Source organism: Nicotiana tomentosiformis, chromosome 1 (genome assembly GCF_000390325.3).
Source record: "Nicotiana tomentosiformis chromosome 1, ASM39032v3, whole genome shotgun sequence".
Lineage (NCBI taxonomy): Eukaryota > Viridiplantae > Streptophyta > Magnoliopsida > Solanales > Solanaceae > Nicotiana > Nicotiana tomentosiformis.
Genome location: NC_090812.1, coordinates 6,675,385 through 6,747,473, shown reverse-complemented (window position 1 = coordinate 6,747,473; position 72,089 = coordinate 6,675,385). Strand labels below are relative to the sequence as shown.

Here is a 72,089-nt window from a genome sequence, read left to right as displayed (position 1 = left end):
AGACTCCGGAGTCCCCTTCTATCTTACTATGTTGTCTTCTTTATATGTTTTAGACTCTAATGTATAGAGACATAGAGAATAAATTCTTAGAAACTTGTGGCTTATTTCTACTGGGTTTTGGGAGTTGAAATTGTTTGAATTGTAGTCTATTTATTTCAGATATTTATTATTATTCTGCATTGATAGGCTTACCTAGTCTTAGAGACTAGGTTCCATCACGACATACTATGGAGGGAATTTGGGGTCGTGACAAGTTGGTATCAGAGCACTAGGTTCATAGGTGTTATGAGTCACAAGCAGGTTTAGTAGAGTCTTGCGGATCAGTACGGAGACGTCTGTACTTATCTTCGAAAGGCTATGGAACTGTTAGGAAATATTCACTTTTTTGATTCCTTATCGTGCGTATTTGTTGACTTCAAAATTTTAAACCATTGTATTTCTATTCTCTCACAGATGGTGAGGACACGCACAACTGGATCTGATGATCAGACACCCGCGCCCCCTGTTGGAGCCGCAAGAGGCCGTTGTCGGGGCAGAGGCCGAGCTAGAGGTCGAGGAAGACCACGTGGTGCACCCAAAGCACCTGCACGAGCTGCTGCACTAGAGCCACCAGTAGCTCCAGTTGGAGAGCAGGCACCTGAGACGTCTGTTACTACTCCTACACTTCAGGAGACTCTTTCCCAGTGTTTGAGCATGTTTGGCACTCTAGCTCAGGTAGGGTTAATTCCACTTGCTCCTGCCACATCTCAGGCCGGGGGAGGAGCACAGACTCCCGCCGCCCGTACTCCAAAGCCATGGGCCTAAGTTGACCATGGCCCAGAGGTTATACCAGTGCAGCCAATTGTCCCAGTTCGACCTGAGATTAGGACAACAGTTTCAGAGGGGGAGCAGCTTAGGCTTGAGAGGTATAAGAAGTACCACCCTCCCACTTTCAGCGGTTTAGCTTCAGAGGATGCTCAGGGTTTTCTAGAGGAATGTCACTGTATCCTTCGTACTATGGGTATTGTGGATTCCAGTAGGGTTTCTTTCATGGAATTCTAGTTTAGAGGAGCAGCCTACCAGTGGTGGCGGGCATATGAGTTGGATAGTCTGGTTGAGGTAGCTTCACTTACTTGGACTCAATTTTCAGATATGTTCTTAAGGTAGTATGTTCCTCAGAGTCTTAGAGATGCATGGCGCGCAGAGTTTGAGCAGTTGTGCCAGGGTTCTATGACCATGTCAAAATATACGGTCTGATTCAGTAATTTGGCTAGGCATGCACCAGCCTTAGTTGCTACTGTTCGAGAGCGAGTTCGCAGATTTATTGAGGGTCTCCACCCTAGTATCTGATACAATATGGACCGAGAGCTATATATGGACATCACATACCAACAGGTGGTGTCAATTGCTAGGAGATTGGAAGGTATGCGGACTCCGGAGATGGAAGAGAGGAAGCTAAGAGACCCGGAGATTCTAGCACATATAATAATTCTCGTGCCCTAGTTGCAGCACGTCATGGTAGAGGTTATGTGAGTCGTCCTATTCATTAAGTACTTCCAGCTTCTAGTGGTATTCCGGCTACTCCCAGACATCAGGTTCCATATTATGCACCGCTAGTGTCTTCTGTACCTCCTCTACGGGATGCTTTCAGCGGGCAGTCTAGTCGGTCAGGCCCGAGCCAGTCCCAGTAGACACGTACTCCAAGGGCTTATTTTGAGTGTGGTGACACTTGTCATATCATGAAGGATTGCCCCAGACTTATGAGGGGTGCACCTCCACGGATTTCTCAGGCCCCACCTATTCCACAGGGTCCTCAAGCTTTTCAGGCCATGATTACTGCACCAGTTGCCACTCCACCTGCACAGCCAGCTAGATGTGGAGGTCGGGTAGGTAGAGGTCGCCCTATAGAGGGAGGTCAGGCCAGATATTATGCCCTTCCTGCTAGGACAGATGCCGTTGCATCTAATTCTGTTATCACATGTATTATTCCGGTCTGTCATAGAGATGCATTAGTCTTATTTGATCCAGGCTCCACTTATTCTTATATGTCATCTTATTTTGCCCCGTATTTGGGCGTATCACGTGATTCCTTGAGTTATTCTGTTTATGTATCTACACTTGTGGGTGAATCTATTATTGTGAACTACGTGTATCGGTCGTGTTTAATCGTTATCAGCGGTTTTGAGACCAGAGCTGATTTATTATTGCTCAGTATGGTGGATTTCGATATTATTTTGGGCATGGACTAGTTGTCGCCCTATCACGCTATTCTTGAGTGTTACGCCAAGACGGTAATGTTGGCTATGCCAGGTCTACCGCGGCTAGTGTGGAGAGGTACCTCGGATCATGTTCCTAGCAGGGTTGTTTCATTTCTTAAAGCTCAACGAATGGTTGAGAAGGGGTGTGATGCGTATCTAGCCTATGTGAGAGATGTTAGTATTGATAATCCTACTATGGAGTCAGTTCTTATAGTAAGGGATTTTCCTGATGTATTTCCAGCAGATCTTCCGGGTATGCCACCCGACCTGGATATTGATTTTGGTATTGATTTATTATCGGGTACTCATCCTATTCCTATTCCACCATATCGTATGGCCCCAGTTGAGTTGAAAGAATTAAAAGAATAGTTACATGAATTGCTTGATAAGGGTTTCATTCTTCCTAGTGTATCGCCTTGGGGTGCTCCTGTCTTATTTGTAAAGAAGAAGGATAGTTCTACGCGGATGTGTATTGATTACCGCCAGCTGAACAAGGTTACATGAGGACTGTACTTCAGATTTTGAGAGAAAGAAAGTTATATGCTAAATTTTCAAAGTGTTAATTCTGGCTTGATTCAGTGGGATTTTTGGGTCATATAGTTTCGTGCAAGGGGATCAAGGTATATCCGAAGAAGATTGAAGCAGTGCAGAGTTCGTCAGACCGTCCTCAGTTACAGAAATCCGGAGTTTCCTTGGTTTGGCTGGGTATTATCGTCGATTTGTAAAGGGTTTCTCTTCTATTGCTGCATCTATGACCAAATTAACCCAGAAGGGTTCTCCGTTCAGGTGGACCGAGGAATGTGAGGAGAGCTTCCAAAAGCTCAAGACAACTTTGACTACAACCCCAGTATTGGTATTACCTACAGGTACAGGGTCTTATACTGTGTATTGTGACGCGTCGCGTATTGGTCTCAGCGCAGTGTTGATGCAAGATGGTAGGGTCATTGCCTATGCATCCAGACAGTTAAAGGTGCATGAGAAGAATTATCATGTACATGACCTGGAGTTAGTAGCTATTGTTCATGCCTTAAAACTTTGGCGGCATTATTTGTACAGTGTCCATTGTAAGGTCTACACTGATCACCGGAGTCTACAGTATCTGTTTAAACAGAAGGATCTTAATTTGTGGCAGCGAAGATGGTTGGAGTTGCTTAAGGATTATGATATCACCATTCTCTATCATCTTGGGAAGGCCAATGTAGTGGCCGATGCCTTGAGTCGTAAGGCAGAGAGTTTGGGCAGCTTAGCGTGTTTATCGGTAGTAGAGAGGCCTTTAGCCTTGGGTGTTCAGGCCTTGGCTAATCAGTTTGCCAGATTGGATATTTTCGAGCCGAGTCGAGTTTTGGCTTGTGTGGTTTCTCAGTCATATCTTTATGATTGTATCAGGGAGCGTCTGTATGATGACCCCCATTTGCTTGTCCTTAAGGATACAGTTCAGCACGGTGATACTAAGGAAGTCACTATTGGAGATGACGGTGTACTACGGATGTAGGGAAGGCTATGTGTACCCAATGTAGATAGCTTGCGTGAGTTGATTCTCCGGGAGGCTCACAGTTCGCGGTACTCCATTCATCCGGGTGCTGCAAAGATGTATCAAGACTTGAGACAACATTATTGGTGGAGGCGGATGAAGAAAGACATAGTGGAGTATGTAGCTCGGTGTCTAAATTGTCAACATGTGAATTATGAGCATCAGCGACCGGGTGGATTACTTCAGAAGTTAGAGATTCCAGAATGGAAATGGGAGAGGATCACTATGGATTTCATTGTTGGGCTTCCACGGACTCAAAGGAAGTTCCATGTAGTTTGGGTGATTGTGGATAGATTGACCAAGTCAGCTTATTTCATTCTTGTGATGACTACCTACTCTTCCGAGCAGTTGGCTCGAATCTATATTCGCGAGATTGTCAGACTTCACGACGTACCGGTATCTATCATCTCTGACCGGGGTACGCAGTTTACATCACGGTTCTGGAGGGCAGTACAGCGTGAGTTGGGTACTCGGGTAGAGTTGAGTACAACATTTCACCCTCAGATGGACAGGCAGTCCGAACGCACTATTCAGTACTGGAGGATATGCTTCGTGCGTGTGTGATAGATTTTGGGGGTGCTTGGGATCAGTTCTTACCACTTGCGGAGTTTACTTACAACAACAATTACCAATCGAGCATTCAGATGGCTCCGTATGAGTCTTTGTATGGTAGGCGGTGCCGATCTCCAGTGGGTTGGTTCGAACCGGGCGAGGCTAGGCTATTGGGTACAAACATGGTTCAGGGTGCCTTGGAAAAGGTTAAATTGATTTAGGATCGACTTCCTACATCCCAATCTAGACAGAAAAGTTATGCGGATCGGAAGGTTCGTGATGTTGCATTCATGGATGGTGAGCGGGTCTTGCTCCGAGTTTCGCCTATGAAGGGTGTGATGAGGTTCGGGAAGAAGAGCAAGTTGAGCCCTAAGTATATTGGGCCTTTTGAGATTCTTGAGAAAGTTGCAGAGGTGGCTTATAAACTTGCACTACCACCTAGTCTCTCTGCAGTTCATCCGGTATTCCATGTTTCTATGCTTCGAAAATATCACGGCGATCCGTCTCATGTGTTAGACTTCAGTTCAGTTCAGTTGGACAAGGATCTGTCTTATGTTGAGGAACCAATGGCTATTTTAGATAGGCAGGTTCGAAAGTTGTGGTCAAAGAACATTGCTTTCGTGAAGGTTCAATGGAGGGGTCATCCGGTCGAGAAGGTGATTTGGGAGACCGAGCATGATATGCGCAGCTATTATCCTCATCTTCTCACCACTCCAGGTATAATTCTAAACCCGTTCGAGGACGAACATTTGTTTAAGAGGTGGAGAATGTAATGACCCAACCAATTATTTTTACTATTATAACCCCGCTCCCCTAAATAAAACTCCCTGTATGTGCTTTTATAAATTTATGACTTGCGGGGATGGTTGGTTCGAGATTTGGAAGTGTTCAGGTTGAAATCGCAACACTTGGTTCCTTAAGTTGGCCTTAAAATGCTAAGTTTAACTTCGGTCAAAATTTTGAGAAAACGACCCCGGAATAGAATTTTGATGATTCCAACAGCTCTGTATGGTGATTTTGGACTTAGGAGCATGTTCGGAATTTTATTTGGAAGTCCGTAGTTAAATTAGGCTTGAAATGGCTAAAATAAAAATTTAAGTTTGGAAGTTTGATCGGGGAGTTGACTTTTTGATATCGGGGTCAAAATCCAGTTCCGAAAGTTTTTATAGCTCTGTTATGTCATTTATGACTTGCATGCAAATTTTTAGGTCAATCAAACTTGATTTGATATGTTTCAGCGTCGTTTGTAGAAATTGAAAGTTTCAAAGTTTATTAGGCTTGAATCTATGTGTGATTCGTGTTTTTAGTGTTGTTGGATGTGATTTGAAGACTCGACTAAGTTCGTATGATATATTAGGACTTTTTGGTATATATGGTTGAGGTGCCGAGAGGATCGGGCGTGTTACGGATGGTTAACGTATCATTTTTGGCCTTGGTGAGATAGCTGATATCTGTTGCTGCAATATTTCTGGTTTCCTCTTTCGCGTTCTCGAGAGGAGCCTCGCGTTCGCGAAGAGTGTTCTGAGCTGGTGAGATTTTTATTCTACACGTTCGCGGAGGAGAGGACGCAAACGCGAAGGGTAGGGCAGTGAGAGCATCGCGAACACGTGAGTGGCATCGCGTTCGCGAAGGAGAGTGAGGCAGCTGGGAACCCCAGTCTTTTCTTTGTACACGTTCGCGAGGTAAGGGACACGTTCGCGAAGGTTTGAGTTTGTAAAGCTTTGCGTTCACGAAGCGTAGTTCGCGTTCGCGAAGAGGAAACTTGGGCAGCACATTTTTGTGCTTCGCGAACGCGAGGCAAGGGTCGCGTTCGCGAAGAAAAAACCACTAGACAGAATGTTTAAGTTAAGAAAATGGGACGTTGTCCCATTTTCCATTTTTTAACGATTTGGAGCTCGGATTGAGGCGATATTTGGGAGAATTTCAGAGAAAACATCGGGCTAAGTGTTCTTAACTCAATCTTGGTTAGATTACCCGAATCCATCACTGTTTTCACATTTAATTGGTGATTTAAGTTGAAAATATTTGAAAACCCTCCTGGATAGATTTGAGGATTTGAGGGTCGAATTGTTATTGGAATTTAGTCATTTTGGTATGGTTAGACTCGTGGTTGAATGGGCATTCATATTTCGTAACTTTCGCCGGATTCCAATACGTGGGCCCCACGGGCCATTTTTGAGTTAATTTCGGATTTTTACTGAAAGATGTAGTATTTTCTTATAGAATTAATTCTATAATTTTTGTTGACTGTATCGAATTAATTATGACTAGATACGAGTCCACCAGAAAATCGAGGAAAAAGCATACTACTTGGTTAAATTTGAGCAAGTCGAGGTAAGTGACTTGTCTAACCTTGTGTGGGGGACATTTCCCCCAGGATTGGTATTGACGTGATTATTGAAATGTATTGAAAGTCGTGTACACGAGGTGACGAGTGTGTACAAGGGCTAAATGTGTAGGATTATGTTTTTAAATTGTGAAGATCATTGTTGCATATTAATTAAATTACTAAATCTTGTTATATTCTCCATCATTGATTTGATTTGTATACTTTAAATTTGCTTGACCTTTTCCTACTAATTGTTTTACCTGTTTAGTTGAAACTTGGTTTCTTTTATTCTGTGCATTATTTGAAATTGATTTTCTTTAAATTAAATATTATTAATATGAAGTATTTGACATTTTTAAATTTGGTATTGAAGCAACGTATTAAATATTTTGAAATATTATTTTGCTAAATTATTTATTCCTGAATATTTTTGTAAGATTTTTTTGTACTCATTGTGATGGAGCCGTGAGCTCTTTATTGTGGAAAACTATTATTGATGATTTATGTTGGCATGAGCCGTGAGCTCTTTTTTTGTGGAAAACATATCGTTGTTGATTTACTTTGGCAAATTAAAATATTTGGGCACTTGAGGTGCAAATTGCGATATATTGTGATATTGATACGCATGCAGTGGTATACGGTCTGGGTATTGAAACGCATGCGGTGAGATAAGGGTGTCTTGATACGCGTGGCTAGTAGGAGGAACTACTAAAAGTCATGCAGTGTGATAAGGTTGCTAAAACGCGGGATGCTATTTCGGGAAAAATATTTTCTTTAAAATAATTGTGAAGGCTCCCGCGGTGAGATAAGAAAATGAGATATTGTGAATTTATTTATGATTTGGTACTACGAGGAGGTACCTCGGTAGTGCCCTTGTTGATATTGATTTATGGCCGTAGTTGCCTTTGATTTTTGTTGTGATTTTTCTTAATGTTGAAACAAAATTCTGTTTTGTTTCCACGAGGTATTTTGTAACGACCCGGCCGGTCGTTTTGAGAATTTAAGTCCCGTCCGGAGGCATAAGGCCCTGAGCAGCTTCATATTATGTGTGTTGACTTGCGTGCAAGGTTGAATTCGATTATCGGATGTTTCAGAGTGATTGGGACACTTAGTCCCTAAAACGGAAGCTTATGTCTTAGGATTTTGATCGTAGTCGGAACTATGTGAAGACGACTCCAGAATGGAGTTCCGTCTGTTCCATTAGCTCCGTTGGGTGATTTTGGACTTAGGAGCATGTCCTGACTATAATCCGAGGTCCGTAGCTGATTTAGGCTTGAAATGGCGAAAGTCGAATTTTTGGAGATTTGGATCGGAAGTGGATTTTTTTATATCGGGGTCGGAATGTAATTCCAAGAGTTAGAACAGCTCCGTTATGTTAATTGGGACTTGCCTGCAAAATTTGACGTCATTCCGGGTTGATTTGATAGGTTTCGGCACGAGTTTTAGAAGTTGAAAGATTTGAAAATTTATAAGTTCGATTCATGGTGTGATTCGTAGTTTCAACGTTAGTTGATGTTATTTGAGAGCTCGACTAAGTTCGTATGGTGTTTTAGGATTAGTTGGTATGTTTGGTTGAAGTCCCGGGGGCCTCACGTGCTTAACAGATTAAACGTTTGATATGTGTTGTTGCTAAGTCTTCAGGCTTTTGGTATTTTCGCACCTGCGGTGAAGAGACCGCAGGTGCGGGAGCGCACGTATGGAGAGGCAAGCGCAGAAGCGGAAAATGGAGGAGTGCCAGGGGTCGCAGGTGCGAGGAAAATTCCGCATCTGCGATGCCCGCAGATGCGAAGATTGAGGCGCAGGTGCGAGAAGAGCTGGACTTGACAGTCTCCGCAGGTGTGGAGAATTTGTGCGCATCAGCGGCTTCGCAAAAGCGGATTTTGGCGCGCATAAGCGGGAGGAAGCGCATGTGCGGTTTGGACGTGCGCAGATGCGGCTAATTACGCCGCAGGTGCGGTCACGCCTGGGCAGAAAAGAGTAATTCGAGGGTTTGATTTCATTCTTCATTTTTGGACTTGAGAGCTCGGAATTTGGCGATTTTTCGAGGGATTTTCAGAGGAAGCTTTGGGGTAATGATTCCTAACTCGTTTTTGGTTGTATTTCATTAATCTATAGTTGTTTTCTCCATTTAGTTTCGGATTTTTGGTGTTGAAATTGGGAAAAATTGAAAGAACTTCTTCAATAAAGATTTTGAGTTTTGAAGAGGGATATGTGGTCGGATTTGTGTACTTCTTATATGGTTGGACTCGTGAGTGAATGGGTGTTCGTATTTTGTAATTATTACCCGATTCCGAGATGTGGGCTCGGGTCGACTTTTTAGGGCGAGTTTCAGAATTTTTGTTAAAATATTGGTTTCATTGATTAGATTAGTCTATCGTTGTTGTATTCATATTATGCAATTGTGTTTGGCTAGATTTGGGCCATTCAGAGCCGGATATTCATGGAAAGGCATTGTGACCGATTTTTTGAGCTTGGTTCGAGGTAAGTATCTTGCCTAACCTTGTGTGGGGGACTTCCCCTTAGGATTTGAGTCTTCTATGTTGATTGTAGTCCGTGTACACGAGGTGACGAGTGCGTGCACGGACTTATTTGTGGAAAGTTGGCCTTTTAGGGTTCTTAGGTCCTTGTATTCATTGAATATGCATTTGTTCTTGTTATGATTATATATCTTAAATACTACATTCACATCTACCTGCTTAATTAGAATAAATTGCTTCATGATCCACTATTATTGTTACTTGATTCATATGTGCCTTAATTGAAATTGTTATCTCTTTTATAGCCATGCTATCTTTTCATAACTGCTTATGTTTATTTGGAATTTATATTATTTCATCCTATAATTGTTCAGTCTTAATTGAGGTTGTGATTATTTTTCCGCTGCTTATCCTTAATTGAATTGTTGAATATCCTTTGTAATTTCCTCAACCTTAAAAGAAGTTTAGATATCCTATATCTTTGTCGACTTGTTTTACTTGGCATTATTTGATTCGTGTTAGCTTCCATGTTGTTGAAGTGTATATTGTGGGATCGTTGCTACACATTAGTTTTCCCTTTGTTGAGCTGTTCTCTTTACGCCTAACATTCTTTACTGTGGTTATTCCTTGTGAATTGGTTCTACCTTTTCTTTATGAATTAAAGTTCTTGAGTTGATTTACTTGTCATACTTTGTATTATTGTCATTGTTGCTGTTGTACTTATTGTGGTAATGCACGGGGTTTTTACCATGCGGTTGTTATTATTGTGATGCTCGAGGTTTCTGCCGTGCGGTAGTTATTATGGGGTTGCATGAGGTTTCTACCGTGCTATTGTTACCATTGATATCTGCACATGCGGCGTGACAAGGCGGGATATGTATATATATATATATATATATATATATATATATATATATATATATATATATATATATATGTGGGTTGCGCATGTGGCGAGACAAGGTGGGAACATTATTATGCACGTGTGGCGAGACAAGGCGGGCATTTATGTTACTATTTCACACGTGGCGAGACAAGGTGGGTTGTGTCGGGGATTGATTTGTAATGCTTTGTGTCCTAGGGGAATTCTTGTTGTTGATATTTGTGAAGTGGTATACATACCCGTGTGAGCTTTATATTATGAAAGCTGTGAGAAAATATTCTACGTGTTGTCCGTTCTTTTTCCTTATGTTTATTTGCTGATATGGACTATGGTAGGACACTTGCACAAGCATATACGTAGTTAAGCACTCTTATCGGATAAGAGGTGTTCTTGATATTGTTGAGCATAGATGCTCACCCTTGTTTACTTGCCTTCTATGTGAGAATGGCTCTATTGGCACATGAGTCGTCAATGCGGTTATGAGATGTTATGAGGGCACAGGATGCCAAGTGTTAGAGTTCAGGCATTAAGACCCGTGAGTTGTAATTTTTCTGAGGTTCGGTACCTCGTGGAGTTGTTGACTAAAACCTGATGTAAACGCGGTTGTAGTTGCTGAGTTATTACTTGTCCTTGCTGTATTTGTGATTTCGGATTTAGGTTGTGTTCCATTCACCTTTCTGTGTCATTTACATGATATTCCGCTGATACTTGTTGTTTCCTTCCTTATTTCCATCATTGTACTGTGAGCCATATTGCATAGTCTTTATGTGACATCATGCTTTTGTTGTCCATGTACTTATATTTGTTCAGTTTATTAGACCAGTAGGTGTCTTGACTGTTCCTCACCACTACTCCACCGAGGTTAGTCTTGATACTTACTGGGCACCGCTGTGGTGTGCTCATGCTACACTTCTGCACATTTGTTTTGTGTAGATCCAGGTACTTGTTCGTTAGCTAGCTGTAAGGACTGTTGCTGTGGAGACTCAAGGTAAACCTGCTGCTGCATTCGCAGGCTTCGGAGTCACCTTCCACTTTTTTTTTGCACTGTTTATTCTTATTTCTGGACAGTTGTATTTATAAGTTTTCTAGCAAATACTCTGTAGAGCTTATGACTTGTACTACCAGTTTTGGGAATTGTAAGAGATTTTGTTTCAAAAATGTCGTTGTTTTAATTATTGTTAGGCTTACCTAGTCCTTAAGACTAGGTGCCATCACGATACCCAAACGGAGGGAAATTTGGGTCGTGACAAGTTGGTATCAGAGCTCTAGGTTCATAGGTGCTACGAGTCATAAGCGAGTTTAGTAGAGTCTTGCGGATCGGTACAGAGACGTCTGTACTTATCTTCGAGAGGCTACAGAACTATTAGGACAATCTCACTTCTTTCATTCCTATCGTGCGAGCGTATAGATCTCGGAGGTTGAACTTTTATCATTCCATTCTCTCACAGATGGTGAGGACACGAGCTACAATTATAGATGACGCTGCTCCCAAAGCAAGTATCGCTAGAGGCAGAGGCCGACTAGGAGTAAGTGTCGCAGCCAGAGCACCTATCAGAGCAGCAGTTGAGGATCTGCCAGTGGTTCCAATTAGGGAGTAGGTACCGGAGGCGCCTGTTATTACCCCTAGAATTCAGGAGACCTTAGCACAGTTCCTGAGCATATTTGGTACATTGGCTCAGGCAGGGTTGATTCCGGTTGCACCAGCTACATCACAGACCGGGGGAGGAACCCAGACTCCCGCCGCCCACATCCCAGAGCAGCGAGTTCATGTTGGTCAGGTTCTAGGTGTCACAACGACACAACCTGTGGTTCCAGTTCAGCTCATGGTCAAGGTAGCAACATCTGAGAAAGAACAGCTTAGACTTGCAAGGTTCAAGAAATATGACCCTCCTACATTCAGTGGTTTGGCTTTAGAGAGTGCACTGGGTTTTCTAGGAGAGTGTCACCACATTCTCCGTACTATGGGAATTGTGGAGACAAGCGGGGTTGCTTTTACTACATTCCAGGTCAGGGGAGCGGCTTACCAGTGGTGGCGGGCATATGAGTTGGGTAGCCCAGCCGAGTTAGCTTCACTTACATGGGTTCAGTTTTCAGAGATATTCCGGAGAGAGTTTGTACCTCAGTCCCTTCGAGATGCATGGCGCGCGGAGTATAAGCAGCTACGCCAGGGCACTATGTCAGTGTCAGAGTATGCCAGGAGATTCAGTGATTTGGCCAGGCATGCGCCTGCTTTGGTCGCCACAGTTAGATAGCGTGTCCACATATTCATTGAGGGACTCAGGCATGATATTTGGTTCAGCATGGATCTGGAGTTAGAGTCAGATGTTTTGTTTCAGCAGGTGGTAGGGATCGCTCGCCGAGTAGAGGGCATGTGGGACCAAAAAAAGAAGACAGACGAGGCCATGAAAGAGAGTACACGCGAGATCGGGAGAGAGAGGACAAGGAGGTGAGGAGGCCTCGTAGACCGGAGATATACTGGTCCTTATTTTGGAGGCAGGGTATGATATGGTAGAGGTTTTGTGGGTCAGCTAGTTCAGTTTGCACTTCAGGCATCGCATAGTGTTTCAGGTGCTCATGGGTCTCAGAGTACCCATACCGCACAGTTCTCCCGGCCACGTCAGCAGAGAGGTTGCTTTGAGTATGGAGATACCAGCCATAGGGTGAGAGATTGTCCTAGACTCCAGACAAGTGTGTCACAACAGAGTATTCAGGTGAGTAGAGGGTGCCCAAAAGGGAAGGCCCGACCCGTTGATGTAATTCATATAGTAGGCTTGAGGACACTGCGCCAGATGATGTCATACATGTCTGCTTTTGATTTGTTACAAAGGGGCACCATTCGTATTTTGATTCAGTTCTGCTTATCGGGGCGGGTTCCCCTATTTGTTGTCCCACCTATGGGTGAGTTCATGACTTAATATTATGTTTAGGTGTTTACCCTGTTGGGAGACTCTATGAGTGGTAGACCGTATCTACCATTTGTTTCTATTCATTTTTGAAAGTTACGAGACTAAAAGTGAATTCATGTTGTCCATTTTGGCAGGTTTGATGTGATTCCTGAGTAAATTGGTTACGATTTGTAAATTGATACTCTACCGGGGTGAGGGTTTAGTAAGTGTTGTGATTTTATTGGCAGAATTGAATTAGTGAAAGATTTCCATTGGTATGATGTGTATTCGACTTGTGATTCAGAGTTGAGGTGAGACCCTCGCGATTCCATGTGATTTGATATGTTTGAGTCGGGCTGCGTGCCGCGGTGGAAGTTATATCAGGATGAGATTCTTGTGATTTGTTCATATACTTTGATTTTTTCTATTTAAATTGATTCATAGTATGGTACTGTTAGAGAGTTGTGCATGTCAGGCTTGTTTGATATTTCTCTTATGTGTTTCTCTTTACGTATTCAGTCATTCTCGTTATGTGCTTCTTGAGTTTTAGCTTGTGGGGTGTGTGCCCGGTGGTATTAGTGGTGACTTGTTGATTCAGGTGTATAGTTAAGAGGCCTTCGTGTTTCTTGCATCGTTGTTAGTGTTGTGGAGGTTTGAATAGGGTTCTAATGGATATGAGGCTAATTGTCGGTGATGGTTTTGATTTCGGGTAGCTATTGTGATCAGAAATGTTATTATGGGCTTAGGTGTGGTGTGTCTTGTTGTGTGGTCGTACCTTGTGGGTATAGGCATGAGTTGTTACAGCTAGTTGAGACTGATACCGATTATGGATTTAGAATCGGGTCTTTTGAAGATAAATGGAGGTGCGAAATTTTGACTCTAAGGCTTATCGGTGTTGGCAGAAAGGATGAATTACAATTGGCATGGTGTCTTCAGGCTTATATGTATTGGGGTGACGTGGAGTCGCCCGCGGATGTATGTTGGATATGTACTTTCAGTGATTCGAAGACTTCGAGGTGATTCTTAGCACGTTCGAGGACGAACGTTTGTTTAAGAGGGGAAGGATGTAATGACCCGGCCGGTCGTTTTGAGAATTTAAGTCCCGTCCGGCGGCATAAGGCCCTGAGCAGCTTCATATTATGTGTGTTGACTTGCGTGCGTGGTTGAATTAGGTTATCGGATATTTCAGAGTGATTGGGACACTTAGTCCCTAAAACGGAAGTTTAAGTCTTAGGATTTTGATCGTAGTCGGAACTATGTGAAGACGACTCCAGAATGGAGTTCCATCTGTTCCATTAGCCCCGTTGGGTGATTTTGGACTTAGGAGCATGTCCGGACTATAAATCCGAAGTTTGTAGCTGATTTAGGCTTGAAATGGCGAAAGTCAAATTTTTGGAGATTTGGACCGGAAGTGGACTTTTTGATATCGGGTTCGGAATGTAATTTTGAGAGTTGGAACAACTCCGTTATGTTAATTGGTACTTTCCTGCAAGATATGACGTCATTCCGGGTTGATTTGATAGGTTTCGGCACGGGTTTTAGAAGTTGAAAGGTTTGAAAATTTATAAGTTCTATTCATGGTGCGATTCGTAGTTTCAACGTTAGTTGATGTGATTTGAGGGCTCGACTAAGTTTGTGTGGTGTTTTAGGATTAGTTGGTATGTTTGGGTGAGGTCCCGGGGGCCTCGGGTGAGTTTCGGGTGCTTAACGGATTAAAAGTTTGATTTGTATTGCTGCTAAGTCTTCAGGCTTCTGGTATTTTCTCACCTGCGGTGAAGAGACCGCAGGTGCGGAAGTGCACGTGCGGAGAGGCAAGCGCAGAAGCGGACAAATGGAGGAGTGCCAGGGGTCGTAGGTGCGAGGAAAATTCCGCATCTGCGATGCCCGCAGATGCGAAGATTGAGGAGTAGGTGCGAGAAGAGCTGGACTTGACAGGTTCCGCAGGTGCGGAAAATTTGTTGGCATCAGTGGCTCCGCAAAAGCGGATTTTGGCGTGCAGAAGCAGGAGGAAGCGCTGGTGCGGTTTGGACGTGCGTACCTGCGGTCGCGCAGATGCGGCTAATTACGTCGCAGGTGCGGTCACGCCTGGGCAGAAAAGAGAAATTCGAGGGTTTGATTTCATTCTTCGTTTTTGGACTTGAGAGCTCGGAATTTGGCGATTTTTCGAGGGATTTTCAGAGGAAGCATTGGGGTAATGATTCCTAACTCGTTTTTGGTTGTATTCCATTAATCTATAATTGTTTTCTTCAATAAACATTTTGAGTTTTGAATGGGGATTTGTGGTCGGATTTGAGTAATTCTTATATGGTTGGACTCGTGAGTGAATATGTGTTCATATTTTGTGATTTTTACCCGATTCCGAGATGTGGATCCGAGTCGACTTTTTAGGACGAATTTTGGAATATTTGTTAAAATATTGGTTTCATTAATTAGATGAGTCTATCGTTGTTGTATTCATATTATTCAATTGTGTTTGGCTAGATTTGGGCCATTCAGAGCAGCATATTCATGGAAAGGCATTGTGACCGATTGTTTAAGCTTGGTTCGAGATAAGCATCTTGCCTAACCTTGTGTGTGTGGGGGGGGGGGGGGACATCCCCTTAGGATTTGAGTCTTCTATGTTGATTGTAGTCCATGTACATGAGGTGACGAGTGCGTGCACAGACTTATTTATGGAAAGTTGGCCTTTTAGGGTTCTTAGGTCCTTGTATTCATTGAATATGCAGTTGTTCTTGTTATGATTATATATCTTAATTACTAGATTCACATCTACCTGCTTAATTAGAATCAATTGCTTCATGATCCTCTACTATTGTTATTTGATTCATATGTGCCTTAATTGAAACTGTTATCTTTTTTATAGCCATGCTATCTTTTCATAACTGCTGATGCGTTCGCAGGCTTCGGAGTTACCTTCCACTTTTTGTTTTGCACTGTTTATTCTTATTTCTGGATAGTTGTATTTAGAAGTTTTCTAGCAAATACTCTGTAGAGCTTATGACTTGTACTACCGGTTTTGGGAATTGTAAGAGATTCTGTTTCACAAAATGTCGTTGTTTTAATTATTGTTAGGCTTACCTAGTCCTTAAGACTAGGTACCATCACGATACCCAAACGGAGGAAAATTTGGGTCGTGACATATTTATTTTCCATTATTTGGTGTAATTAAATGTGACATACTACTTGATTCATTTCCATTGTCATTTTATCTTATTATATTATTTAAACATTTTTCCATGTCATTATTTATTCTCCATTAGGGCCTAACCTGACCTCGTCACTACTCTACCGAGGTTAGGCTTGGCACTTACTGGGTACCGCTGTGGTGTACTCATACTACACTTCTACACATCTTTTTGTGCAGATCCAGGTACATCTTATCAGACCAGGCGTCAGTAAACTAGCTGTACGAGGAGACTTCGAGGTATATCTGCCAGCGTCGGCAGACTCCGGAGTTCCCTTCTATCTTACTATGTTGTCATCCTTATTTGTTTTAGACTCTGATTTATAGAGACATAGAGAATAAATTCTTAGAAACTTGTGACTTATTTCTACCGGGTTTTGGGAGTTCAAATTGTTTGAATTGTAGTTTATTTATTTCAGATATTTATTATTATTCCGCATTGATAGGCTTACCTAGTCTTAGAGACTAGATGTCATCACGACATTCTACAGAGGGAATTTGGGGTCGTGATACAAACCATGCCCGCATAGTTTGCTCGAGCCCTGGCATAGAACATGTACGCATGTATAATGATTTATAAATAGAAGTATTCTTCTTTACCGATATCTCGTACCTTAGAAAAGTTTTTCTACTTTAAAATTTCATATTCTCGATCTATTATGTAAATAGGCTTAAGGGTTGATCATGACTGGAGTTCGGATGATTACCCCTACAATTGGGGACTTTCGTCCAAAAAATAAACAAGATCGAAGTATAAAAACTCTGAGATCATAAGACCTTTTAGGCAACCCTCGATTTTATAGGCCACGACCACCCCACTCGGAGACTGACACTTCGGGTAAGCTCGAAGTAAAATGGGAAAATAAGCCCAAGGGGCGAATTCCGAACTAAAAAGGCTACGACCGAATTAACACGGGTCGGAGACGTCTGAATTCCGTAACAAAACAGGCCTTCGAATCCTCTCATAAAACGGTTAAAAAGGCTACCCCCGGCAAAATCATAAAAGGCTTCGATAATATCAAGCCTCGAAAACTCTAATGAGTACAAAATTGTTCGAACTCTCGAACAATTCCCTATTTTATGCTAAGGCATTACAAGTTTTGCAACTAAAAGCCGCAAAGGGGACAAAGCCATAAGCAATCTTTTTACAAAAGCCTAAGGGCTGTTTTCTGCTTTGAGTTCGAGAGATCATCCTCGCTCAACTAAAAACCTAAGGGTTACCTTACTTCGAGTTCGAGCAAGCACTCACTCGATCGTAAGACCTAAAGGATACACTAGTTCGATTTCAATCAAATTGTCTGAACCTCGGACCTTAGAATACAACTTCATAAATTTATAAGGCAGAAGGAAAATAAAGTTAAGGTTTTCCCGAACCCTCGAACACAATTTTATGCTAAAGCATTTTCGACCTTTGTAAAGTACAGAAAAGAAAAGGAAAAAATTAAAAACCAAAAAGGCAAGAAAAGCCTTATGTTTATATTCAAAGGTTTTTTACAAGAGACCAAATCGGCCCCAGATTAAATACAAAAGAAAAACAAAGAACTTAATGTCTTAAGTGGCTTGGTCTTCATCGGAGGCCGCATCCTCGGGATTTTCCTGTCTTCAGATTCGCTTGAGCTACCGGAGTCTTCCTCAGGGAAGGCCAGCCTTCGAGCCCTGGCTTCCTCCGCCTTGGCATTTTCAATTTCGGCCTCAACATCGAAGCCCTGAGCACTGACCCCCACGAGAGCATCCCTCCGAGCCTATCGTTTAGCATGTTCGACCATGATCTTGGCCTTGGCCTGGTTGACCTCAACATCAATCCTGAACTGGGCCACTTTAGCATCAGCTCTTTTATTAGCCTCGGTCACCACAGATCTAGCTACGGCCACTTCAGATCTAGCTATGGCCACCACGGATCTGGCCACTTCGAGTTCATTAGCCAAGTTTGCTTTATTGGAAGTGGCCAAATCTAACCGATGCTGAAGCTCCTTAATCCGATCGATCAGCACCAAGGCATTTTCTTTTGCAGCCCGAAGCTGGGCCTCAGCCAACTCCAATTGCTCTTGAACGGCCTCCTTTTTCGAGTCCATATTCTTTTTAAATTTTTCCTCCTCGGCCATTAGCTCATCTACCTACAAATTGAGTCGTCCGATCTGTTCAAGCCTCTACCGAACCTGCAGAATCGGATTGCTTGTGGTTATCTCCAATTAATCTTCACTATCGTGAAGAATTCAGAATACCTGCTCAGCCATCTCCTCATGCTCTTCCCGAGCCGCTGCCAAATCTGCTCGAAGTTTCTCACTAAGAAGTTTGTAGGAGTCACTCTTCTCAGTGAGGTTCCGAACCTCAGCCTCATGCTCTTCTCAGATTCGGAGGAAAGCCTTGTGATGCAACACTGAAGCCTATAAACATGGGGAAAAATGTTAGAATTATCTACAACTCTAAGTGTAAAAGAAACAACAGAGATGCCATCGAAGTTACCCGATTCAGAGCATGTTGGGTCTTGTTAAAAAGACAGGCGGGTCCTACCGCATTCATCACGGCTCGATCCTCTTCGGTACCAAGGACCGAAGGTAACTAGCAATCCCCATGGGGAGAGAAAATTCGGGCATCCTCCAGGACGGAGAGTACTATTTTTCGCCTGCGATCGGTATCAACACTCAGGGCAGGGAATCGGTCCACCAATTTCGGGCCCGATGAAGATTCGAAAGCACCCGACCATGATGTTTTCTTCGGTACTGGTAATCCACCGAACCCGGTAATATACTCCGAAGCAGTGGACTCGAGCCCATTCAAAAAGCCATGGATATCGGTCGACTCCTGAATGCCCTCGTAAGATCGACCTTCAAACATGCTGGCCCCGCGGATCATAGCATCTGAAAACTGAGGGGATCCAGTAATATCAACTATCCCGAGCTCGTAACTTGAAATATCTTCTGCTGCCCGAGAAGTCCTAACCTCGGTCTCTCCTTCAACCATCTCAGCTCAAGACGGAATAGTCTCGGCTTTTCCTTGTTCAGGAATTATGGCCAAAGCTCCCTTATCTACCTCCGCCAATTCGGAGGATTGTTGTATCAAAACATTAGCCTGTACATAGGCTAATTCCTCATCTACTTCTTCGGGCTCGTCCCTTAATCGGCGGATCGATTCCAAAGGCATGATACCGGAACCCTCTTTGGGCTTGCGAGTTGTCTTTGCCGGTTTTTGTTTTGAGACCGGGGAACTCGGTGCATGTTTTCTCTTCTTCTCTTTAACCTGCTTCGGGATAGGGACCTCTTCATCACCAGATGGGGGCCTCATGGCAACATCCTTCCCAAGTCCTACAAAGGAAAAAAGGGGGTAAGCAAGTGAAGAAGATCGAACAACAAACAAACTAAGAATGACACTTACCATGACTACGGGCCTCCCATCGACCCTTTGATAGTTCCACCCAAGCGCACTTGGAGTACGGTCTCTGCAGCACCAAACCTTCAACCCATTGTTTAAGATCCAGAATCGGTTCCGGCATCCAAACCACAACTGTAACAAGAAAGAAAAAGTGGATCAAGAAAATGAAAGGCAGACACAAATTAAAATGCTCAAAGGAAAATAAGTACTCACGGTTCATATTCCATTTCTCAGGAAACGACATGTCATCGGCAAGGATCAGGTCCATGGTTTTGACTAGAACAAATCGGCCTATCCAACCTCGATCACGAGTCTCATCTATACTCGAGAACGATGCTTTGGTGGCTCGGCGAGCAAGCATGATTAACCCTCCTCTATAGAGTTGGGGACTATAAAGGATCATAAGGTGATCGAGGGTGAAAAAAACACCCCTCGATTTTGCTTGAGAAGAATCAGAGAAGAATCACTATTCTCCAAAAAGAAGGGTGGATCTGGCCAAGGGTCACGTCATACCTTTTGCAAAAGGTGACAATGACAGGATCTAACGGGCCCAACGTGAAAGGATAAGTGTAAATGCTTAAGAACCCTTCCACGTGAGTAGTAATTGATTCCTCAGGCGATGGGACTACCACGTGCTTGTCGCCCCAGTTGCATTCTTGTTTTACTTTGTCGAGAATTTTCTCGATGATTGAACACAGGTACCTCGAGATCGGCTCACATAGGCCCAGTACCGAAGAAGGTTTTTCAACCTTAAAATCGATGACAATTGAGCACGCTACCAGAAAGAACTCCTCAAGGCGAGGCTCCACCGCATCCTCGCCGCCGGCATGTCGTGATGAAGAAGCGGCCTCTTTTTGCGGCACCGTGATTTTTGGCAATATTCTCCCTCCACTTGCGGCACTAACTGCCTTTTGTATCTTGGCTCGGTCTCGATCTTGGCCGATCTCAATCTTGATCGGTCTCCAGGTCTCGAGCTCGATCTTGGCTGATCTAGATATTGATCGGTCTCTAGGTTTCGAGCTCGATCTTGGTTGATCTCGATATTGATCGGTCTCTAGGGCTCGAGATCGACAACCTAACTTCGCATCATGGCTCGATATTACAATGATGAACCTTGGACCATCATGTTCCAATCTCGATTAGTCATAAGAAGGGCATACTCGTTTTTGACCGTATACAGATAGTCCCATCATTTCTCGGAAAGAAGATGACAAGAAACGATATGAATTTTCGAACTTCGACTTGGTGGATGATGATGTCAGCGACGAGCCCAATTATGACGTATGTTACAAATATCCCGAGTTCGAGACCCAGAGACCGATCAATACCGAGGCCGGCCAACTTCGACTTGGTGCATGATGATGTCAGCGATGAAACCTAGAGACCGATTAATAATGAGACCGGCCAAGATCAAGATCGAGCCAAGAGACCGATCAATATCGAGATCAGCCAAGATCGAGCTCGAGACCCAAAGACCGATCAAAATTGAGATCGGCCAAGATCGAGACCGAGCCAAGAAACAAAAAAGCCTTTATAGCCGCAAGTTGGGGGGAGAATCTCGGCGAAAATCACGGCTTGAATCAAGGAAAAGCTAATTAATTAATCTATTATGGGATTCCTACTATGTATTTTTAATTATATCCAAAATGAGATTCCCCCACTATATTAAGAGTTGCTATCATTTGTAGAGGACAAGAGATTCATTATGAGATATACAGAAAAGAGAGCAAATACTATCCTTTTTTGGCTTTGGATATTTAGTCATATTATATTTTTTCTACCAATTGTTCTTCACTCAATTTGAAGGTGATAAAGCCTGAAGGCTTAGGCTAACTAGTTCATTCGGTTTGCATTCATTTTTTTTATAACTAATTTTGATATTTATTTACATATCTTTCCCAATTTGTATCAATTTATATCACGTATCCTTAGAACTACGTATAAATTCAACTCTATCTATTTTTCGGGTAAACAGACTTCGAAGAAATATTGTGAAAGACTGAATATCCGTGAACGGTCGGATGTTAAAGCGGGAATCTCAGCACGTATCAATAAAGAACCGGCAATCAGTAAATCAAAAGATTTTTTATCTTTTATAGAATTGTACCTAAAGTAGGACTCCTCTACTATATAAAGGGGGTTTGATAATTCATAAAAGATATTGTAACACGCACTTAAAAGCAATACATTATTATTTTCTGTCTTTAAGCTCTTATTCTTCTGTATCTTGATACTGTTCGAGGGTGATTGTTCCTTCAAGGCTAAAATTGTCCAATTCGTATGGTTTGAATTTACTTTGTCATTATTTATTCAATTGCAACTTAATTTATCGCTTTGTGTCAAGTTAATCTGCGTATCCTTAAAACCACTTACAAATTTAATTGCTATCTGATTTTGAGGGTAAACAAAGCACTGATTCCATTTGTCACGAATTTGTTATTAAATGAGAGTTCTCGATTCACAAAGAAAACCTGGAAATCCAATGATGGATGAAGGAAAATATAAAGTTAATGGGAAATAAAAGGAAGATTAACAAAAAGATTGTTAATCAATAGAAGTCACCATTCATGCTCCAAAATTTGTTCATATTACATCTTATATAATGCATACAGAGTTCTGGAAAGATCACCTAATGCAAATGGCTGATATACTTGACCACGGATCCAAGATATGATCATATATATAAAAACAATTTGTATCTCTAGTTCTTGGATTCAGTTGCAGAAGCCATGGTTAATGGGCAAAAACCATGATCAAGACTAGCTTTCCATATTTTGTCAATATCAAACATCATGTTACCACACTCGTGCTCTTTCCAACCTTCCAACGCGTGCAAAATCCCAGCTATTCTCCACGCACTCATCACTCTTCGTGGCAACCAATTCTGGAATTATATTGTGAATTAATTATTATAAGAAGAAGATCAACAAAATTAAAGAGAAATTAAGGATATTAGATAACCGTCTCTAACCTCACAAGAGTCTACATTTTCAAGATATTTTGGAGTAATCATAGCTGGTGTGCTGAAGTAGAAGCAATCCTTGCGAGCTTTCTTTGGTGGGAATTGTGAATAAGGAATGAATATTGTTCCTTTTGGTGCTTTCAATTGTTCATCTTCACTCAATCCATCCCTTACTAGCCATGTCTGCAACATAATCATGAACCTCTTTTGATTGTCATGAATTATCAAGATTCAGGACTGTATACTTTTCCATGTATTTTGGTTTATACGTACCTTTGAAACATTATAAGATTTCGACAGGACCAGTTTAGTTGCAGCCTCGGGGGTTAGCTTTGTTTTAAGTCTCTTGTACTCTTCGTCATCTAACGTGACAACCTATATATAAAAAATTACATTCAAAATGAGAAAAAGGAAAATGAATATTGTGGACGAGATTGATAGTGATCACATATACCTGAATTCCTCCTTGACACAAGGCTAAGGCAATGGAGTAAGCAACTTTGGACAAACGGCCTCGAAGGACAACTTGGGAAGTTCCTTTAGGAATGGAATTTATGACCACAGCAACAGCTAGGCTACTTCCATCTACCACCTTTACTTTCAGCTGAGGATTCCTTCTTATGTAAAGTTCCCCACTATTATTCAGCTGCTCTTCCTAGAAAGTTACATTTATTTAGATGCGTTAACTAGTACAGCTGAGGCTCTCTTTGGTTCAGCCAACAAACAATGGATATAGGGTGAGAGGAGAATTCTTTTCAATTCTTTTTCGCCCTAATATTAGTCAATGTTTGTGATAGCTGACAGACGTTTTGCTAGATGTATGCATGCAAGAAAAGCATACGGTTAAGAAGAATCATGTAATTCTCTCATATATTTTGACTTACTTGATTTAAGAGTCCAAGGCTCAATACTTTTATGCCTTTCTGATCTGCTTCCATGATGGCTTCCTCAATCAACTTGTTAATAGTCTCTCTTTGCCATTTCATAAAGTACTGCAACAACATTTAGAATCAGGCCAAACAATCGCATTAACAACAGATCCAAAGTATGAAACAATCTTGAATACTATTTCATTGCTTACTTGTATGCGATACTTTGGAATAGCCCAAGTTTGCAATTTGAGATTCTTGAACAAATTTCTCTCAACAATAAACGTGTGACCATAAATCCATGTGATCATTATCGACCATAGTGTGACAGGCCACATTAACCAGAAATACCATTTAGAGGACTGAGGCTTCGAGGCCAAGGATGCTAACCCCAGGCGGAGATGGTAAATGGATTCAGGGGTTGTTAGATGTGTAAGGTGCACTACATCAGGCAATTCAGCTTCTCTCTCAAGTGACTTTACGTACAATGTATTTGATGACTTGTCCAGTGTATCATAGATATAGTCATACATTGGCATGAAAAGTGAATAATTTGTCCTAAATTGAGTGTGATGTAGTGAGTGGTACCTGTGCCATCAGCACAAATGATCTTAGCGGCAAAAGAACAAACAAAATCTTCACAAATACAAAACTTCAGTGATCACTAATGTGCCCAATAATCTATAGGAATTTTACATTCAAAAGAAGACTTTCTTTTCCATAAAATTTCGGTAACAATTGCCTTATAAGTGAACTAATTGTGTAAATATTTTGCATTAAATTAAGCTCAATGAAATATAGGGCCAGAAGACTCACGAGGGTGTATACATCAAGTACTTGAGAGGGGAAAATATAGAGAATATCCACTTAGGAATGAGCTCAAAGTTGCAATGCCCCATGTTGTTCATGAAATCAATGTAGGTGATATACGCACCAAATGCAGTTATAGAAGCAGTTCCAGTGAGTGTAGCGGTGAGCAATGGTATGGCAAAGAGCAAGAAATATGATATGTGCTCGGCAAACGGATGAATTACAGCTGCCAAAATACAAAAAAAAAAATCCTTTTATAAGACCTCACAAAATATGATAGTAAAACGGTTTTGAGAGGACGACGTACAAGTGATGGGCTCAGTAACAATGGAGGAATGGTGATGCGAATGATAACGAGAGTAGAGAAAATGGTGGTGCAGAGCTCTGTGAAGCCAATAATAGAGAAACTCGACAGGACCAATATGAAGCAAGGCAATAATAATGATGCCATCAGTTCTCCACAAAGGCAAGTGATGAGCTTGTTCCAGCAACAGGTATCCAATATAGTATATCAGTCCATTAAATATGATCTGATCATCCCTACAAAATCATATATTCAACCTTAAATCAGTCATGCCATGTACAATTAAATTTGCATTTGCTTGCCTTTTGTTGGATCGACCCTTTTAGTAAAGAGTCCAAGAACATAATAAAATGGAGTACAAAGTTTAGGTATGCGCCTACCGAGTCCAAAACTAATTAATTCTGTAAGTAAAGCTTATATTATGAGCGGGGTGGCAAACGGGGGTCGGGTCGGATATGGGCGGGTCAGATTTTAGGTTTCTTACTGTAACTTTACATTATTTTTCAACATATTCTAAAGATGAATAATAATATAAGTGAATCGGTGATTCTTAAAATCTTTGAACACTAATGATTAATATTTCATTTGTTTATCCAAATGTCTGGTGCCCGCTTTGAAGCTCGATTAATCTCGATTTGCGCCATAAAATTCTACTTTGGAGGTAGCACGCTCCCTACCAAAGGCAACACCAATCTCCGGGCTCAACCCAAGACCTTTACTTGAGAATTTAGAAGTACATATCACTCCACATCTTTTAGTGGTATAATAGTATCTTAGTGTTAGTGGAGCAAGTAATGTGAAGTTAAAATTAAAATAATTACAACAAAATTAACACCTGACCTTAAGAAGTGAGAGAAGTCATTTTTTTCCTTTTAGTTTGAAGTCACTTACTACTACTACTACGTATTATGGAGTAGATGAATGAAGGCGTAAGGCTAGGAAGTACATACCAGTTGCTTTCTCTGTCAACTTGATCAAATTCTATGCTTTTATCAACAATTCGATTATTACCCTTGGCAGTCCTGTAACGAGATAGAGATATCCATATCTGGTTGTGAATCACTCTCGACAGTAGAAGTGGGAGTATGATTATGTATACAATGTCCCTCTGGCTTTCATCTTTGCTCATAAAGTATGTGTATATGCTGTGACCCACAAATGGTGCCAAAACCAAGTACTTCATCCCATACAAATCAATATTGTTAAAAAGTTAGCAGAATCCTTACTATAATAAATTAATGATTAAAACAAAAACAAAACAAAAAGGTAATGAGTTGCCAGTACTAATACCAAAACAGACCGTAATTATTTTGTAGAATTAATTTATAAAACATTAGCTACGTACTTATCTTAATAAGAAAATATTACAATGTTTTCCTGGAACTTTGTCACATTTAATAAATCTTTATTAAAGATAAAAAGGCTCAGAATTCTTTTTTTCTCTTTTGGCAAACCGTTCATCTCCCTAGCTAGCTCCCGTACATGAATATTCTTTCAAAGAAATGATACGGAAATGAATAGGCAAAACACAAACAATCAAACACAATATAATCTTCTCGTAATGTTGGACTGAAAGAACTCAGTGCAACGTCGGAGACATCTGATGCATTAAATGAATAAGTTATTTCCAAGTCCAACAACAGAAGAAGAAAGAAGAGAAGCAAGTTGTTAAGTTACTTTGACAAAAATCAGGATTTGAAATTTATGGATTAAAGTTTGAAATTCTATGAGTTTGATTTATTGGGTTCAGATTCTATTATTTGTACTTATTTAGTTAATTTTCTGCATCCGCCTCTGAATATACTTAATTTAAACATATGAAAAGAATAACGGGAAAAAATTTGTTGGAGAATTGAAGAAATTAAAGAGTACCTTGAAGTTTCCAAGAAATGTCCATGGCCATTCAGTGAGAATGCCAGGTTTAGAAGCCATGCTTTTGTACAGCTTCTTCCTCGCAAAATAAAGTCCTTGTAGTTTTGTTCTTCCTCTGTCTTCTCTTAAAAGCCTTTGCTTCCACTGCATTATATAGAGAACTCTATTACATCTATTAACCGTCCAATTAATGGCCTTACGTACAAAATCACCCATTCACCCGGTGGCGGACCCAATATTTTATGCAAGCGGGTTCAGATAGAGACTAAACCCTCGGCTGCATCTGACAGTAGAAGCACTATCATGCTTAACAAATATAGTTTACTTTTTCCTCTTTGTTCATAACAAAACCTCCAAAAAAAGTTTTGCTGGCTACTCTTCTTTTTTCCGTATTTTGAGGCTGCCTTTTAAAAACATATAAAGATAAATTTTAACAACTTTTTATCTATTTTCTTAGATTTAACAATTTATTATATAAATTTTTAATAATTTTATTTAACAATCATCAATATTGATACCAAAATACTAAATTCTAGTACTTATTTGTTTAAATTTTACAAATTCAAAATTATTTTATTTTTATAAGCTAATTATTGCAAACAATAACAAATAAAAGAGAACTATAAACTAAACTGGATGAATAACTTCTTTAATATAAGAATTTTGGAACTATGAAAATATTTTAAATTTAAATAAATAAAAAATAAATAAATAATAAGTATTATGTAAACCACGAGAAAGAGGCAAGCAGGATACTTTAAAAGATTTCTAAACAAATGTGAAATTGAGATAGAAGAATACTCTAACAGAAAGAGAAAAAAAATTAATACATATATATTTAAGTAAATGGTATAATATCTTAGGCATTGGGTCTTTAAAAGATTAATCTCAATAGTTTTATTCTTAAATAAATCTTCCAAAGATTAAAATGGTAAAGTTGGGTGGTGGGTCTTTTAAATCTACCCATTTTTGGAAAAACCAAAATATACTTGAAAAGGAAGGAACTAAGATTCGAACCCCGAACCTTCCACTCTTGTTGGCACTCCACTTGGTGCTTGAAAAAATAATTTACATATAAAAATAGTACTCCATTTCAATTTAGATGAGTTAGTTTGATTCGGCACGGAGTTTAAGAAAAAAATAACTTTTGAAACTTGCGGTCTTAAAAGCTTAAGAGGTAAAAGCTTTGTGGGACCATGACATTTGTGTGGTTATAAAAGCTGGTAAATGAGTAAAATTAAGAGTTTAAAGTTGAATTATTTCCAAATTTAGAAATGTGTCATTTATTTTGGAATAGACTAAAGTGGAAAGTAACTCATCTAATTTGAAACTGATGGAGTATAATTTTTTTACGAAGCGGGTTCAACTGAACCCGCTTGAACCAATGTGGGACCGCCCTTGCGGGCTCCACCCACCCAGGAGCATAAGCACATGTTGACAAGGGAGTTCATCACTTGAACTTGACAACTTATAGCTAAAATAAAAAATATAAAGTTAATTATTTTTAAATTTAAAAGTATGTAATTATATTTAGAACATATTTAAAAGGAGAGTGTCACATAAACAGAACTAGAGGGAGTATTGTAATTCAGGATGTATTGTACAAGCAAATCAAGTTATAGCTCTTGTTCTACATCTTTAGTCTTAATGTGAAAGAATGTTTGTTTGAGTTGGTTTTGCAAAATTTCTTCTTCTTTTTTTTTTTTTTAAGATTTCCAAACTGATTTTTCAAAAATCTGTCAGAAAAACCTCCAAAAGTTAGTTTTCGAGTTTTTTCGAAGTTTTTAAATAAATGAGTTTGGAAACTTTCAAAATGATTTTTTTTTCTTCAAAAACAACTCAAAGAAGAAGAGTTTAGTGCAAAATGTCAAAGACTTGAAAATTTAGTTTTTGCATAATTTTCAAAATAATGCCGTCACATGGATTTTAGTAGTCTCTTTTCAGGCAGAGACATAGACGTTCTTGATTTTGAACAGCTATTTTGGGAAAGTTCTGATCAATACATTAAATACGGAAAAACATAATAATTTAAGTTTAAAGGAAAATCCCACAAATACTGGATATAAATACACTCCCAAAATCCGGTGTCGTTGAGTACATGAGCATCTATACATACAAGTCTGTAAAACATGGTATATAATAGTCTGAGACCAAATACAGTAAGCAAGGAGTTAGGGAAGGAAAGACAAGGTTTGCAAAACACGGCAGCTACCTCTGAATCTCCGAAAAATTAACTGTGTGAAAGAATCAACACCCACTGTGTCGGGGATCACCTGGATCTGCACATGAAGTGCAGGGTGTAGTATGAGTACAACCAACTCAGTCAGTAACTATAATAAATAAGAGCTGAAAGTAGTGACGAGCTTCACAACTAAGTCCAAATACAGTAATTTTCAACACAAAAAGGATAGGCATGCTATCATGTTCAACATTTAAAATTCCACAGTAATTTCATATCAACTTCGACTGAAGCAGAAGATAATATTTTTCAGGAATTTCCAAAATAGTGATATATGACAGCTGAAATGCAGCAATAATGAAATCAATGCATCCTCTCAGAGTAACAATCACTCAGTCCTCCCATTCACTCTTTCCTCGCTGTCACTCATTCCTCACAGTCACTCATTCCTCTCAATCACTCAGCACTCGGCACTCGCACTCAGTAGGTACCTGTACTTACTGGGGGTGTGTACAGACTCCGGAGGGGCTCCTTCAGCCCAAGCGCTATAACAAGCCAATCATGGCGTAAATCAATAAAACATGCTGCTGCGTGCAGCCCGATCCTATAAATATTCTCACAATTAAGCCCTCGGTCTCACTCAGACATCAACCTCTATAATCTCTCGGGCTCTCAAAAATCATAACAAGAAGCCCAACAGTAATGATATGATGTATCAATAATGAACAAGAGAGACTAAGATGTAATACGTAAGTAAAATCGCGAGTGAGTACTAAATAGTAATTTAACAGATAACTCAACAAGTACACGACCTCTGTGGGTCTTAACAGTGTCAACACATGTTTAAACATGATTTATAGCTCGATTTCTCTAATATGTGAAAACATGTATGGGTAACAACTAATTATTCAACTAGCTTGCGCGTTACCTCACACCCGCACGCCCGTCACCTAGCATGTGCATTACCTCAAAACCAATCACATAACACATAATCCGGTATTTCATACCCTCAGGACCAAATTTAGAACTGTTACTTACCTCAAACCGTGTAATTCTTTATTCTGCTATGCCTTTGCCTCGCGAATCGGTCTCCAAACGCATCGAATCTAGTCACAAATAATTTGATTCAGTCAATACAAATTATAGGAATTGATTCCATATGAAAATATTAATTTTCCAACAAAATCTAAAATTACACCCAAACATCGCTTGTGGGGCCCACGTCTCGGAACCCGACAAAATTTATAAAATATGAACGCCCGTTCAACCACAAGTCTAACCATACAAATTTTACCAAATTCCGACATCAACTCGACCTCCAAATCAATAAATCTTATTTCCAAATCCCTAGGTCAAAATTCCCGATTTACACCTCTAAAACACATAATCTAGTCGGAATATTCGATCATAATTCAATATTATGGAATAGAAATGATCATAAGTGACTTACCTCAAGTTTTCTCGTGAACTCTCGCTCAAAAATCGCCTCAACCCGTGTTGGAAATGTCAAAAATGACAAAAATCCCGGACTCCTCTGTTTTTAGCATTCTGTCCAGGTTTGCCCGCACCTGCAGGTGCGCTTCTACGAACCCCTCACCGCACCTGCGGCCACACAGGTGCGGAAAACTCTTCGCACCTGTGACCTTTTTCCTCCCTAGCTTTAGCCGCTTCTGTGATGGCCCTTGTGTACCTGCGGTGTTGCACCTGCGAGCCAGTTTCCGCATGTGCGATTACATCAGATGGCAACAGGTTTCCAATTTTGTTCTAAGTTCGAATTTGATCCGTTAACCATCCGAAACTCATCCGAGGCCCCGGGACCTCAACCAAATACACCACCAAGTCCTAAAACATCATAAGAACTTAGTCGAAGCCTCAAGTCACATCAAACAATGCTAAAATCACAAATCACACCCCAATTCAAGCTTAACAAAAGTAACGAATTCCAACTTTTACATTCGATGAGGAAACATATCAATTAAATTTCGATTGACCTCAAATTTTGGACACAAGTCATAATTGGCATAACGGAGTTATAAAAATTTTCAGAACTGGATTTCGACTCCGATATCAAAAAGTCAACTCCCCGGTCAAACATCCAAACTTAAATTTTTATTTTTTTCGCCATTCCAAGCCTAATTTAGATACAAGCTTCCAAATAACTTTTCGGACATGCTCCTAAGTCCAAAATCACCATACGGAGTAATGGAATCATCAAAATTCTATTTCGGGGTCTTTTACACATAAGTCGACATCCGGTCGCTATTTTAACTTATGTTTTGAACCTTGGAACTAAATGTTCCAATTCATTCCAAAATCTCACAAGACCCTAACCAATCACCCCGACAAGTCACATAACAACTGTAAAGCATAAATTGAGCAGTAAATGGGGGGAATGGGGTTTTAATGCTCAAAACGACCGGCCGGGTCGTTATACTTGTTGTCTTACAATTTCATATTAATTGTTGCATTTATTATAATAATTTCTTTTATAAGAATTGGTAAATTATATTATTGAGGAGCGGGTTGCATGCCGCAATAGAAATAAAAGTGAATATATTGGAAGAGCATGTTGCACGCCGCAACGAAATTGATTGAAAGTGAATATATTAGAGGAGCCAGTTGCACGCCGCAACAAAATTGATTGGAAAGATATATTGAGAATCGGGTTGCGCGCCACAACAGAATTAAATGAAAATCAATATATTGTGGGATCGGGTTACACGCAGCAACAAAATTGAATATGAATATATTGTGGGGATCGAGTTGCACGCCGCAACGGAAAGTAATTTATGTAATAATTGGTTATGACTGCCGAGTTGGATTGATTGTTGATATGATTTACCGGTTTAAGTTATATTCATGTTCTCCTATATTGTTGTTATTATTTTATTGCGTACATATTAATATAAGTGACCTGCCTTAGCTTCGTCACTACTTCGTCGAGGTTAGGCTCGACACTTACTGGGTACATGGGGTCGGTTGTACTCGTACTACACTCTGCACTTCTTGTGCAGATACCGAAGTTGGTCCCAACGGCGTACAGTATATTTTCTCGGATTCAGCTATCCATAGGAGACTTGAGGTATAGTTGCACGACGTTCGCAGCTCTGAAGTCCCTAGTGTATTTCTATCAGACAACTTTATTTTTTTTCTATTTTTGTGCCTTGATACCCTTTTCAAACTCTTTCTCTCCCCCAAACTTACGTTTTTAGCCAATTGTTTCACAAGAGTGTTAAGGAAAGCTCGGGTGCCAAGAGAGGGTCATGACAGAATTGTAACATGGTTATCAAATGAGAATAGGTTTTAGGCTCAAATGGGTTGACTAGGGATAACAACATTGGTCGGCTATGGAAAATTTCAAGCGGGTCAAGGAGAGCATACAATCACTTCTCAAGCCAAACAAAACTTAAAATTTCTCCTAGAGACACATTCGGGGCAAGTTCTAGACCATTCACACAGGTACTTGGACTTGAATCAAAAACATCTCACCTCTCACGCAGCAGGATTGTTAAAGAGGATAGAGTCGAGGGCCCACAACGACCATATTCAAGATTGAAAATCACTATGGTTCGACTAAACCACTCGATGATTGCCTAAGTTAGCACAAGAGTCACAAGGTCACTAACTAGAGCTATACCTTTCCAAAAAACTTGTTTTTAACCATAAGCACGTAGTTAAGTGTGTTGGTACCAAGTGAAGCATGTTTTACTTTTCGATCCTGATTCAATTATGTCTTTTTATTCATTATTACTACTATTCTTACCTAAACACCAAAAATAGACTCAATCCATTAAGAAGGTTGTCATGCCATCCATCATTGGGAAGAGTCAACCAGTTCACACAAAAATGACCTTTGGAAAAAACTGTGGCATTAAGAAAATCAAAGGCTTATTGTTCACTAAAACATAAAAAGAAGCTACAAAATTAAAAAGAAACTATTAGATTAAAATAGACTAATAAGAAAATAGAATAAGGAAGCTAACGAATATACATAATGAGAGAGGAAAAGAGAGAATATATACATCAAGAGAGAACAGAGAGAATATATATACAGAATGAAGAGAAAGAAAAACATATTGTTAGTTATTACAAACCAAATGTCTAAAAGTCATCAAAATAGAAAATCAAATAACTCCACCCCCCCCCCGAATAAAAATAAGCATTGTCCCCAATGCTTAATATCAAAACAAGAATTTAGAAGGGTAAGAGTGAAAAAGACTCCCTATGTGGCCTTGGACATCTCCGTGTCCATAGCAGTTTCACCACCCTCGGTCTCCTCTAACTGAATCTCATCATCAACTCTAGGAGTAACTGGGTTGGTGAACATCTGGCGCACTGCCTCAGAAGTATCGGCAACCAGGTCTAGCTCCTCAGTCTGGCCAGCTGGTGCCACTGGAGCTGATGGTGCTGCTGGATCTGCTGGTGCTGGTGGGTTTGACTCCATGAGCATATCAAATGAAAGATCACCAGCTGCTGCTATATTGGTCACCTCTCTCCTCAGCCTGTCAACTGATTTCTTGGATGCCTGGGATTTCTTCATTTTATTCACCTTCTTCCCTAGCTCTTAAATTATTGTTCAATGTGCTACCAAGGTGTTCATGATGGTGGTATGGTTCTCCAAGATCTTCTTCAATGTATCCTCCACTGTTGGAGGAATCTGGGGTGCCGGAGTGGATGATTATGCTGCAATAGCACTGGATATGTCAAACAGCTTTGTAGTAGTTGTCTGCATCCAGTTATTGAGGCTCGCTAGTGTTTAGGAGACTCGCAGCACAAATAGTGGATGAGCGGGCATGGGCATCGGCTTCAAAGCCGATATGGAAGGCACTAATGCTAAGGGACCTGGAGAAGAAGGTGGAGGCATAGATGCTGCACCATCAACAAGCTCTGCTGAAGTAGATGGCATGTCAACTGTCTCAGCAGCTACCCTGACGGGCTCATCACACTGGCCTGCCGTAGTGGAGGGTTGGCCCTGTTTCTTTGGGTTTCCACCACCCATCAAAGAATACCATGAGAAGGGCTTCTTCATCCGCACATTGGTATCAAAATCCCTCGGCTCCACACCCGCACCCGTAAGGTACTCAGTGATAGTGTTGGGATACGGTTAGGAGGTATCACCTTACCTGGAGACCACAAACATGTTGGCTAACATCACGGCACCCACATTGATTGGGTACCCGGTCATGATAGAAGTGACTAGCATTGCCCGCTGGATTGGAAGATTTGTTTCATTTCGGAACGGATCTAGTCTGCTACACACGAATGTTTGCCATCTTTTTGCCTCAACATTTAGGGTGTTCCACTAAATGGTAACCCCAACTGTGATCCATGCTGGAGGCGGCCTCGGAGCTGCAAGAATCTTAGCTAGCCATGGTCGAACTGTATCTCCAAGTGCTAACTTTTCCAAGTATTGCACAGGCTCCACATCCTCAAACCTTAAATATGTGTTCAGGGTGCTCTGATTGAATCACACCTTTATATTTATCACTTTTATTACCTTGGTCCCTTTCTTTATATGCGCCACATTGGCGTAAAATTCCTGGATCAGGTATTCCTTGGCATCTACCATACTTTTGATTAACCACATCCACCCCTTCCACTCCCGGAACTGTCTCAACACTATCGGGTTGTGTTTTTCAAGGTCTTTTATCATGAAATGACACTCAAGAGTGAGCGATCTCATTGGCCACCACCCTAGAAAGCTTGTGAAAGCAGCCAGACTGACAAACCTATCTTCCCAAATCTCTTTCTTCTTCGACCTCTCAAGGCCGGCAACTCTGGTATCACCCCCTCGGCCATCATCCAGAATATCATCAACATCCACTATAGTAGCAGGTGCGTCGAAGGCATGTGTGGATGAGGGTTCCGAAGACTAGCTGTCACCTTCCGAACCCTCGGAAGAGCTCTCAGAGGAGGAAGGCTCTTCTCTAAGTTGGTATCTACCCTGTGGCTGTTGTGGCTGTGATTGCATAGCAGACTACTCTTGCACTGAGTTGCCCTCCGAAGCTTCCCTAGACGGGGAATGTGAACTAGATTTGGAGGGCTCGGGCTGTCTTCCTCGGCCTATTTTGGCTTTCTTACTAATTACTCTTTGGAGGGCGAGGGGTAAATTGCTTTTGGCTCTGCCTCTGCCTCTGGAAGGTTCACCCCTCCCCTTTGATGTATCACCACGACCTTGTGATCTAACCATTTTTGTAACAAACAGTAGCAGGAGTCAGTTCCAATTCAATTTGAAGATAAACAGAAAGTCACAGAACAAAACATGTTGCAGGGTGGGTGTAACAACCCGACTGGTCGTTTTGTGCTCTAGCACGTCATTCGGCGGTTTGAGGCCTTGAGTAGCTTCACTTCAGGTATTATGACTTATATGTATGTTCGAAATGGAATTTTGGGAGGTTTGAAGTTGATTTGGTAAGAAACGTTTTAAATTCGGAAGCTTTAAGTTGGAAGAATTGATTAAAGTTGAATTTTTAGTAAACGACCTTAGAATCGAGATTTGAAAGTTCTAATAGGTTTGTATGATGATTTTAGACTTGGGCGTATGTTTGGGTTGAGTATCGGATCACCCCGGAGCATTTCAACATTTATTATGGAAAGTTAACATTTTAAAAGTTTAAGGATTTCATAAGTTTGGCTTGAAGTGAATTCTGATGTTATCGATGTCCGTTTGGGATTCCAAGTCTGGGAATAGTTCTGTATGGTGATTTTGGTCTTAGGAGCATATCCGAATATTGATTTGGAGGTTCGTAGGTCATTTCGGCGTCAATTGTCAAAAGTTAGAAATTTGGATGATTTTGAGAAATTTGACAGCAGTCAGGGGTTTTTGATATCGGGATCGTATTTCGATTCCGGAAGTTGGAGTAGGTTTGTAATGTCAATTATGACTTGTGTGCAAGATTTGAAGTCAATCGGACTTGATTTGATAGGTTTTGGCATTGAATGTAGAAGTTTGAAGTTCTAGAGTTCATTAAGCTTGAATTGGAGTGCGATTGGAGATTTTAGCATTGTTTGACGTGATTTGAAGGTTCGACTAAGTTCTTGTGGTATTTTGGGACGTGTTGGTATATTTGGTTAAGTCCCCGAGTGGCTCGGGTGAGTTTCGGACGGGGTTCAGATCGATTGGAGCCTTATTGAAGTTGCTGGAATTTTCTGTTGCTGGTGTAACCGCTTCTGCGGAAGATTCATCGCAGAAGCGGCCTCGCAGAATCTAGGGAAGAGGATCGCAGAAACGGCTATAGGGGAGCTGGGTTGGAGGCGCACGTGCGAGGTTTTGGCCTCACCTGCGAGACTGTAAAAGCAGATTTTTGATCGCAGGTGCGACTCCGCAGAAGCGGAGCCAGGTCCGCATATGCGAAGGCAGGAGGCCTTAGGGGAAACCGTAGAAGTGGGGTTTGTGGCCGTACCTGCGGAACCGCAGAAGCGTCCAAGTGACCGCAGGTACGGTGATCGCTGGGCAGAAGGTTTGCTTATGTACGGGATTTTTGCCTATTTCCACTTGGTTGGGGCGATTTTTGGAGAGCTTCAAGGAGAGATTTTCATCAAGTAACACGAGATAAGTGATTCCTACCTATTGCAAGTTAAGTACTTGGTTTATATATGGGTTTAAACATGCAAATTAGTAGAAATTTGGGATTTTGAAGAAAAACCTAGAAATTGGTATTTTTGGATTTTTACCACGAAATTGGGCATGAAATTGGGAATAAATCATATATTTGAGTTCGTAATCTTGTAGGTAAAGTTTATCTTCAAAATGTTTCAGAATCCGGGCACGTGGGTCCGAGGGTGAATTTTATTGACTTTTCGAGCGGAGTTGGAAATTGTTTTAATTTATTAATTATGGGTATTAGAACACATTTTGATTGGTTTGCATAGTTTTGGATCGACAAGCATCGGTTTGAGGTGTTAGGGTGACGTTGGAGCCGGCTATGGAACTTCGAAGCGAGGTAAGTCTCTTGTCTAACCTTGTAAGATGGAATTTACTCCATAAGTGATTTAAATTAATAAATGCTGCTAATTGTGGGGGCTACGTACGCACGAGGTGACGAGAGTCCGTGTGTAGCTACTAATTATGCTATGTCCGGGTAGATTAGGACCCAAATCATGAATTACTTGTAATGTTTGCATCCTTTATTAATTGAAGTACTTGAATCATTTTTGAAATTGTTAGAGGAAATAGTAGAAGACCGAAATTTCACATACTTGAATTTTTGTGCAAATTACTCGACCGTTCATAGAAATTGTACATCCTTAAGTCTTAGCCATGTGATAGCTTCTCATTCCGTAGGTTCATGAAATATCCTCCTTTCTTATGGAGCGGGCCGAACGCCTCGGCAGTATAGATGCATCTATGGATCATGCCGCACGTCCCTCGGCAATGTACACGTTATTTTGGATCGGGCCGGGTGACCTTGGCATAATCGTGCGTTATCGCTAGTAGTTCGAATATTTACAAGATAAACCTCCTACTGAAGCCCGATATTTTATGGTATTTCTTTCTTAATTGGTATTGACAGTTGGAAAATTTCTAAGATATTAATGTAGAATACAAGATCGAGAAACTTATGCTTTAAAAGGAATAATTGGAAGATTATAAACCTTACAGATTTACCCCACTATTGTTGTGTACTTCATATCTGCTTACACCTTTATTATGTTGCTTTATTGGACCTTTAGTAAGTGCCGATGTCGATCTCTCGTCACTACTTCTTCGAGGTTAGGCTTGATACTTACTGGGTACGCGTTGATTTATATACTCATACTACACTTGTTGCACATTTTGTGCAGGTACATATACGTCTAGTGGTTTTCTAGGCGCAGAGGTGCGACTATTGCGGGGACTTACGGTGAGCTGCATTCCATATTACGAATCCGCAGCATACAGTCTTCATCAAAGTTATTTACATTCTCCTATCTAATCTGTATTCCAGATAGAGGTTGTCTTTTATCATATTTCCTAGTTGATATTCATGCACTTGTGACATTGAATTTTGGGGGGTTCTTACAGGTTATTCACTATTGTGGTTCGTGCAGATATTTTTATTTACTCTGTAAATTCTATTTTTATACTGTCTAATTAAGGAAAAATTTTGATTTCAAATTTCTAAGATGAGTAATTAATTTGGTAAATTACCGTTGACTTGCCTGACAGCGGCGTTAGGCGCTATCACGATCAATAGTGGATTTTGGATCGTGACAGTGGGGAAGTTCGGTCCACACAATTGCAAGTGCAGCCGCAACCTGGGTTGTGCGGACCGCACAATTTTAAAGTGCGGCCGCGACAATGAAACTGCGGTCCGCACAATTTTGAGTGCTACTGCAGAATTGAAGTGCGGCCGCACATGAAACTTTCCAAAAGTGCCAACTCTATGATGACAGATATTGGCCTGATCTACGGCCGTACACTCTTTTCTACGGCCGCGATGAATTTACTGTGGTCCGCACAATTTTAAGTGCGGTCCGCACAATCTTGCCTCACCAACTTCCCTAATCTATACTTCTGCGGACCGCATAATTCCTTGTGCTGCCGCACATTTCAAAATGCAATCGGGCAGAGTCCTGTAGGTTTTAGATTTAAGCACAAATTAGACATGGTGATAGCAACTAAACATGATAATTAAACTACCCACTCCCCTAAAAAAGCAAGTAAGAGTTAACCCACATAATTTAACCTCCACATGGATATGAAATTGACAAATGGTCTAAACTGACTAACAAATTGTACATTAAACTAAGAAAATTGAAGAATCCTAGAAATGATTTGAACATACCAGTGAAGAAGTGGTGCTATGGAATGATCATAGATGCTTAATTAGGTGGTAGATGATTGAATCAGATGCGTGCAAAATTTTAGTTTGATTTCTTAGAGAATGGAAAGTTTCAACAGTAGCCTTAGGGTTACTATTTATACAAAGTGGGTCTGACTAAGGAATCAAGAGACGAGTGCGACCATAAAATTCCTTCTGCGGTCCGCACTCTGTTACCTGGTGTTCCACTTCCTTTTGATGATCTGCGATCCGCAAATTTAGCTGTGCGGACGGCAGAATTCGTTGTCGGCCGCACTTTGGCTATTTGTCTGACAAACAAACTTAAGAGAGTTTGCATTTTTCCATCTCATGTTGTGTGGTCCGCAAAGGAAATTTTGCGGCCACATTTGCCTTCTGTTGTAGCGTCCAAAATTGTGCGGTCCACATAAGAATTTGGGCAGTCCGCACTTTTTCCATACATAGCCAATTTTTTTGAGCACACTTCCTGTAAAGCATACACCTTCCTGCTCCCCGGCAACGGCGCCAAAAATTGATCTCGTCCAATTTCGCTCCTCTATTTGAGGATATGAAAACGGTCAATGCAATAGTAATACCCAACAAGGAGTTGGGGTCGATTTTCCACAGGGAGCTATGAATGGGTCTTAGGAATATATATTATAGTGTATGGGTTTGAATTATCTCAAATTGCACTTCCACAAATTTGGGTTGTTTCTAGGTCTCATTTAAACGAAGACTACAAACTAAGAATTTAAACTATGAAAGTGTTTTTGGTTGTTTTTCAAATGGTATGAAAGGCCTAGGGCAATGACCTTTACCTTAGGGTTCACCTAATGGGTTGTAACTTTAAAGCTTGTTTTATTGGTCGGGGTGTATTATAGCTATCAACACCCAAGTACCCACTTAATACCTATTGGCCAGAGAGTGATTTTGCCCAATTTGGCTTTCTCAAGTCCAAATGGGTATTGAACAAAATAGTTGATGATAAGCTCAAGTCGGGTTTTACTATCTCTAGGTTCGACCCTTTAATTGGGCTTATCATTCTCTCGATTGACCCAATTTCTCGCTAGCCAAGTTTAATATAGCTACTCATGCTTAAATTGGCAGAAAAAGAAGAATAAGTTATAATTAAACCCACATTGATAATTAAAATGATGAAATCAATATTCAAAAAGCTCAAAATAGCAAAAACTACTAAAAAGTAAAAGAAAACGTCTACTGTAGCTGCTGATGTCAAAACACGACCTAAAAAAGTGAAACTCTTCTATTTATACAGTGCTGGAATGTTCGGACAAAAATGCCCTTATGGAGGTTTTGCGGCCGCTCAACTCCCTGTGCGGTCCGCACTTTGCTTCAGCCTGACAGGAATGAAAACTTGTGGCTGTATAATTCTGAACTGCAGCCGCACTTCTCTCTTTCTGCGGTCCGTGCATTTCTGAGTGCGGCCGCACATTGCTCTTCTGCAGACCGCACAAATGTGACTGCGGTCGTGTAGCTGTTCTTCTGCGGCCGCACAACAATTATGCGGTCCGCACTTCTGTTGAACTTGAGATGCAAGTTCTCTGAACTTTTGCTCTTGCCCAGGTTCTGTGGCCATACTTTACACTTGTCTCTTATAGGAGTTTCTTCACAATCTATGGCTATAGATGAAAATCTACGGTCCACACCTTGAGCTTTTGTGCTTGTTTGTGTCTTTGAGTTCAGATCACTCCTTCTTGGGTTGGATTTCATCATGTGGGCTCATTTTCCACTATTCCTGCAATTAAGCATATTTCATCAATTTTCGGGAACACAGGTTAAACGCTTTTGGACTAAAAAGAAAGCAAAAAGGTGCTAATAAGTAGTCAAAATCCCCACTTATCAATAGCTACGACTAGGGGCAGAGGCCGAGGCCGAGGTCGCGCCAGAGGCCGAGGCCGAGGTTGCGCCAGAGGCCGAGGCTGAGGTCGCACTAGAGGCCGAGGAAGAAGTAGAGGCAGATCTCAATCTAGAGCTCGAGCAGCATCACCTGTTGTAGAACCTCAGGTGGATTTAGAAGCGGAGGTTTCAGCTCAGACGGTATCTGTTGGACGTGTTCAGGTTCCGAAAGGATTCATACCTACTCCAGTACTTCAGGATGCTCTAGTACGTTTGGTGAGTCTTATGGAGGGTGTGGCCCAAAATGATACATTTCCAGTGGCACCAACCGTCTCACAAGCTGGGGGAGGAGCACAAAACCTCACTACTCCTGCTCCGGGGCAAACAACTCCCCAGTATTAGGCTCTAGTAGCCCATCCAGTTGGGGTAGTTCAACCAGTTATTGCAGCGCAAGCCGATGATATGCATGCTTTGTCTTCTGAGGCTTTGTTGAGGTTGGACAAGTTTACCAAGCTTTTCCAATCCATTTCAGTGGTACACCTTCTGAGGACCCACAGGATTTTCTTGACCGCTGCTATGAAGTATTGTAGAACATGGGGATAGTCGAAAGCAATGAGGTTGATTTTGCTATGTTTCAGATGACTGGTTCCGCCAAGAAGTGGTGGAAAGATTATGTATTTACTAGACCAGTTGGTTCGCCTGCACTTATCTGGGAGCAATTCTCGCAGCTATGTCTGGAGAAGTTCCTTCCTATCACACTAAGGGAGAATTACCGCAAGCAGTTTGAGTGTCTCCAGCAGGGCAGTATGTCAGTCACTCAGCATGAGACCTGTTTTGTGGATCTAGATCGTCATGCTCTTCTTTTGCTTCCTACCGAGAGAGAGAGAAGGTGAGGAGGTTCATTGATGGACTTGTTCAACCTATCAAGCTACAGATGGCCAAGGAGATCGGGAGTGAGATTTCTTTTTAGATGGCTACTAATGTCGCCAGGCGGATCGAGATGGTTCTTTCACAGGAGAGAGGGCCAGTGTCAGATAAGAGGCCTCGTCATTCCGGTAATTTCAGAGGTGCCTCATCTAGAGGCAGGAGTACTTATGGTAGGGGTCATCCTCCCAGGCCATTTTATTAAGCACTTCAGACTTCACACGGTGCTTTAGGGAGTCAAGGTCCTTATGTTCCTTACCCTGGACATCCAGCATTCAGTGCACATTCAGTTCCTATTAGTGCACCACCACTCCAGAGTCACTATGGCGGCTATCCAACCCGTTCGGGTCAGCTTCAGCTTCAGCAGCCACGATAGTAGGATGGGTGCTATGAGTGGGGGAACATTGGTCACATCAGGAGGCATTGCCCTAGGTTGTTAAGCAACACTCAACAGAATTCTCGTGCCATCATACCGGCACCGGTTGCTCCACCGCCCGCCCGACCAGCAAGGGGTAGGGATTAGACTATTAGAGGTTGAGGTCAGACTGCTAGAGGTGGAGGTCAGTCTATTAGAGGTGGAGGACAGCGAGCTATGGCCTGTCCCAGAGATGTAGTTCAGACTGGTGGGGCCCAACCCCGATTCTATGCTTTCCCAGCTAGGCCTGAGGCCGAGTCATCCGACGTCATGATCACAGGTATTGTTCTAGTTTTCCATAGAGATGCCTCAGTTCTATTTGATCCAGGATATACTTATTCCTATGTGTCCTCCTACTTTGCTTTATATATGGTTGTGCCTCGTGATTCTCTGAGTGCGTCTGTATATGTGTCAACGCCGGTAGGAGATTTTGTTGTAGTAGATCATGTCTATCGTTCGTGCGTGGTTACTATTGGGAGTCTTGAGACTAGTATGGATATTTTACTCCTCGACATGGTAGATTTTGACGTCATACTAGGTATGGATTGGTTGTCACCTTATCATACTATATTGGATTGTCATGCCAAGACGGTGACCTTATCCATACCGGGGTTACCTCGATTAGAGTGGAAAGGAACTCCTGGTCATTCTACTAGTAGGGTTATTTCTTATATGCAGGCTCAGCGTATGGTCAAAAAGGGGTCTCTAGCCTATTTGGCTTATATTCGTGATCCCAGTGTGGATGTTCCTTTTATGGACTCAGTACCAGTTGTTCGTGAATTTCCAGAAGTATTTCTTGCAGATTTGCCGGTGATGCCACCCGACAGAGATATTGACTTCTGTATTGATTTGGCTCCGGGAACTCAACCAATTTCTATTCCACTATACCGTATAGCCCCACTAGAGTTGAAAGAATTGAAGGAGAAGTTACAAGACTTGCTTGATTGGGGATTCATTAGACCTAATGTCTCGCCCTGGGGTGCACTAGTGTTGTTTATGAAGAAGAAAGATGGTTCAATGCGGATGTTTATAGATTATCGAAAAATGAACAAGGCTACTATCAAGAACAAGTATTCGTTGCCAAGAATTGATGACTTATTCGATCAGCTTCAGGGTGCCAAGGTACTTTCGAAGATTGACTTGAGGTCTGGCTATCATCAGTTGAAGATTAGGGCATCTGATGTCCCTAAGACAGCTTTTCGGATATGGTATGGGCATTATGAATTTTTAGTGATGTCGTTTGGGTTGACAAATGCCCCAGCAGCATTTATGGATTTGATGAACCAGATGTTCAAGCCCTATCTAGATTCCGTTGTGGTTATATTCATTGATGACATCTTGATTTATTCCAGCAGTCGAGAGGAGCATGAGCAACATCTTCGGATTGTGCTTCAGACATTGAGGGATAATCCATTATATGCCAAATTTTCAAAATGTGAGTTTTGGTTAGACTCAGATGCCTTTTTGGGGCATGTTGTATCGCCAGAAGGCATAAAAGTGGACCCTAAGAAGATTGAGGCAGTTCAGAACTGGCCTAGACCTACTTCAGCTATAGAGATTTGGAGTTTTCTGGGTCTGGTAGGTTATTATCGCTGGTTCGTGGAAGGGTTTTCATATATAGCAAACCCATTGACCAGACTGACCTAGAAGGGTGCTCTATTCAGATGGTCAAACGAGTATGAGTTGAGCTTTCAGAAGCTTAAGACTGCTTTGACTACGGTGCCAGTGTTAGTATTGCCCACAGGTTCAGGATCGTACACGGTGTATTGTAATGCGTCTACTCGGTGCAATATTGATACACGATGGCAGGGTGATTGTATATGCATCACGACAGTTGAAAGTTCACGAGAAGAATTATTGTGTTCAAGACTTAGAATTGACAGCCATTGTTCATGCGCTGATGATTTGGAGGCACTACCTTTACGGCGTGTCATGTGAAGTATTCACATATCATCGTAGTCTAAAGTATCTATTCAAAAAAAAAGATTTCAATTTAAGGAAGAGAAGATGGTTGGAGCTGTTGAAAGACTATGATATCACCATATTGTATCACCCGGGAAAGGCCAATGTGGTGGCCGATGCTTTGAGTAGAAAGGTTGCCAGTATGGGCAGCCTTGCGTATATTCCAGTTGGTAAGAGGCCGCTAGTGCAGATGTTCAAACTTTGGTCAATCAGTTTGTGAGGTTAGATGTTTTGGAGCCCAATCAAGTTCTAGATTGCACAATCACTCGGTTTTCTTTATATGAGTGCATCAGAGAGCGACAATATGATGATCCTTATTTACTTGTCCTTAAGGACATGGTGTGGCATGGTGGTGCCAAGCAGGTTGTTGTGGGAGATGATGGAGTTCTGCGGATGCATGGTCGTATTTGTGTTCCTAATGTGGATGGGCTTCGTGAATTAATTCTTGAATAGGCCCACAGTTCCTGGTAATCTATTCATCCAGGTGCCGCCAAAATGTATCAAGATTTTCAGCAACATTATTGGCGGAGAAGAATGAAAAAGAATATAGTTGCATTTGTAGCTCGGTGTTTGAATTGTCATCAAGTTAAGTACGAGCATCAAAGACCTGGTGGTTTGCTTCTGAAGTTAGAAATTCCTGAGTGGAAGTGGGAGCGTATCACTATGGATTTTGTTGTTGGACTCCCACAACTCAGAAGATGTTCGACACAGTATGGGTCATTATGGATAGGTTGACTAAGTCAGCACATTTCATTCCAGTGGTAATTACCTATTCTTCAGAGCGGTTAGCTGAAATTTACATTCGTGAGATTGTCTGCCTTCACGGTGTGCCCGTGTCTATTATTTCAGATCGAGGTACGTAATTCACCTCGCACTTCTTGAGGGATGTACAACGTGAGTTAGGCACGCGGGTTGAGTTGAGTATATCATTTCATCTACAGACAGGCGGACAATCAGAGCTAACTATTCAGATATTGGAAGATATGCTTCGAGCTTGTATTATAGATGTTGGAGGTTCTTGGGATCAGTTCTTGCCACTTGCAGATATTGCCTATAATAACAGCTACCAGTCGAGCATTCACATGGCTCTGTATAAAGCATTATACGGGAGGCGATGTCGTTCGCCAGTTGGCTTGTTTGAACCGGGAGAGGCTCGATTGTTGGGTACTGATTTGGTATAGGATGCCTTGGATAAGGTCAAGGTTATCCAGGATCAACTTCGCACAGCTCAGTCTAGGCAAAAGGGTTATGCCGACTGTAAAGTTCGTGATGTTGCATTCATGACTAGAGAAAGAGTATTGCTCCGGGTTTCACCTATGAAAGGTGTAATGAGATTTGGAAAGAAGGGCAGCTTAAGCCCTAGGTATATCGGACCCTTTGAAATTCTTGAAAGGGTGAGTGAAGTAGCGTACAAGCTTTCACGACCACCTAGTTTATCAGCAGTTCATCTGGTGTTCCATGTATCTATGCTCCGGAAATATCATGGTGATCCGTCCCATGTGATAGATTTCAGCTCAGTCCAATTGGACAAGGATTTGACTTACGAGGAGCCAGTAGTTATCCTAGGCCGGCAGGTCCGACAGTTGAGGTCTAAAAGTTATTCCTCAGTTTTGGGTGCAATGGAGAGGTTAGCTAATTGAGACAACTACCTGGGAGTTCAAGCCGGACATGCAGAGTAGATATCCCCACCTTTTCACCAGCTTAGGTATTTTTCTAACTCCATTCGAGGACGAACGTTTGTTTTAGAGGTGGAGAATGTGATGACCCAATATGTCATCTTTAATTTTAAATATTCATTTCTATGTTCTGAGACCTCGAAAAGCACTATTCAACATTCCTCGACTTGCGTGCACAGTCCGAAAATTTTTTATATGAAAAATTGATTAAAATATAAAATAGAACTTTAAAACTAAACTAAGTTGACTTCAGTCAACGTTTTGAGCCAACGGACCCGTATCAGTATTTTGACAATTCCTGTAGGTCCGTATCGTGATTTGGGACTTAGGCGTATGCCAAAAATCGAATTCGAAGGTCCCTAGCTCAAATTATCGGCATTTAATGGAAACTAAAAATTTAAAGGTTTAAGAATTCCTAAATTTGGTCATAATTGGGTTTTTGTTGATACCGGGTCCCGATTTAGATTTCGAGAGTTCGATCAGCTTAGTAACAATACTTTTGACTTATGTACAAAATTTGAAGTTATTCCGAGGTACGTAGGTACGTTTTCCATTAGTTTTTGAAAAAAAATAAAAGGTTTGATTTTATAAAGCTTGAATTTTTAAAGTTTGACCGGAGATTTGACTTTTGAGCAAACGACTCCGAAATGGAATTTTGATAATTCCAATAGCTTCGTATGGTGATTTCAAACTTAGACGCATGTTCGGATTTGGATTTGGAAGTCCGTAGGACAATTCAGCGCATTTTGGCAAAAGTTGAAAAATAGAAGATTTTTGGATAGTTTGACCGGGAGTTGACTTTGTTGATTTGGGGACCGAAATTCGATTATGGAAATCGGAACAGCTCCAATATGTCATTTATGACTTGCATGTAAAATTTGAGTTCATCAGAATTGAGTTGACTTGTTTCAGCGCGAATTTCATAAACTCATAAGTCTGAATCAACGTGCGATTTGTAGATTCGCCGTTGTTATGTGTGATTTGAGACCTCGAGTAGGTCCATAATATATTTTGAGACTTGTTGGTATGTTCGGACGGGGTCCCGAGGGGCTCGGGTGAGTTTCCGAGTGGTTTCGGACCATTTTTAGGTCATTTTAACTGCTGGTTTTTGACAGCACTGTGCGAAATTTCTGATGCGCAGAGCTGACTTTAGAAGCTTATATCTCTCAATCTATAAGGAATCTAGAAATTATCCAAACATGAAAGTTGTATCTATTTGATTCTAGTTTCCAGAAAGATAAACCATTCATCATTTGGATATTTTTACAGAAAGTTATGATCGATTGACCGAAGGCTGGTAATGCAGTTTTTGTTTGCCTGACACTGTACATCGCCAGAAATTTCTGATGCACATGGCTGACTTTGGAAACTTATATCTCGCAATCTATAAGGAATCTGGAAATTATCAAAACATGAAAGTTGTAGACATTTGATTCTAGTTTTAAGAAATATAAACCATTAATCGTTTGGACAATTGTACAGAAAGTTATGATCAATTGACTAAAAGCTAGTACCACAATTGTTGGCTTGAAAATTTTGAGACAGATGCGACTTGCCTGGACAGAATATATATGTCCAGAATCCAACTTTTTTGTTCATATTTAGAGTTTTAGACCTCGGTTTTGGGCTATTTCAGAGGTATTTTTCACGAGTTTGAGTTGGGTAAGTATTCTTTATCCGAAATTAGTTATATTTCATGATTTCATACTCATTTACATCATGAATCCGTGAATTTATGGAAGAAAAATCAGATTTTTATTAAATCTTCAAAAAACAAAAATTTAAAATTTGAAAGCCAATCCGATGTCAGAATTCGATAACTTTTGTATGGTTGAACTCGTATCGGAACGGATTACGAGACGTAGGTCCCACTGTCAATTTTTTAAATGAATTTCAAATTTTAATCCGGAAAATTAGTAATTTCATATGGAATTAATTCCTACGATTTGTGTTGAGAATATTGAATTGTTTGTGACTAAATTTGAAGCTTTCGGACATCAATTCGTGAGGAAAAGGTTTATTGGAATCTTGAATTTGGTTGCGAAGCGAGGTAAGTGTCGTGGCTAACATTGACTTGAGGGAATAGAATCCTTGAATTATTCTTACGTGAATTTCATGTGTAACAACGTATAGGCGAGGTGACGAGTACCTATACGTCATCAAATTGATTGTTTGCACATTTATCTGGAAATCATAAATTATTTTAAATCATGAATTAATTATTGTAATGACCCAACCGGTCATTTTAACTTTTAGAACCCCGTTCCCTAAAATAAAACTCCCCGAACATGCTTTTATTAATTAATGACTTGCAGGGATTGTTGGTTCGAGGTTTGGAAGCGTTTGGGTTGAAATCGGAACACTTGGTTCCTTAAGTTAGCTTTAAATGGACAAGTTTGACTTCGGTCAACATTTAGAGAAAATGACCCTAGAATCGGAATTTGACAGTTCCAATAGGTTCGTATGATGATTGCGGACTTGGGCGTATGTTCCTATCGGGTTTTGGATAACCCGGGAGCGTTTTGGCGCTTAATAGTGAAAATTAACTATTTGAAGGTTTAAAGTTCTTAAATTTGGTTTGGAGTAGGTTTTTGAGAAATTGAAGTCCGTTTGGAATTCTGAGTTTGGGAATAGTTCCGTATAGTGATTTAAGACTTGCACGCAAACTTTCGTGTCATTCCGGGTAGTTTAAGTACGTTTCGGCGTATTGGAAGTAAATTGAAGAACTTGAAGTTCTTACGTTTGATTCAATTTGGTTTGGGGTATGATTCTTAGATTTGACGTTGTTTAACACATTCCGTGAGTTTGAGCAAGTCCGTTTTATGATTTCAAACCTGTTGGTATGTTTGGGCGGGGTCCCGGTGACCCCGAGTGACAATCGGACGAGGCTCGGACCAAGTTCGAAGTTGGGAGCCAAAACTGAAGCTCGCAGCTACTGTCAGAATCGCACCTGCGCTTGGTCAGTCGCAGCTAGATTTGATGTTGTTTTACACATTTCGTGAGTTCAAGCAAGTTCGTTTTATGATTTAAAACCTGTTGGTATGTTCGGGCAGGGTCCCGGGGACCCCGAGTGTCAATCGGACGAGGCTCGGACCAAGTTGGAAGTTGGGAGCCAAAACTAAAGATCCCAGCTACTGTCAGAATCGCACCTGCTCTTGGTCAGTCGCAGGTGCGACATTCGCAGATGCGACAGAAACTCGCAGGCGCGACACTCGCATATGTGAGATTTAGAGCGCAGAAGAGGAAAAGGGAAGGGGCAATCCACCGCAGATGCGGACGATTTGCGCACCTGCGAACGCGCAGGTGCGAAGCTTTGTGCGCAAATGCGGGAATTGGCCAGGCAAGTGAAACTCGCACCTGCGAGGATTTTTTCGCAGGTGCGGAGCCGCAGGTGCATTCCAACTTCCGCTGGTGCGAAAGACCTGTTTGGCAGAAAGCTTAAAAGAACGGGAACTCACCATTTTTGCCCATTTTCTTCAATACTTGGGCGATTTTGGAGTTCTTTGTGAGGAGTTTTCAACTAACAACTTGGAAGTAAGTTAACTCTATACCCTTTGAGTTAAATACATAGATTATAAGCAGATAGTAAATCTTTGAAATCAAATGTTTAGGTGAAAAACCTAGATTTGTTTTTTAAAAAAATGAGATTTTAACCATGAAAATAGTTATAGAATTGGGTAGAAATTATATATTTGAGTTCTTGAGATTATGGGTAACGTTGCCATCCGAAAATTTCCAGTATCTGGGCACGTGGGCCCGAGGTGAATTTTAGGAATTTTACCATTTTGGATAGGGTAATTTATTAATAGATGAATTTCGAATTATTGAACATATATTAATTATTTTATATAACCTTTGAATAGTTTTGGATTTTTCGGCGTTGAATCGAGAATTTTTACGCGACGCGATAATCGAAAAGTGAACTTTGAGACGAGATAAGTCTCTTGTATAATCTTGTGAGAGGGAAATTACCCCATAAGGATTAAATTGAATAATTATTGATAATTGAGGGGCTACGTACGCACAAGGTGACGAGAGTCCGTGCGTCGCTACTATTAATGCTAAAGTCCGGATAGTTTAGGACTCAAAACATTAATTACTTGTGTAAATTGTATTTCTTGCTTAATTAATATTATTTGATATATATATATATATATTGTGAATTGTTAGATCAAAATGTTAAAGGATGGAAAAATTTATATGTTTGATTATCTGTTTAAATTAATTAATTGTTAAAAATAATTATTCTTCCTCCTGAATTTATCTCATAATAAATATACTCTCCTTCCGGATGTACATAAGAAAATGTCCTCCTATCTTATGGAGCGGGCCGAACGTCTCGGCAGGATAGATGCATCTATGGATCACGCCGCACGTCCCTCGACAGTGTACACGATACTCTGGATCGGGCCGTACGTACTCGGCAGAATTCGTGCTTAATAATAATAATAATTACACGATACTTTAATAGCTTATTTCAGCTTGCGAAGCTAATTAATAAATTGGAAAATCCTTGGAATATAATGAATTATTATTTTTTCTTGTTATAGAATTAATTGTTATTCCTTAAAATGATATTTAATTGATAAATTGGAAATTATTCGAATTGAAGGAATTTGATTAATATATTAAGAATTGTAGCATTTGAAGAATTTTGATTATTTTTGTTGATTAAATAAATTATTGTAAATTCTGTAAATCATGCTGATTTAAATATCTTAGTTGTATTTAAATTATTATTATTGCCCCATAGTGAGTGACAAAATCGGCCATCTCATCTCTACCACTTCGAGATTAGGCTTGATACTTACTGGGTACACGTTGTTTACGTACTCATACTACACTTGCTGCACTTTTTGTGCAGGAACTGAGGCAAGTACTAGTGGGGGACCTATCGTCTTACACTCACGTTATCCAGGGACTTAGTGGTGAGCTGTTTCTCTAATCCGTTCTGCAGCTACGAGTGTCTCTCTTTGTATTTTAATATTGTCTATTTTTATTTCAGACAACATTTGAGGTTTTGTATAATCTACTAGATGCTCATATACTTGTGACACCAGGTCTTGGCACACACATTGGTAGAGTTTTGGTTGTGACAACATGGTATTAGAGCACTATTGTTGCATTTGAAGAATTTTGATTATTTCCGTTGATTAAATAAATTATTGTAAATTTTGTAAATCATGTTGATTTAAATATCCTAGTTGTATTTAAATTATTATTATTGCCCCATAGTGATTGACAAAGTTGGCCATCTCGTCTCTACCACTTCGACATTAGGCTTGATACTTACTGGGTACACGTTATTTACGTACTCATACTACACTTGCTGCACTTTTTGTGCAGGAACTGAGGCAAGTACTAGTGGGGGACCTATCGTCTTACACCTACGTTATCCAGGGACTTAGTGGTGAGCTGTTTCTCTGATCCATTCTGCAGCTACGAGTGTCTCTCTTTGTATTTTAATATTGTCTATTTTTATTTCAAACAACATTTGAGGTTTTGTATAATCTACTAGATGCTTATACACTTGTGACACCAGGTCTTGGCATACACATTGGTAGAGTTTGGGTCGTGACAACATGGTATCAGAGCACTAGGTTCACTTAGGTCTCACATGTTATGAGCAGACTGACCGAAGTCGGTCGGAAAAGATAAATTTATGGGTTTTAATATGAGAATTCCGACCGAAATCGGTCGGTTTTCTGTGTAAAAACCTGACAGCATATGCCTGCTTTTAAGCTACACCACCTGCCAATTACAACCATAACCATCTTATAATGGCAGCATTACATTGCTGCCATTCAACCACAATTAACCAACAACAACAATAATTAACCACCAACAACAACAACAATGCTAATAACAACCACAACAACAACGCCAACTACAACAACAACAATACAAATGTTCAATAACAAAATAATATCAACAATACCATCATCATTCAAAATTATTCCAACTAAATATTCACAGGTTCAATACTTTGTTTAGCAATACACACCATTCAATGAGTCATCACCTCCATCTTTACTACTAGAAGCTTCATCGTCGGCATGGTTCGATGGATCATAACGAGAAGGATTAGCATCTGGGAAAGGCTCACGAGACCGGGGAATGGGGAAAGCACCACTAGCAAGAAGATTGGCCAGCTGACCTTGAAATAGATTAAATTGTTGGTCCCTCTTTTCTAGATGAACTTGAAGGGTATGGAATTGTCTATCTCTTTTTTGTTCTCTAGCCTTTATCTCTTTAAGCTCCGCTGTCAGCTTTGCGATCTTCTTCTCTATAGACGAGATAGTCGACCTATCAATTGCCTCGCCTTGGACGGAAGCCCCTATACCTTGCAATCCATCCATGTAGCGCTGCAATGATCTCTCTGGAAGGCCGTATGCTATACCCCTTTTAGGACCACCACCAACATCTAGCCACAACTGCTTTAGCTCATCAATCAGAGGTTACAAATATAAATCAATCAAACTCTTTGGATTGCGGGGACCGGGAATAACCCAATTTAAAAATATATATATGGACTAGTCATACACATTTTAGGCGAAATATTATACGGCGTAATAAAGACTGGCCAGCATGAATATGGTGTTGCAGAAATAGAAAATAGCATGAAACCATCAGCACACAAGCCCAACCGAACATTCCTCGGTTCAATAGCATAATCTGGATACATCCTATCAAAATGCTTCCAAGCTTCCCCATTTGAAGGATGACACATAACACTAGGCGGCCTTCTATTTTCATAGTTCCATATCATATGAGGAGCAGAACTCATCGATGTATACAACCTCTTTAATCTAGGAATAAGAGGTAAATAATGCATCAACTTTACAGCAACCTTCTTCCCATTAGAAACCCGCTCAAAACGAGGTTTTTAACAAAATTTACAACTTTCTAAATCTACAGCACCCTTATAATACAACATGTAACCATCTTCACAACAATCGATTCTCATAGTCCTAACTTAGAAACCAATCTTTTAGCCTTATAGAAATCTGCAGGTATGTTGAAAGTTGGGTCAACTAGTTCACTCATAAGGCCAATGAAAGAATCCATTCCCGCTTGAGAAATATTGGTATCTGATTTGATACTTAATAATCTAACTGTAACAGACAACTGAGAGTGCATACTCCTTTTACTTAGTGGACGACTAGCAGCCTCTAACTGTTCATAAATATGTTTTGCCTCTTCGTTAGGAGCTTGTTCAACACTTTCATGGGATTCAGACTCGAAGTGCATCCCAAAAGCATCCACAACTATTTCATGGTATCTAGGATATCGAACGTTATTCCTCACCGACCTACTACTTTCACCAACAACTATGTTATGAAATACACCATCACTACCATCAACCTCTCCATGACTAGTCCACACAAAATAATTATCCATAAACCCTTTTTTATAAAGATGAGTCTTAATATCCTTCGATCCATAAAAACGCAAATACTTGCACTTCACACAAGGACACATAATCATCCCTCCGATTTGAAATGGTTCAAGTGACATTGCATGGATAATAAATTCATTAACCCCTTCTATAAATTCCTCCCACAAAAACCGACGATTAGGATAATTCCTATTGTACATCCAACTATGATATTTCATCTACACAGAGAACAAATAAATTGCATGTTATATTAATTTGAAAGTCCACATATATCCCTAAATGAGTTCTTTTAAAATTCAATTATAAGAAGTAATTTGAAAGTTCACATATATCCCTAGATAAGTTTTTTTAGAATTTAATTAAAAGAAGTAATTTAAAAGTTCATATATATCCCTAAATAAATTCAATTAGCTTAGATTGTATCGTTACACTTATTATTAGATTGAGAACTAGCTTAATATGTATGAGTTGCACTCCTTCTGCGGCTAATAACACCTAATGATTGTTGGATAATTGTAAGGACCCGGTCGGTTATTTTGAGCGTATTAGCCCCGATCCCCTATTTACTGTATTCCCCGTATATTTTTCTACTTATGTGACTTGCCGGGAGGTCTTGTTTTGGTTTCGGAGTGTTTTGGGACACTTAGTCCCTAAAACGGAAGCTTAAGTCTTAGGATTTTGACCGTAGTCGGAATGGTGTGAAGACAACTCCAAAATGGTGTTTTTTTGGTTCTGTTAGCTCCATTGGGTGATTTTGTACTCAGGAGTGTGTCCGGACTGTGAATTTGAGGTCTGTAACTGATTTAGGATTGAAATGGCGAAAGTCAAATTTTTGGGAAGTTTGACCGGGGGATTGACTTTTTGATACCGGGGTCGGATTCTGATTTCGGAAGTTGTAGTAGGTCCGTAATGTTGAATATGACTTGTGTGCAAAGTTTGAGGTCAATCGGACGTGGTTTGGTATGATTCGACATCATTTGTAGAATTTGGAAATTTCGAAGTTCATTAAGTTTGGATTGGAGAGTGATTCGTATTTTTGATTTTATTTGAGGTGGTTTGAGGATTCGACTAAGTTCGTATAGTATTTTGGGACTTGATGGTATATTTGTTTGAGGTCCCGGGGGCCTCGGGTGAGTTTCGGGTGGTTAACGAATCATTTTTGGACTTTGGTTGATGGCTGATATCTACTGGTGTATATTTTCTAGTTTCCTCTTACCCGTTCGCGAGAGGAGCCTCGTATTCGCGGAGGGTTAATGTGAGCTAGGAAGATTTTGTTCTTCGTGTTCGCGAAGAAGAGGACGCGAACGCATAGGTGTGGTCTGGGTGTGCATCACGAACGCGTGAGTGGTGTCTCGTTCGCGAAGAGAAGTGAGGCAGCTGGGGACCCCAGGTATTGGGTCTACGCGTTTGCGAGGAGTGGGCCGCGTTCGCGAAGAGCTGAGCTTGTAAACTTCGCATTCGCAAAGAGTTGATCGCGTTTCCAAAGAGTAAACTGGGAGGCTGTTTGAGTTGGCCTACGCAAACGCGAGAGGACGGTCGCGTTCGCGGTTAAGGAAATCTTGGCAGACAATATTAATTTCAAAAACGAGTGTTTGAACCCATTTTTCATATTTTGAGCTAGAGAACACGGAATTGGGCGATTCTTGAAGGGATATTTGGGGAGTTGATTGGGGTAAGCGATTCCTACTTGGTTTTGGTTAAATCCCATGATTTCATCTTTAATTGTATCATCTAATTTGTGATTTGGGGTGAGAAATTGGGGAAAAAGAGGAAGAACTCTTGAGTTAAAATTTTGAGGTTTTGAATGGGATTTTGTTATCGGATTTGAGTAATTTTGGTATGGTTAGGCTCGTGAGTGAATGGGCTTTCGAGTTTTGTGACTTTTGTCGGATTTTGAGACGTGGGCCCGGGGCCCGGATTCGAGTCGATTTTGGATTTTTGGCTTATAATTTCGTGTTTTTCTTGTGGAATTGATTCCTTTAGCCTATATTAATTATACTGTACTGCTTGTGGCTATATTCGGGGCATTTGGAGACTGATTCGAGGGGCAAAGGAATTACGGAGTAGGATTTGCTCGGTTTGAGGTAAGTAACGCTTTCAAACTTGGTTCTGAGGGTTCGAAACCCCAAACTCTGTGCTATACGATTGGTATTGAGGTGACGCACATGCCAAGTGACGGGCGTTCGAGCGTGCACCATGAGAATTGTGGCATGGTTGATTGCATGGCACTGTATAGTGACTCTATTTTGTTGATATCCATATTTTCATCTTGTGATAAAGTAATTGAGCTGTCAATCATGCTAGATGTCATGTTTGGGCTTTAGGCCGGTACTGTTGGGACCCCTAGTGGTTGTTTCTTGTTGTCATCTCACTGATTTCACTGATATTATGTACTCAATCATGTTCATGCATTTCATATCATATCTCCATCTCAGTTGTTATTTATTGATACATCATATTATTATTTCGGGCTAGTTTTCATGATATTGTGACCTCGTGAGTGAGACTTGAGAGATGGATGACTGAGTGAGGCTGAGAGCCTGATTATGAGTGATAGTTATGGGATCGGGCTGCACGCCGCAGCGGTTACACTAATTTTATGATAGCGCTTGGCCTGTAGGAGCCCCTCCGGAGTCTGCTTACACCCCCAGTGAGCGCGGTTGATATTATTGAGGGATGGATCTTCCCTGGACATGGATCTTGTCCGAAGTACTTGATACCTGGAGATGGATCTTCTCCACAGGGCTGGATTGGCCTTCATCGGTACTGGGTGACTTATAGTCAGTGATGTATATGTTCCGGGATGGATCTTCCCTGGACAGTATGGGCCATATACAATACCGAGTGGTTGAGCAATCGAGAGTGTGAGCACATGAGGCTGACAAAATGGTGCATCACATACAGCATGTAGAGATAGCAGAGTTAGATGCTTTACACTATTCGGATCTGCTTCATTTTACTGTTTTAATTTGAAAGCATGCCTACGTTTCTATTCAGTTATTTCTGTTTTATTTGTACCGGTTGAGTTCGTCACTACCTTTCAGTCCAAAGTTTGGACTTGTTACTTACTGATTTGGATGTACTCACATTACTCCCTGCACCTCATGTGCAGATCCAGGCATTTTTGGTCACGACGGTGGTTGCTGATTGCAGCTCCAAAGTTCAGAGACTACCAACGTAGCTGCATGGCGTTCGCAGGCCTTGACTCTCCTTCTTTATCACTAGTTGTATTTTCAGTTTATTTTTCTAGACACTGTAGTGGACTTTACTCTGATATAGACACTCATGTACTTTGCGACATCCCGATTTTGGGATGGATTGTATCGTATTTTGGATATCTCTGTTTTCAAAAATATATTTCCTAAATTATTAAATTTCTTCCGTTTTCATGTTCAAAGATTTTTTTGTTTCTTCTGTGTTGAGATGTTGAGTTGTGGCTTGCCTAGTTCCACGATAGGCGTCATCACAACGGTTAGATTTTGGATCGTGACAAGTTGGTATTAGAGCCTAGGTTACATAGGTCTCACGAGTTATGAGCAGGTTTAGTAGAGTCTTGCATATCAGTACGGAGATATCTGTACGTATCTTCGAGAGGCTGTCGAACCATTAGGAAACTTCACAATCTTGAATTCTTGTCGGGCGAATCTTTTGATTCTGGTAACCAAATTTCTATTGTTCTAATTCTCTCACACATGGTGAGGACGCGTACTACGGGGCAGGATGGACAACCACCAGTACCACCAATCATGCCCGCAAGAGGCCGAGGTCGTGGTAGAGGCAGCAGTAGGGGCAGAGGTGCAGCTCGCACCGCAGCTAGGGTAGCGCCTGCAGATCCACCCATTGCCCCAGTTCAGGAGCACGCTCCAGTTGTAGATGAGCCTGTGGGACCAGCTCAAGCACCACCAGTGGCCATTGTGATTCCAGGCCGTCAGGAGGCCTTAGCTCATATTCTAACCATGTGCACCAGTCTTGCTCAGGCGAACTGTGTTTCGGCCGCAGTAGCCACTTCTCAGGCCGGGGGAAGCACTCAGACTCCCACCGCTCGCACACCAGAGCATGTGGTACAGGGACTGTAGACACCGGGGGCACCACCAGCCCAGCCGGTTGCAGCTGCTCAGGACTAGGTGGTTCCTGCTATGCCCGAGGATGAGCAGCATAGATTGGAGAGGTTTGGGAGGCTCCGGCCTCCATCTTTCAGTGGTGCATAGGGAGAGGATGCGCAGGGCTTCTTGGAAAGGTGTCAGAGGATACTCCGTACAACCGGTATTCTAGAGACCAGTGGGGTCTCGTTCACTACCTTTCAGTTCTCTAGGGCTGATTTCAGTTAGTGGGAGACTTACGAGAGGCGTAGGCCAGTCGGAGCAGAACCCCTTACCTGGTAGCAGTTCTCCATTCTCTTTCTGGAGAAGTTCGTGCCTCAGCCCCGCAGAGAGAAGCTGCGCAGGCAGTTCGAGCAGCTTCGTCAGGGTGATATGTCGGTGACGCAGTATGAGATGAGTTTTTCAGAGTTGGCCCATCATGCTATCTGGTTGGTTCCCACAGACAGGGAAAGGATCGGAGGTTCATAGATAGCCTCACTTTTCAGCTGCGATTGCTTATGACTAGAGAGAGAGTGTCTGGTGCTACATTTGATGAGGTTGTCGATATTGCTCGTCAGATTAAGATGGTTCGCAGCTAGGAGCGGGTTGAGAGGGAGGCCAATAGGCCTCGTGGACAGGTTGGATTCAGCGGTGTTCCTTCTAGGGGATCAGTTCCACCACGGTAGGGGTCGTCCTTTCATACATGCTCAGACGACTCGCCCAGTTCACCGTGGTGCATCATCTGGCCATGGGTCATATCAATAGGAATTGTCCCCGCCTTTCGGGAGATTAATCTCCGCAGAGGAGTCAGCTTTCGACTTCGGCACCAGTTACTTCACCACCCGCCCAGCCAGATCGAGGTAGAGCTCAGTCAGCTAGGGGTCGCCTTAGAGGGGGAGGTCGATCAGGTGGCGGTCAAGCCCGTTTCTACGCACTCCCTGCCAGACCAGATGTCATTGCTTCGGATGCTGTGATTGCAGGTATTGTCTTAGTTTGCCATAGAGATGCCTCTGTATTATTTGACCCTGGTCCCACTTATTCATATGTGTCCTCGCATTTCGCTCATTATCTGGATATGCCGCGCGAGTCTCTAGTTTTATCTGTTCATGTTTCTACGCCAGTGGGCGATACTGTCATTGTGGACCATGTATATCGGTCATGTGTGGTGACAATTGGGAGTCTGGAGACTAGAGTAGATCTCTTATTGCTTAGTATGGTCAATTTAGATGTTATCTTGAGTATGGTGAGTTATCAGATGTTTTGTTTTATGGCTTTGAGCCAAGTGAGGGAGTCTGTTATCTATGATTTAATTGCACGATTTTGTACGATATTAGTTTTTGGGCTGAGGCATACTTGTTGATTGGTTATGACTTGCAGAGGTTGATATCGGGGATGACTTGAGTAAGAAAATTTCTTGAATGCGGGTTATATCGCACTTTATGAAAAATCATGAAATGATTAAATTGTTATTTTGAAGGATGTAGTGCGCACGGAGTGTGAATTTAATCGATGGTGTTAAGGCAGGGTTACCCCTTCGAGCGTTGTTGTGCTAATGAGGCACGTGTCTTTCAGCCCATTTAGGCGGTGCAATTTAGAATATGAAAATACATTTAATGGTGTCGGGATTTGCAGTAATTCTGTATGATTATTGATTCTACATTTTAGTATAAGAAAGGTAAGAAGAATAATTATAAATTTGCATAAGGTATTTTCAAAGTGAGCATTACAGTTGAGGTATTTATGGAGGTACTTAAGAAGAGTACAATGGCTTACGGGCCTTATGGTGGTGTGGTATTATGTTAGGGTGTCTTGTAGTGAGCTTTGGGTAAGAATCGTGGAGTTCTGACAAGGAGAAGTATCAAATTGAGGATAATTTAGAAGAAACTCAAAGTAAATAGGACAACTGGGTAGTAGGCTACGCCAATATGGTAATGGCATGATAGATGTGGTGTGTTGTGCAGGATTAAGATTTACGTGTACAAGGTGACAGTTCATTCTTGAAGGTAAGTTCACGAATTCTGGATAGAATGGTCAGTGTTGTATATTTAGATGAATGTTATAGTTGCTCGATAATCCCTGAGAGGGGTGCGCGGTTGAAAGGGGCATTGTGTTTTGATTTACGGATGTTCATTGGTATTGCGATACTCTTCTGGTTGATCGACTGCTGATATTCACTTTTTCTATATGTCACGGAGGAATTTTAGGAGTATTCCTCGTGGATGATCATGTATGAGAGATGTGTTAGACATTCTAGCGGTGGAGTTGGGATCAGATATGGGATTCGTATGTTATATGGATTTGGAGACAGGAGTTCTTAAGAGCAGGTTGTTTCCATGGTTGTGGACTGTAAAGTCATGGTCAAAGCAAGCTAGAAGATAGTATGTGTTATGATTCAGTCATTTTGGGCTTTCGGAGGGTTATTTATCCATATGTGGGTGCCCGGAGTTGATTTGGGGGTCCATTGGTAGGCCCAATTAGGATGTGTATTCTACACCGAGTCGGATTAGTTGGCTCCATACTGCTATTATTAAGGGATGTGCCATTCGGTTATTGTTGAGCTTATTCGTGCTTTGATATGTTCGGTGAGTTACTCTTCTATGCTATGAGGGGTTGTGATTCGTTGGTTGTATGCACCCATGGTGCAGTTCTATTGGGGCCTTATAGCAAAAATTTGCGCGAGATGGGTATTTGGGTGATACATGAGTGGTTGCGCATTGGTTATGTTCTTTCGGGTTTGCGTGGCATTGTGTCATTTGCTTCTCCATGGTTATGGTAATGCACTTCAAGTACTTGATGTCGGATTGCGCGTGGTTATTGATTTTGAGTATGGTGGCTGAGGTATTTCATGTGGATTGGTGTTTGCATGAGGTCGCGTATTGCAGCAGAGTTATGATGAGATATGATCCTTATGTTAGATTCGTGTGTTATGGTTCTACGGTGTGTGATGGGTTCTTAGCATTGCGTTGGGGTGGTACCCGTCGGGCTTACGGGACGATTCTCTTATTTGAGTCATTTTCATGATTGAGTACATTTGGAAGGTTGCTTATTAGTGCACGGATTGCACGGGTTGTGGCTTTAGATAGTATTGGTATGGCATGTCAGTAGAGTAGCTGGTATTTGATAAGATGAAGTCATCGGATCTAGGATGGGTGCTATCAAATTTGATTGTGGCATATTTGGAAGGATAATATCGAAAGTCGGCTTAGGAATTTGTTATGGTTCTTGTCGAAGGAGAGAGAGCTCCACGACTGGTAGATCTGGTGAATGGTTACGAGTCTCTGCGTGTTTCTTTCATCATCGGTGGTGCATGAAGTTTTTATAATAGAGTCTTGTTTGATATGAGGTTTATTACCGTCATGGGGTTGTTTCGAGCAGCTACAGTGATTAGAAATTATTGCTTCAAGCATTTGAGCTATGTGGTATTTGAAGTTTTGAGAATTTGAATTATGGTTACGGCTTTTGGTACAGCTTGTTCAGACTTATACAATGTGTAGGTTGCGGGATTCTGGCCTTATACAAAATTTCGGATGTTGGGAATTGGATTCTAAGGCTTGTGGGCTAGGTAGAATTAAGAAATTTCAGTTATGTGGTGTTATCAGACCTATATGGGATAGGGTGACGTGGGATCACCCCCGGGTACGTGCGTGGTAAGATAGAATAGTGATTTGGTGGCTTGGAAACAACTTTTGGCACGTTCGGGGACGAACGTATATTTAAGTGGGGGAGGATGTAATGACCCGGCCGGTCGTTTTGAGCGTATTAGCCTCGATCCTCTATTTACTACATTTCCCGTATCTATTTCTACTTTTGTGACTTGTCGGGAGGTCTTGTTTTGGTTTCGGAGTGTTTTGGTACACTTAGTCACTAAAACGGAAGCTTAGGCCTTAGGATTTTGACCGTAGTCGGAATGGTGTGAAGACGACTCCTGAATGGAGTTTCGTCGGTTCTGTTAGATCCGTTGGGTGATTTTGGACTTAAGAGCATGTCCGGACTGTTAATTTGAGGTCTGTAGCTGATTTAGGCATGAAATTGCGAAAGTCGAATTTTTGGGAAGTTTGACCGGGGGATTGACTTTTTGATATCGGGGTCGGATTCCGATTCCGGAAGTTGGAGTAGGTCCTTAATGTTTAATATGACTTGTGTGCAAAATGTGAGGTCAATCGGACGTGGTTTGGTATGATTCAGCATCGTTTGTAGAATTTGGAAATTTCGAAGTTCATTAAGTTTGGATTGGAGAGTGATTCGTATTTTTGATTTTATTTGAGGAGGTTTGAGGATTCGACTAAGTTCGTATAGTGTTTTGGGACTTGATGGTATGTTTGGTTGAGGTCCCGGGGGCCTCGGATGAGTTTCGGGTGATTAACGGATCATTTTTGGACTTTGGTTGATGGCTGATATCTACTTGTGTATATTTTCTGGTTTCCTCTTACTCGTTCGCGAGAGGAGCCTCACGTTCGCAAAGGGTTAATGTGAGCTAGAAATATTTTGTTCTTCACGTTCGCGAAGAAATGGACGCGAACGCGAAGGTGTGGTCTGCGTGTGCATCACGAACGCGTGAGTGGTGTCATGCTCGGGAAGAGAAGTGAGGCAGCTGGGGACCCCAGGTCTTTGGTCTACGCGTTCACGAGGTATGGGCCGCGTTCGCGATGAGTTGAGCTTGTAAAGCTTCGCGTTCGCGAAAAGTTGATCGTGTTCGCGAAGAGTAAACTGGGAGGCAGTTTGAGTTGGCCTACGCAAACGCGAGAGGACAGCCGCGTTCGCGGTTAAGGAAATCTTGGCAGACAATATTAATTTCAAAAACGAGTGTTTGAACCCATTTTTCATATTTTGAGCTAGAGAACACGGAATTGGGCGATTCTTGAAGGGATATTTGGGGAGTTGATTGGGGTAAGCGATTCCTACTTGGTTTTGGTTAAATCCCATGATTTCATCTTTAATTGTATCATCTAATTTGTGATTTGGGGTGAGAAATTGGGGAAAAAGAGGAAGAACTCTTGAGTTAAAATTTTGAGGTTTTGAATGGGATTTTGTTATCGGATTTGAGTAATTTTGGTATGGTTAGGCTCGTGAGTGAATGGGCTTTCGAGTTTTGTGACTTTTGTCGGATTTTGAGACGTGGGCCCGGGGCCCGGATTCGAGTCGATTTTGGATTTTTGGCTTATAATTTCGTATTTTTCTTGTGGAATTGATTCCTTTAGCCTATATTAATTATACTGTACTGCTTGTGGCTATATTCGGGGCATTTGGAGACTGATTCGAGGGGCAAAGGAATTACGGAGTAGGATTTGCTCGGTTTGAGGTAAGTAACGCTTTCAAACTTGGTTCTGAGGGTTCGAAACCCCAAACTCTGTGCTATACGATTGGTATTGAGGTGACGCACATGCCAAGTGACGGGCGTTCGAGCGTGCACCATGAGAATTGTGGCATGGTTGATTGCATGGCACTGTATAGTGACTCTATTTTGTTGATATCCATATTTTCATCTTGTGATAAAGTAATTGAGCTGTCAATCATGCTAGATGTCATGTTTGGGCTTTAGGCCGGTACTGTTGGGACCCCTAGTGGTTGTTTCTTGTTGTCATCTCACTGATTTCACTGATATTATGTACTCAATCATGTTCATGCATTTCATATCATATCTCCATCTCAGTTGTTATTTATTGATACATCATATTATTGTTTCGGGCTAGTTTTCATGATATTGTGACCCCGTGAGTGAGACTTGAGAGATGGATGACTGAGTGAGGCTGAGAGCCTGATTATGAGTGACAGTTATGGGATTGGGCTGCACGCCGCAGTGGTTATACTGATTTTAGGATAGCGCCTGGGTTGTAGGAGCCCATCCGGAGTCTGTACATACCCCCAGTAAGCGCGGTTGATATTATTGAGGGATGGATCTTCCCTGGACATGGATCTTGTCTGTAGTACTTGATACCGGAAGATGGATCTTCTCCACAGGGCTGGATTGGCCTTCCTCGGTACCGGGTAACTTATAGTCAGTGATGTATATGTTCCAGGATGGATCTTCCCTGGGTCGTATGGGCCATATACAGTACCGAGTGGTTGAGCATTCGAGAGTGTGAGCACATGAGGCTGGCAGTATGGTGCATCACATACAGCATGTGTATTGGCATCTAGAGGTAGCAGAGTTATATTCTTTACACTGTTCGTATATGCTTCACTTTACTATTTTGAGTTGCCTATGTACTTTGAAAGCATACCCACGTTTTTGTTCAGTTATTTCTATTTTATCTTTACCGGTTGAGTTCGTCACTATCTTTCAATCCAAAGTTTGGACTTGTTACTTACTGAGTTGGATGTACTCACGTTACTCCTTGCTCCTCGTGTGCAGATGTAGGCGTTTTTGGTCACGGCGGCGGTTGTTGATTGCGGCTTCAGAGTTCGGAGACTACCAAGGTAGCTGTAAGGCGTTCGCAGGCCTTGACTCTCCTTCTTTATCACTAGTTGTATTTTCAGTTTATTTCTCTAGACACTATAGTGGATTGTATTCTGATTTAGACGCTCATGTACTCTGTGACACCCCGTTTTTGGGATGGATTGTATCGTATTTTGGATATTTCTATTTTCAAAAATGTTTTTACTAAATTATTAAATTGCTTTCGTCTTCATGTTCAAAGATTTTATTTTCTTCTGTGTTGAGATGTTGAGTTGTGGCTTGCCTAGTTCCACGATATGCGCCATCACGACGGTTAGATTTTGGGTCGTGACAATAATTTTGTATTTTAGATAAAGAAAAATCAATGAAAAAGGGTCACACGCTAAAATATTATAATAAGAGTCTAAAGACCTCTAAAAATTTCATAATCATAAACTTGACCACGATCATTCTGACCAAAGTCAGTCAGTAATTTAATGTTAAATTAAAAAATATATATAATTTAAATATCGACCGAAGTCGGTCGATAATTTAATTTTAGATTTAAAAAAGAAATTATTTAATTTAAAAACTGACCGAAGTCGGTTGGTTTTAGCCAAGATATAAATTAATTATAGGTACTATATAATATATAATTAATTGTGTATGTATGTATATATTCATACACACACACACACACACACACACACACACATATATATATATATATATATATATATATATATATATATATATATATATATATATATATATATTCTCCAATCGTGTGATTTGACCAAGTATATGTTGTTGTTGCTACAACTTAAGTTTTAATATAGCACTGCATCTTATAACACTATACATTTTGTTTTTAAATGTCTTATAGCGTATTGGGTGCCGATACTTAGACTCGATCGCTCCAACATTAAAACTCAATATATATTTAATTTACTAAGGCCGTCAGGTAGGTCGGTTTTAGCCAAGATCCAAATTATAAGTACAATTTAATATTTAATTATTTTTGTATGTATATACATACACACACACACACACATACACACACATATATATGTATATATATTGTCACGACCCCAAATTACCTCCATAGGAGGTCGTGATGGCACCTAGTCTCTAAGACTAGGTAAGCCTATCGATGCGGAATAAATCATAAATATCTGAAATAAATAAACTACAATTCAAATATTTACAACTCCCAAAACCCGGTAGAAATAAGTCACAAGCTTCTACGAATTTTATCCTCAATATCTCTATATATATCAAGGTCTAAATAAAATATGGAAGCAACATAATAATGATAGAAGGGGAGTACGGAGTCTGCGGACGCTGGCAGATATACCTCAAAGTCTCCGTGTACAGCTAACTCACTGATGTCGGGGCTGGTAAGGAGTACCTGGATCTGCACAAAAAGATGTGTAGAAGCGTAGTATGAGTATACCACAGCGGTACCCAGTAAGTGCCAAGCTTAACCTCGGTTTGACCGAGTTAGCGTACCCAGTTAGCGTAGTATGAGTACATTAAATTCCAATAACGATTTGACCCTCAAATCCTCAAATCTATCCAAGAGGGCTTTCAAATTTTTCCAACTTAAATCCCCAATTAAATGTTAAAAATAGTGATGGATTCGGGTAATCAAACCAAGATTGAGTTAAGAACACTTACCCCAATGTTTTTCCTTGAAAATATATCAAAAATTGCCTCTGCTCAAGCTCCAAGTTGTTAAAAATGGCGAATGGGATGAAGCCCCCCTATTTTTACAACTTACAGATCTGTCCAGGCTGACCTCGATCGTGGAGTCTGATCCTGGACCTCGATCATGGGAGTCCGATCATGGCCCTCGACCCTGGGGCACGATCACAGCCATCGATCCTGGCTATCTATCATGGCTTCGATCCTTATGGCCTTCGATCACTGGCCTTGGTCATAGCCCTCGATCTTGGGCCTTCGATCAGTGGCCTTCGATCACTGGCCTTCGAGCTTGCCTTCGATCATGGCCCTCGAGCCTTGCCTTCGATCATGGCTCTCGAGCCTGCCTTCGATCATGGATCTCGAGCCTGCCTTCAATCCTCGGCTCGATTTTTGGCCTTCGATTTTTGGGCTCCATTGCACAGCAGAAGAAATTTTGCAGCAGCTATTTAAGTCCCATTTTTGATCCGTTAATCATCTGAAACTCACCCGAGGCCTTCGGGACTTCAACCAAATATACGAACAAGTCCTAAAATATCATACGAACTTATTTGAAATCTCAAATCACATAAAACGACACTAAAACCACGAATTATGCTCCAATTCAAGCTTAATGAAACTTAAAATTTCCAACTTCTACATTCAATGTCAAAACCTATCAAATCAAGTCCAATTGATATCAAATTTTGCACACAAGTCATAAATGACATAACGGAGCTGTGAAAATATTCAGAACTGGATTTCGACCCCGATATCAAAAAGTCAACTCCCCGGTCAAACTTCCAAACTTTAAATTCCTATTTTAGCCGTTTCAAGCCTAATTTCACTACGGACTTCCAAATAAAATTCCGATCACGCTCCGAAGTTCAAAATCATCATACGGAGCTGTTGGAATCATCAAAATTCTATTCCGGGGTTGTTTGCACATAATTTGACATCCAATCATTATTTGAACTTAAACTTTTAAATGTTTCATCAAAATTCTATATCTCGGGCTAGGGACCTCGGAATTTGATTCCGGGCATACGCCCAAGTTCTAAATCACGATACGGACCTACCAAAACTGTCAAAACACCGATCTGAGTCTGTTTGCTCAAAATGTTGACCAAAGTCAACTCAGTTGAGTTTTAAAGCTCTAATTCACATTTTAATCCATTTTTTTCACATAAAAACTTTCTGAAAAATTTTACGGACTGCGCACGCAAGTCGAGTAATGATAAATAGTGCTTTTCGAGATCTTAGAACACAGAATTAATTATTAAATTTAAATATGACATTTTGGGTCATCACATTCTCCACCTCTAAAACAAACGTTCGTCCTCGAACGGAGTTAGAAAAAGTACCTGAGTTGGTGAATAAGTGTGGATAACGGCTGCGCATATCATGCTCGGTCTCCAAAGTCGCCTCCTAGACCGGATGACCCCTCCACCGAATCTTCACGGAAGCAATGTTCTTTGACCTTAGCTTTCGAACCTGCCTATCTAAAATAGCCACTGGTTCTTCAACATAAGATAGATCCTTGTCCAACTGAACCGCACTGAAGTCTAACACATGAGACGGATTGTCGTGATATTTCCTAAGCATAGAAACATGGAATACCGGATGAACCGCAGAAAGACTAGGTGGTAGTGCAAGTCTATAAACCACCTTTCCAACTCTCTCAAGAATCTCAAAAGGTCCAATATACCTAGGGCTCAACTTGCCCTTCTTCCCGAACCTCATCACACCCTTCTGTCTAGATTGGGTTGTACGAAGTCAATCCTAAATCAACTTAACCTTTTCCAAGGCGTCCTGAACTAAGTCTGTACTCAATAGTCTAGCCTCGCCCAGTTCGAACCAACTTACTGGAGACCGGCACCGCCTACCATACAAGGCCTCATACGGAGCCATATGAATGCTTGACTGGTAACTGTTGTTATAAGAAAACTCCGCAAGTTGTAAGAACTGATCCCAAGCACCCCCAAAATCTATCACACACGCACGAAGCATATCCTCCAGTATCTGAATAGTGCGTTCGGACTGCCCGTCCATCCGATGGTGAAATAATGTACTCAACTCTACCCGAGTACCCAACTCACGCTGTACTGCCCTCCAGAACCATGATGTAAACTGTGTACCCCGGTCAAAGATGATAGATGTTGGTACGCCGTGAAGTCTGACAATCTCGCGAATATAGATTCGAGCCAACTGCTCGGAAGAGTAGGTAGTCATCACAGGAATAAAATGAGCTGACTTGGTCAATCTATCCACAATCACCCAAGCTGCATCGAACTTCCTCTGAGTCCGTGGGAGCCCAACAACGAAATCCATAGTGATCCTCTCCCATTTCCATTCTGGAATCTCTAACTTCTGAAGCAATCCACCCAGTCGTTGATGCTCATATTTCACTTGTTGACAATTTAGACACCGAGCTACATACTCCACTATGTCTTTCTTCATCCGCCTCCACCAATAGTGTTGTCTCAAGTCCTGATACATCTTTGCAGCACCCGGATGAATAGAGTACCGCGAACTGTGAGCCTCCTCGAGAATCAACTCACGCAAGCCATCTACATTGGGTACACATAGCCTGCCCTGCATCCATAGTACACCGTCATCTCTAATAGTGACTTCCTTGGCATCACCGTGCTGAACTGTATCTTAAGACAAGCAAATGGGGGTCATCATACTGACGTTCCCTGATACGATCATAAAGAGAAGACCGAGAAACCACGCAAGCCAAAACTCGGCTAGGCTCGGAAATATCCATCCTGACAAACTGGTTGGCTAAGGCCTGAACATCCAAGGCTAAAGGCCTCTCTGCTACCGGTAAATATGCTAAGCTGCCCAAACTCTCCGCCTTATGACTCAAGGCATCAGCCACTACATTGGCCTTCTCGGGATGATAGAGAATGGTGATATCATAATCCTTAAGCCACTCCAACCATCTCCGCTGCCACAAATTAAGATCCTTTTGTTTAAACAGATGTTGTAGACTCTAGTGATCAGTGTAGACCTCACAATGGATACCATACAAATAATGCCGCCAAATCTTCAAGGCATGAACAATAGCCGCTAACTTAATGTCGTGTATAGGATAATTCTTCTCATGCACCTTTAACTGACTGGATGCGTAGGCAATCACCCTACCGTCTTGCATCAACACTGCACCGAGACCAATACACGATGCATCACAATACACAGTATAAGACCCTGAACCTGTAGGTAATACCAATACTGGGGCTGTAGTCAAAGTTGTCTTGAGCTTTTGGAAGCTCTCCTCACATTCTTGGGTCCACCTGAACGGAGAACCCTTCTGGGTCAATTTGGTCATAGATGCAGCAATAGAAGAGAAACCCTTTACAAATCGGCGATAATACCCTGCCAAACCAAGGAAACTCCGGATTTCTGTAACTGAGGAAGGTCTGGACCAACTCTGCACTGCTTCAATCTTCTTCGGATCTACCTTGATTCCCTCGCACGAAACTATATGACCCAAAACTCCCACTAAATCAAGCCAGAATTCACACTTTGAAAATTTTGCATATATCTTCTTTTCTCTCAAAATCTGAAGTACAGTCCTCAGGTGTTGTTCATGATCTTCCCGACTCCGGGAATACACCAGAATGTCATCAATAAACACAATGATGAAAGAAGCAAGATAGGGCTAAAATACACTATTCATTAAGTGCATAAATGCTACTGGGGCGTTGGTCAACCCAAAAGACATCACAAGGAACTCGTAATGACCGTACCGAGTCCTAAAAGCAGTCTTCGGGATATCTGGCTCCCGAATCTTCAACTGATGATAGCCTGAACGTAAGTCGATCTTAGAGAATACTCTGTCACCCTGAAGATGATCAAATAGATCATCAATACGTGGCAATGTATACCTGTTCTTCACAGTAACCTTGTTCAGTTGGCGGTAATCAATACACATCCGCATAGAACCATCCTTCTTCTTCACAAATAAGATAAGAGCACCCCAAGGAGATACACTGGGCCGAATGAAACCCTTAACAAGCAACTCCCGTAATTGTTCTTTTAATTCTTTCAACTCTATTGGGGCCATACGATATGGTGGAATAGAAATGGGCCGAGTACCCGGTAATAAATCAATGCCAAGGTCAATATCCCTATCGGGTGGCATACCCGGAAGATCTGCTGGAAATACATCGGGAAAATCCATTACTATAGGAACTGACTCCATAATAGGAGTATCAATACTAACATCTCTCACATAGGCTAGATACGCATCACACCCCTTCTCAACCATTCGTTGAGCTTTAAGAAATGAAACAACCCTGCTAGGAACATGATCCGAAGTACCTCTCCACTCTAGCCGCGGTGGACCTGGCATAGCCAATATCACCATCTTGGCGTAACAATCAAGAATAGCGTGATAGGGCGACAACCAGTCCATGCCCAAAATAATATCGAAATCCACCATACTGAGCAATAATAAATCATCTCTGGTCTCAAAATCGCTGATAACAATTAAACACGACCGATACACGCGGTCCACAATAATTGATTCACCCACGAGTGTAGATACATAAACAGAAGAACTCAAGGAATCACGTGATATGCCCAAATACGGGGCAAAATAAGATGACACATAAGAATAAGTGGAGCCTGGATCAAATAAGACTGATGTATCTCTATGATAGACCGGAATAATACCTGTGATAACAGAATCGGTTGCAACGGCGTCTGTCCTAGCAGGAAGGGCATAATATCTGGCCTGGCCTCCCCCTCTAGGGCGACCTCTACCTGTCCGACCTCCACCTCTAGCTGGTTGTGTAGGTGGAGTGGCAACTGGTGCAATAATCATGGCCTGAGAAGCCTGAGGGCCCTGTGGAATGGGTGGGGCCTGAGAAATCTGTGGAGGTGCACCCCTCCTAAATCTGGGGCAATCTCTCATAATATGACGAGTGTCACCACACTCAAAACAAGCCCTCGGAGGACGTGGCTGCTGAGACTAGCTCGGGCCTGATCGAGTAGATTGTCCGCTGGAAGCACCCCGTACAGGAGGTACAGTAGACACTGGTGGTGCATAATATGGAACATGAGGTCTGGGAGTAGCCAGAATACCACTGGAAGCTGGAAGTGCTGAATGAATAGGACGGCTCACATAACCTCTACCATGATGGGCTGCAACTGAGGCACGAGAATTATTATATGTGCCAGAATCTCGGGGTCTCTTAGCTCTCCCGAGTCTGCATACCTTCCAATCTCCTAGCAATTGACACCACCTGTTGGTATGTGATGTCCATCTCTAGCTATTGGGCTATACTGTATCTGATACTAGGGTGGAGACCCTTAATAAATCTGCGAACCCGCTCTCGAATAGTAGTAACTAAGGCTGGTGCATGCCTAGCCAAATCACTGAATCGGACCGCATATTCTGACACGGTCATAGAACCCTAGCGCAGCTGCTCAAACTTTGCACGCCATGCATCTCTAAGACTTTGAGGAACATACTCCCTTAAGAACATATCTGAAAATTGAGTCCAAGTAAGTGAAGCTGCCTCAGCCGAACTATCCAACCATATGCCCGCCACCACTGGTAGGCTGCTCCTCTAAACTGGAATGCCGTGAAAGAAACCCCACTGGAATCCACAATAACCATAGTACGAAGGATACGGTGACATTCCTCCAGAAAACCCTGAGCATCCTCTGAAGCTAAACCGCTGAAAGTGGGAGGGTGGTACTTCTTATACCTCTCGAGCCTGAGCTGCTCCCCTTCTGAAACTGTTGTCCTAATCTCAGGCTGAACTGGGACAACTGGCTGCACTGGTATAACCTCTGGGGCATGGTCAACTTGGGCCAATGGCTCTGGAGTATGGGCGACGAGAGTCTGTGCTCCTCCTCCGGCCTGAGATGTGGCAGGAGCAAGTGGAATTAACCCTGCCTGGGCTAAAGTGCCAAACATGCTCAGAAACTGGGCAAGAGTCTCCTGAAGTGCAGGAGTAGTAACAGGCGTCTCAGGTGCCTGCTCTCCAACTGGAGCTACTGGTGGCTCTAGTACAGCAGCTCGTGCAGGTGCTCTGGTTGTACCACGTGGTCTTCCTCGGCCTCTGCCCCGAACCCGGCCTCTTGCTGCTCCAACAAGGGGCACGGGTGTCTGATCATCGGATCCAGTTGTGCGTGTTCTCACCATCTGTGAGAGAATAGAAAGATAATGGTTTAAAACGTTAAAGTCAACAAATGCGCACGATAAGGAATCAAATAAGTGAATATTTCCTAACAGTTCCATAGCCTCTCGAAGATAAGTACAGACGTCTCCGTACCGATCCGCAAGACTCTACTAAACCTGCTTGTCACTCATGACACCTATGAACCTAGTGCTCTGATACCAACTTGTCACGACCCCAAATTCCCTCTGTAGGAGGTCGTGATGGCACCTAGTCTCTAAGACTAGGTAAGCCTATCAATGCGGAATAAATCATAAATATCTGAAAAAAATAAACTACAATTCAAATAATTACAACTCCCAAAACCCGGTAGAAATAAGTCACAAGCTTCTAAGAATTTTATCCTCAATGTCTCTATATATATCAAGGTCTAAAGAAAATAAGGAAGCAACATAATAATGATAGAAGGGGACTCCGGAGTCTGCGGACGCTGGCACATATACCTCGAAGTCTCCGTGTACAGGTAACTCACTGATGTCGGGGCTGGTAAGGAGTACCTGGATCTGCACAAAAATATGTGCAGAAGCGAAGTATGAGTAAATCACAGTGGTACCCAGTAAGCGTCAAGCCTAACCTCGGTAGAGTAGTGATGAGGTTAGGTCAGGCCCTACTAGAAAATAATAATTGCATGGTAAAATGTTTAACAATATAATAAAATATAATGACAATGGAAATTAATCAAGTAGCATGTCACCATTTAATTACACAAAATAATGGCAAATAATATCTCGTGGAATCAAAACAGAATTCCTTTCAACTTTAAGAAAATCACAACTAATAATCAAAGGCAACTGCAGCCATAAATCAATATAAAAAAGGGCACTCCCGAGGTACCGCCTCGTAGTCCCAAATCATAAATAAATTCACAATATCTCATTTCCATATCTCACCGCGGGAGCCTTCACAATTTATTTTAAAGAAAATATTTTTTTCGAAATAGCATCCCGCGTTTTAGCCATCCTTATCACACCGCATGACTTCTAGTAGTTCCCCCTACTAGCCACGTGTATCAAGCCACCCTTATCTCACCGCATGCGTTTCAATACCCAGACCTTATACCACCGCATGCGTATCAATATTACAATATATCACAATTTGCACCTCAAGTGCTCAAATAATTTAACTTGCCAAAATAATTCACCAATAATATTTTTCCACAATAAAGAGCTCACGGCTCATGTCAAAATAAATTATCAATAATATTTTTTTCACAATAAAGAGCTCACGACTCCATCATAATGAGTACGAAAATCTTACACAAAAATAATATTTCAAAATCTTTAATACGTTGCTTCAATACCAAATTTAAAATGTCAA

At 41.4% G+C, this 72,089-nt stretch overlaps 1 protein-coding gene and 1 pseudogene across 1 annotated transcript; both read right to left on the bottom strand.

The window, feature by feature from the left end:
* Positions 1-21,988: 21,988 nt before the first annotated feature.
* LOC104107044 (very-long-chain aldehyde decarbonylase CER1-like) lies at positions 21,989-26,429 on the bottom strand. Its single transcript, XM_009615739.4, has 10 exons — positions 26,265-26,429; positions 25,343-25,569; positions 24,396-24,628; positions 24,095-24,314; positions 23,491-23,866; positions 23,294-23,401; positions 22,864-23,064; positions 22,683-22,784; positions 22,419-22,592; positions 21,989-22,331 (listed from the first exon to the last, which is right to left on the bottom strand). Exons 1-10 carry the CDS (start codon positions 26,412-26,414, stop codon positions 22,149-22,151), a joined length of 1,974 nt encoding a protein of 657 aa, XP_009614034.2. The 5' UTR covers positions 26,415-26,429; the 3' UTR covers positions 21,989-22,148.
* Positions 26,430-51,028: 24,599 nt separating this feature from the next.
* Positions 51,029-69,851, bottom strand: LOC138897245 (uncharacterized; annotated as a pseudogene).
* Positions 69,852-72,089: the final 2,238 nt, after the last annotated feature.

Bases quoted from the DNA above. Each gene is read 5' to 3' on its own strand.
- LOC104107044 (XM_009615739.4), bottom strand. From the start codon at position 26,414: ATGCAGTGGAAGCAAAGGCTTTTAAGAGAAGACAGAGGAAGAACAAAA. The intron at 24,629-25,342 runs GTATGTACTTCC...ATGATTTTGTAG, and splicing joins GTTGACAGAGAAAGCAACTG to GGATGATCAGATCATATTTA. The intron at 23,065-23,293 runs GTAAGTCAAAAT...GTAACTTTCTAG, and splicing joins GCCTTGGACTCTTAAATCAA to GAAGAGCAGCTGAATAATAG.